Here is a 72089-nt window from a genome sequence, read left to right on the forward strand (position 1 = left end):
AGCATAGACGGCGCCAGGGTAGCCAATTTGCCGGCAGACTACTTGCACCAATCGTGGCAAGGCGTGCCACGAGAAAGACGCCATCAGACAAGGGGTGTGCCAAACATCATTCGGAGACTCGCGAAGCTGGAGCACTCCCGTCGAGTTTTTTGGCCCTTCCTCTACACGTGACGCTGAGAGACGGACATCAATAGGTGCCACAAGACCTGAAAATAAGTATCTTAACCCATGAATATCAGCAAATTGTGACAGACAAGAAAATGTAGTGATCTATAACATCAGCCTCGTCAATCAATACATTCTCTCTCAATATCTACGTTCTTAGAACTCAATTCTCCTAGTCATCCTTAGGTTTCACACAAAGTGGGGGAACGAACGTTTGCTTGCGCCGGGTCTTCTTTATGGAACTCGCTCCCTCAATTCACTAAGAATAGTAATTCTGTGAAGTATTGAAGAATGACCTCAAGAAGTATTTGTTAATTTGGTTTCCAAGAATTGATTATCATTATTCATATACGTCCTGTACCATTTCACTTTCTCTTATGTTCCTGTATGTAATTCGTATCGTGCTCATGGTTGCACCTTGAGCGTTTATTTATTAGATGGATTTGGCACCTTAAAGTTCCATATATAAATGTTATTATTATGACTATGACGAGCCTGTTCGGACTATGCTCCAGGGGATGACAACTGGAAATCTGATTATCATTGATTTTTTTTTTGCAGTTTTGATAAACGATAAATTCCTCAAGAATTCTCCGACTCATACTTTGTGCTAATGGCACTAAGTTTATATTACATCAACTCCCATGAGAACTGATGTAGAAGATGAAAACTGGAATACTATAAGCGATCTTTACAGTATCAAGGGTCAAACCTTAGGAATAATTTACCTCATAGTATGCAAGTTTGGTCATCTTTTCCTCTGTTTGAAAATCAGAGTAGAATTTTATTTCTCAGGGTTTTTTTACCTGATGGTGACTTTTTAGGGTAAATAGAGTGCAATATATTCAATTCTGTGACATTAGTAACTGTTACATCATATAAATGTTTTGTTGTTATTTTTTAACTCGCGTATTACATTTCTTTCGGTTTCTTTCTTATTCTTGCTCTATTTTCATTGAAGTATAATTTTATTAACATACTCTACTTTTTGCTTTTTGGTTTATATGTGCACTTTTGTTTTGATTGTAATATTGTGCAAATGAATATATGTTTTGTATCTTTTTATTGTGCAGGGCCCCTTGGTATAATAGAGTTGCTTTTTTATAACTGAAAGGGCTGCTCTGTTGAAATAAAACAATAATAATAATAATAATGATAATAATAATAATAAAGATGAACTGTGAAACGCTGTTGAACACGTTATGCATAGAAATGGGTAACATTTTACAGTGGTTTATACTTAATTGAAAGTCTCTATGGTACTAGAATGATTTTTGTTTGTTTCAGCATATTCTCAAGCCAATGATAGTGAAAATTTTTATGTTTGTGCTGATTTGTTTTTCTCATCTGAGATCTACTATATTCTTAGAATTCTAGAATGATATCAACTTAACTTAGAATGATCATATCAATTATATTTACAAGTCGGTCAAAAAAAAAGAAGAGCTCTCACGCAGACCAAAAAACTTCTTTCTCACAATTTTCTAACAATTTTTTTATTTAAAATGCAATAATCATACCATGTTTTACTCACTGCAATATTGCTTGTGAAAATGATGGTCCAAGTAATATTTAAACCAACATTTATTCTTCAGGTAGGTAGGCCTACTGTGTGATGAATCATCAACTACACTTATATAATGCCTACTCCTTCCGATCCTTTATCTTTTATCGAAGAAAAACAGTGAAAGTCAATGATCTCTGCGCTTTTCGCTTGAACAATTGAGATATTACCCCACACAATATACCAATAACTCTGATAAAAATCAAATTATTTTACAGATTTATTTTTTTTTTCAACAGATTGGCAACAATTTTTAGTGGTCATATATACTCCAATGTTATTGATATTTCAAAAGAAATGTAATTAAATCATCTTTCCCAACTCTCTTCTAAAACCATTTTATCTCTAATAATGAAATTTATGAAAGTTATCATACATTTTTTTCTGACACTTTACCCCCCCCCCCAAAAAAAAAAAAAATCGGGAAAAAACCCAGATGTCTTCAATTATTTCAAGCGTTTCATTTCCATTCTTAGAATTTGGTATTGAAGGAGGCCCAATGGCATTAATAGAAGATAGTTTAACCTTTGTGTCAAATCTATCATATCCTTTTGATTTATTTGCATTAAATGCTCAAAACTGTATTCTAAAACATCTGAAATTGTTACAGGATTGAAAAATAATGAATCGGTGACATTTTTCATTCAAATATGTTTTAAAAGAATCATGTTTAAATTTACATGGATGTACATATTTATTAATCTCATTTTCAATCGTAATAAAGATTATCAGAAAAAAAAATACCTATTTCTATTTCATTAATATCTTTTTGAGCTGTTTTTGCATCATTCATTTTGCTTCCTTTATAGTACTTTTCTAATCTCTTTATAAATTTGCCTTGTGCTACCTGAGACTTAGATATTTCTGAAATTAAGAATAATTTCGTTTACATAATTTTATTTGTGCTATTTACCATGGCTTTATATACATTTTTCTTTTTGTAAATTTTGCTCTAAAATGTCCCCTTTCTCAGTGTACATTCAACGTGACATTGCCTTGGGTCTTTACTTTAAGTCTTATCTTGTGTGTAGTACATGATAATGTATGATAACTTTGTTCACAACAATGTTGACCCTACGTCATCTTTTGTATCATAGTCTTTGCAATGGAGTGCCGAAATAAAACTGAACTAAAGGGGATGCTATCAGTTTTTTTTTTTTAATATAACATAAACGACGAATGGTAGGCATTCGTTTTTCAGCAAATAATTTTGAAGAAATATCCAGGGCACATGGTTATAAGAAATCAGTTATAGCTTAATAGCGTAAGGTAAGTACAGGGGAATGAGGTTTAATCATTCCATATCTATACCAATTGCAAAGATCGAGCTTGTAAGAATACGAAACAAGTGAACGATTTATATAAGGTGTATGTTGTCATGAAAGACAGGCAAGTGTGAGTTTTTGTCAACTTACCTAAAACGAGCCATAGGAGGTATAGGACAACGTAACTCTCGCGATGCGACGCCATGGATTTCGACGCGGTGAAACATATGCACAGTCTAACGTCTCGAGTGCTGTCTTGGAGGCTCCAACTGATCTACCGAATTGGACTCCAACGGTGAGCAATCACCGTGATGTGCCCTAAAGCACGTCTCTTAGGGTATGCCTTGAACTTGAGGGCAAATTTAGCCTTCTGAACCAGAAGACTACCCGATATAGAGGATTTATAACAAAGAGTCGTCAACCCTATGAAGCATTGTTCATTATGTTTGTAAAAAATACATATTCATGACTGCATGTTGACAAAGGAACAGTAACAACAGGTTCTTCACGATTGCTTTAAGAGTAAAAGAGTAGATAAATTTAGGTGTGTCCTTGAAACAATGTTTTCAACTTATCTTACAAATTGTCAGCATTCTCTGTCGTCTAAAATCACGTTTAAACATACCAGTTTTCTACATGAATGAATAGATAGATAAGTATATAATGATATACAAGGAGATTTTCCCCTTCAGTCCGGAGAACTTTTTTTTCTCGAAATCTGCGTAGCTCAAACACAAACCAAATTGATAACCCGTGAAGATTGCATCATAACTTGCTCCCGGAAACGCAAGTGAAAAGAATGCAAAGTTTAAGGTAATAGCAGGTGAAAATATAATATGTATTTACAGGAGAAATTCTGTAATATACAGTTTCACATATCTTAAAGCTGGGAGCTATCTGTCAGACAGTGATAGAAGCTCGAATCAACTTACAAAAAATCTGACAGCAATGAACCCCTCGATTTAGTGAATGTTCCCGGAAGCCTGAGCGCCTGTTCCTTGTCTGACAGGAAGTTAGTAGAGCCTATACTCCCAAACTGCCACTTCTTATAAAGACAGAAACCCCCTTTTTTCTAGGCATCTATCCAAAAGTGAACAGAAATGATTAATAACGGTGTAGGCGGAGCTTGTGTCAACTGTCTGTTCCCTGGCTGGATTTCAAACAAAACCTAATACGCCAAGCTGAATTTTGCATCTGTGATATCGACAGAGTCCAGAAAAATTCTACTTTTCTTTCATTTGCTGGTAAATCTATTCAATTCCAGAGTTTTTTTGGTGTAGATTTGTCAGTGTCATAGATTAAGGGATATAGATGGGTCTCATTACCTGTGGACAATCCCAATCAAAGAAGTGTGCATCCCCTTACAAATCCCACCAGAAGTCAGCCTCTGCTAAACTTTATTTATTCATGAAACAGTTTTAGCTGTTCAGCGTCTTTAGCCAGTTTGCGGCCCAGCTTCTGTCAAAAAAAAATCATACAAACTTACGTAACTTCCTGGATTCCAAAATGGACAATGGACGAATCATCACAAGGAGACTCATAGTTATTTCTTCTACATTATGTGACACTTGATATCGTAAACCTGGTAAAGTGCATTGTTGATATGAATATTACTTGAGATGAAATAACAAAGTGCATATTACAATTTTCAAACATTTCATGACAACAATTATAGGCTGAAATAGTGATTTAATGATTGACCGAATGCAGATTTGGGCAAAAAGAGGAAAACGAAGGAGCTACATTTTAGGCCATGATATACATGTACATGATAAACAAATGAAAAACCCACTAAACCCTTTAAGGGCACCATAAAAACTATCAAATTAATTGCCGAGCCAGACAGAAGAAAGGTGGGAAAGAGAGAAAAATCAAGCACATAAACAGATTTTGTCATAACTTTTCATCAAGATCGTTAAAGGAGACCTCCAGATGATTTGAACATTTGAACAACTATAAATTAGTTAAACTGAGTACAGAATTTCAGAATTCATAGTGATTGGGATGAAGAATAAGAATGTTTTCGAAATTTATAACAAATTGCAATGAGCAAGGATGGTGAAAGGATGATGACATGGCAGCCTCACCATAAGAATGCATGAGTTTGGGCTCAAGGATGAAGAACAAAAGAAGAAGGCATGCATATACTCTATACAGGTGAACTTGTTAAGCAAGCGGTATTGTAATGGAATTACACTGCTGCAATTCTGAGATGTATGAGGCTGCTGTGTCATCAACACTGTTCAGTGTAATTTGTTTAAGATTTTTCAGAGTATTCGTTTCTTTGTTCAAGCATCACAATAGATTCAACAAATCTGTACTTAAGCTTGTCGATTTATGTACTATCCCATGATATGAAATCATAAAAATCGTCTGGAATGCCCCTTTAAGAACAAGACAGAATCATGAAGGTGGAAAGCTGGGTGTTAAAAAAATCGCAACTATACAGTTGCAAGAACCTCTTGAGGAACATAATGCAATACAGTACAATGTGCTCTACGTTATGTTTACATGAATATGTATTTGCTTAGATAAGTACGAAAAATGCACTAAGTTCAAATGGCTCTTAGGCGAGAACAGCTTGCATATCTCAAGTCATTCTCATCTTTATTATCTTATTTATTACAAGTTGCCATGAGTCTATCACTCAAGTATGCTCTAAGCGTTATTATCGATTGTATGTAGGAGATTTGTTATTTTTACCACAATCTTAACAACAACAATAACAAGAATAAAAAAATCACTAGATCATTAGATAAGAAAGCTGTATACTATGGGAAATACCTAGCTTTCGTTCTCTTACATGTATTATTGTAGTAGCAACAATTCCAATGTCGGGTTTTACATTAATGCTTGTATACGTTAAAAGAAAAAAAAACAACTCTAAACATCCAAACGTACTTCAAAAAGTTTGCTTACGCAAGACCAAGAAGAAAAATAATCAATAATTCAAAACTGCCCTCCGTTCCCTACAAAATGCGATTACGAGATTCTTTTCCTTCCGTATATAGTCTTAATCAGCATAATGATGGATGGGACGTGATATATAGCTAACAGAGCCATGTGATTAGGATCTTCTTGTACGGTCTTTGATCGGAATATTCGAGCGGACGGTAAAGAAGAACCCCTCGCACGAAATACCTGGTAACTGGTAAAATCTTAGCTTCTTATTATTGTAGCTTTGAAACCTACCTCCAAAGTACGTGGCACTGTCTCAGTCGTTCATTGGTGTTTTCTGATTTTTCTTTCTCAATTACTGCATTCCATGAAAGTATCATCACCATCACAAATTCAGTAAATTTATGATGTTCTAACTTATTCATTTCTTATTGCAGGTATACTTTTGCGGATTTCGTGTTTCCTTGGTAAGCGTCTTCGATAAAAGACAGAGTTCAGGAGAGAGAAAGAAGAAGGAGTCAATAGTGAGCACTGAATGCTAAACTCATTTAAATACTGACGGAGATTAATATGTGATAAGCGAACGAGGAGTAAGAGAAGGAGCATTCCTTTGAAAAATATGGCACTTTTTGGAATACCAAAATGACACAGGAAATGCAATACAGGGTGGCCCAAAAAGAACGGAACACCTAAGATCTTTAATTTCCGCAATAATGTTGCTAATATGTCACTATTTTGCATACTATTGGAAAGGCCATTCCTTTTTCCATATAATGACACCAAATTCTTAAATTTTGGTTAATGCGTTATGATTTTATAACTATTTTTGTCAACCCTTGCAATTTTCAAAATGTGATCATTTTGCACTCTCAGATATACCGAAACCAGCGAGAATTTGGCTTGCCATAGAACCAGTAGCGTTCACAATGTGCGGAATGTGGGGCGGACGGTGTTATTGTCGTCAGGTCGTCTCATTCACAATGGTAACCTACAATGACAACCACATTCTACACATTGTGAACGTAACTGGTTCTACGGCAAGCCGAATTCTCCCTGGTTTCGGTATCTCTGAGAGTGCAAAATGATCACATTTTGAAAATTGCAAGGGTTGACAAAAATGGTTCTAAAATCAGAACGCATTAATCAAAATCAAAGAACTTGGTGTCATTATATGGGAAAAGGAATGACCTTTCCAATAGTATGCAAAATAGTGACATATTAGCAACAATATAGCTAAATTTTAAGATCTTAAGTGTTCCGTTCTTTTTGGGCCACCCTGTATAACTCTTGATATTTCAGGTACAATATCAGATTCTCAATACTTTTGAAACATTGCGATATTACATATAAAAAAAAAAAACTTTTGTTTGTTTGTTTGTTTGTTTGATTGTAATCACGTGCCAATTGTGGAGGCGAAGAGCAACAAACATTTATTTTCCACACCGGTTACTTTCTTCTTTATCAAAGGTTTGTGTTCATCATCGGTACGTCCATCCACCTTGCCTTGGTTGTGACCGTAGCCTTGCGCGCAGCGGAAGACTTGTTCATGAATATTCATTAGCTATAGAGTAACTGCCAAAAGTGCGTCTGTTGTAATACGCCAGAAGAGTGCACATAGTTATGACTACTAGGTAGGCCCTACTACATGTCCAACTCACAGTGGAAAGAAGTATGCATGCCTCGTATTATACTAGTAGTCCCATCAATTGTAATTCGCGTAATTATCTTGTCCTTAAACTTCAGTGTATTGAACACAGACATATCAAGACTATAGTCTCCCCTGGCCCTCAAGAGGGTTTTTTTACACTTGCAAATGTTTGCTTAGTCCCATACCAACGGTGGGGCTGGGGGGGGGGGGTGCTTAGCCCCACCGTTGGTACCGGACTTTCCTTAGCCCACTTTCTGTTTACACTTGTTTTTGCGAAAGTGGGCTAGCCCCACCGATAATCCCGTACTATCTTGCCCTGCAAAATAGCAGGGTTAGCACTGCAATTGCGGTGCTAACCCCGCAATTGCAGTGCCAAGCAAGCGAGTGTAAACAGAACGAAAAATAATCCGGGGCTAAGCGACGGAGACGAAGTCCCACCCCCCACTGACCAATCAGAAATGAGGTAATCAAGTGCTGCCGGTGCGTGCGTGTACTTGTACAGTGCACAGCGTAATCATGAATATTCATGTGGTTTGGAAAGTACGGGGCTAAGAAATATGAGTGTAAAAAGGTCAGTTTTCTCCTTAGCCCAGGACAAGAGCTTAGTACGGGATTTATTGGCGAGTGTAAAAAGCTGAAAAAATTGGTTCGGGACTAACGATAGTCCTGGGTCAGAGAAAGTACGGGGTTAAGAAACACAAGTGTAAAAAGGGCGTAGACTTCTGACCTAGGGAATCATTTCAAACAAACCTCTCCGTCACAATATTATTGTCATGGCATGATACGATTTGGTACAAGTTTCAAAGTTAGGGTCTGAAGTGAAGACTGTTAGCAAAAGAGTTCCGTTCAGTCGTTCAGCCGTTAATTCAGTCACAAGAGCAGCAGTTTGCTCAGCAGTTGGCCACAGCAGTTTGCTTATAGTTTGGGTTTCTTGGACAATCTGATGAAGTCCAACAAAATTGTCTAAAATTGTTCATTTATGATTTATACACCATTTTCAGAAACAGACAAAGTTTCGTAGTCACGGAGTTAAGAGGAATAACAGTAGGGCCTAAATGAGAAACAAGGTTGCGTATGTTCAGGGACGTAATTATAGGGCTTTTTACACTTGTAAATATTTGCTTAGCCCCGGACCAACGGTGGGGCTAAGGGGGGGGGGGGGGGGCTTAGCCCCACCGTTGGTACGGGACTATCCTTAGCCCACTTTCTGTTTACACTCGTTTTTGCCAAAGTGGGCTAGCCCCACCGATAGTACGGTACTATCTGGCCCTGCAAAATAGCAGGGGTTAGCACCGCAATTGCGGTGCCAAGCAAGTGAGTGTAAACAGAACGAAAAAATAATCCTGGGCTAAGCTAAGTCCGACCCTCACTGACCAATCAGAAACGAGGTAATCAAGTGCCGCCGGTGCGTGCGTGTACGTGTACAGTACACAGCGTAATTATGAATATTCATGTGGTTTGGAAACTCCGGGGCTAAGAAATACGAGTGTAAAAAGGTCAGTTTTCTCCTTAGCCCCGGACAAGAGATAGTACGGGACTAATTGGCGAGTGTAAAAAGCTGAAAAAATTGGAGAGAAAGTCCGGGGTTAAGAAACACAAGTGTAAAAAGCCCTTATGTTCATCGCCGTAGTGCTGTACTACGTAGCGTCGATTGTCCCGTGCATTGTAAATTGTAGTGTGCGTGGTGTATGAACCGCGGTGTGGATAATGTAATGAAAATACGATGAACGTTTGGACGGTCTTTGTAAAGACCTCTCCCTTTGGCGAATAGTCCGAAATGACAGTATTGTGATTGCGAATCCGTGGAATTTCAAACGGTTTTTTTTGGTTGGTATTATGACTGTTGTATTGCTCATGCTGAAACGTTAAAGTTGGATTATTTTTCGCGTGTGTAAAACATTAAGGTATTTGTGTCAGGAATGCTTTGTACACGAAGTTCATGCACGCGGAGGGATATTAAAGTTGGAGATATAGTGATATGTCTAGCCGTAGATTCTTGGATAGTCTCATTTAAGACCACTAAATGGTTGCTAAGGAAATTCTATGCTCGTTGTTTTTAATGTAGCATTTGCGACGTGAAGTCTTAGGACCTATAGTGAGATTGATGTGAGAGGTGGCATTGAGAGATTACAATCATAAGATTTAAGATATTATGGATTGTGTTAAATAAGTTTAATTGGCGATGATTTGCCCGACCTAGAAAGAATGTTGAAAGTTCATTATGTTTATCCTGCTTGTAGATTTTACCAGATACATAACGACAGTGCTCATGATGATACTAGTAGTCAACACAGCCTCCCTAGTTAGAATAGATATAAATTTTGCTTAGATATTCTGGCCATAATTACTTCATTAAGAGAAGATAGAAAAATATTCATTATCGTCGTATTATTTTTTGTAGAGTTGAAATAGTGTATAGTGATTTGTTTTTTCGTGTTATACGAATAACTTTCTTTCTTGTTTGTGTCTCACAGGAACCACTCATTCCTATATACACAGTCGTTGAATAGACCACTCTAGCAAGTGCGGGTTTGCAGTACACACAGTTACACATCGCCGATACATGCATAACAGTGTAACATGTGTAACAGAATAAAGAACCCACATCAAGTTTAACCGAGGATTTCTTTGTTCTTTCATTGCAACAACGTGTCCACTTGATGAGATTGCATACGAATCCATCACAGTTATTTTTTCTTTATCCTCCTTCGAGGGACTTTATTTCATTTCAGATATCTAAAAAAGCTTCACAAAAACATACATAGAGCAAGACGTACGAACATAGAAGATAAGGGTACGGACAATTAATTATCAAAATCATATCATCACATGAATTTCGATTGCTCTGGTGAAAGTATACTTCAAATATATCCAAAAAACTTCATGAGTGTGACATTACCTCAACATATTAGTTTCTGCATCCACAGTTAATCAAATATAATTTTTATGATTCAAATTCTGCTCTAACTTATAAAGTTGCCTTTTCGTGAAATCAAGTAGTATTTTTTTAACCAAAAATTTCAGATTCATAATGAGCTCTGTTCTAAAATCTGCCAATAATGCGTAGACATTCGTTGCTTTTGTTGTATAATTGCTAAGTATATACAAACGAAAAATCGCATATTGGGCAAAAACTAATATCAAATTCAACAACATCAAAGATTTATCTCTTACATCAAATCCTGTCAATATCATTCGCTCATTCACAGTGATATCAATATGAAAATAAGCGCATATAAAATGTGTTATTTTTTCCATATATAACTTCGTATCTGGGCAATATAACATAACATGCCAAATAGATTCAGCTTCGCTACATTTCTTACAAATCATGTCAGACGTAATTTTCCATTTCACTAAATTTTCTTTAACTGGTAAGATTCAATGTAATTACTTAAAACTATATTGCTTTATTTTATTATTAAATGATTTTCCAAACTTGAAATCAGACAACACCTTCCAATCAAATTCTGGGGGTATATGTAATATAGGTTTTCCCATCCATTTTCGCACTTTTGTCATTCAATTTCAAATCACACCGGCTAGAGATATGAGACGAATATGAATGAAAATTTAACGTAAATGATTGACGAAAGACGAAATCGATCCTGCTGCTTTGAGTGCTGCGAGTGAGACTGACGAATTTGAACTGTAAATGACGAAAATGCATGCCAAATGACTAAATTGAATAGACTTTATTTGAAAATGAACGACGAAAGACGAATTTGAAAGTAAGATTGGCCTATGATCGGACATCCCGCGACGAAATTGAAGTAAAAATTTGTGAAATTGAATGAAGAAAGTTTGAAAATGAATGGGAAAACCTATATTTTTGTCCAAAAGTATATCACACTTAACTCAGATTTCTTTTCATCCAGCAGCAACAAATGAAAACTTTTTTTTTTGTTTTTAAAGGTATCAATTTAATCATATCCCCAGTATTTATCTGAAACAATTCTTTAATGAACAAAACATCTCGGGTACATTGCCTTTCACACAAATAATCAAACCACACCTGTGGCAATGCTTTTTTAAATCTTCCGTATTCAAACAATATCAATAAAGAATTTAAATTCATTATTTCATATATTTGTTCATGATTTTTTTCATGATTCATTTTCTATGAACTGTTTAACATAAAAGATATCTTTTTCAACCCAATTTTAGTTAAATAAAACTTCATTCATATCCTTGATGTTCGTATTATTCCAAATAATTTCATTTGATATATCATTTACCTGCAATATATTTGTATAATGCGTTTTGCACATTCATGTAGAAAGAAGATCAGAATAAAATACCGGTAATTTATATCTTTTACACAATAACATCATATCTGCAGGTGAACAATTATAATGTAAGCATAAATAAACCCCTCCGATTTTATTCAACCAAATTTACATATACATTTCCAAGATTTATCACTAGCATCTAATAATTTCGGCAACCAAGAAAGCCTAAGTGACTTCATTTTGCATCTAAATCAATCATTCCTAAACCACCTTGTAAAACACCATTCATTACAACCGCTCTTTAAACTTTATCTCTTTTAGAATACCACAAATACGAAAATAATATCTTATTCAACTCTTTTACATATTTCTGAGGAATTGTATTACAAGTTGAAAGATAAATCCACTGTAATACAAGTAAAGATTTACTGACAACTGCTTTCTCATAATACGTTAAATTTCTCATCCTCCACATTCTTGTTATTCGCTTGATTTTCTCAATTTTTACTAACCAATTCAAACGAATAAATTCATTTTCTGTCTGACACAAAACAACACCAAGATATAAACCGGCTCTTCTGTCCATTCTAAATTTTCTAAACAATTTACTGTACTTCAATAATATCAATATTCAATGGTAATCCATCACAGTTATGAACATGTGGTACATATCATTATGTCGTTGTCGGCCTGTATTTAGTTTTTTGGGGGCCTTTAATGTGGGCCCTTGCCATCCACATTGAGATTTTAAAGCGGCCTTCCAGACGTTTTATATAATCAAACATTATGATTCATTAATTGGTAATGCCATAGTACAACATGTTTGGAGAGTAGGGAAGAGTCTTGCAACTGACTGACAAATTAACAAATTGAGAAGGGAGGAGTCTTGCTGATCACATCGCGTATTCACGACAGTCTTGCATACCCTCCCGCCTCCAGTTGCAATGAATAATTTTCTTTGTTCATGTCCTCTTATCTTTACCAAAAATCTAGCTGTGTCGAGATTGAAATTAGCCCTCCATATCATGATTAAGTGGAGTATGATGAGACTGATTAGACTCTGATAGACTATTCATGTATACCCATTGAGTTTGACTTCTTTCTCCCAGGTTCTAGCTCGGTAGAATTTTTCTCTCACCCACCACCTTGAAATCCACTAACATTCTTGTTCCTCTCAAAATAGCAAAAGTGAAAAAGTTCATAAATAATTGTTAGACTACATGTACTTTCAGTGATCGTCGCAGTGAAAAGAACAAAACGCGAATATCATGTACATTTAAGTTCCATTATTGGTACTGATCAGGGAGTGTAGATGTTCATCACAGGCTAAATACTGTGAAAACATCTTTTTTTTTTGGGGGGGGGGGGTTGGGTTGTTTGTGATGGAGTGAATCATCTACACTCCCTGATGAGTACCAATACGCCCATATATTGTGCAATGTATAATTGTGGTGAGCCTAATCTGGTTCGGATATCCCAAAGCACTTTACCAATAATTGATGCAATCTTGGCATATCTTTGTTCACAGGTTGCACTTATGTTCCCGGAGATGTTACATATAATACATTGTGTCAAGCTTCTGAAGCATCGAGTTGCAATTCACAATCAATAACAAGTTTTTGTTTGTTTGTTTGTTTGCTTGTTTTATGATACTAAGAGTGAGTTCTCGATAAAGTATAAAGAAGGCGACTCTTGGAAAGTACATGTGACTGAAAAGTAGCTTTTAAATGCAATATTTTTTTTTCCAAAGTGTGTTCTGTGCGATTCCTTGCAAATACAAATTTCACTGTGTGTATCGGAGTGATATGTCTTCGTGTACAGGCCTGTGACTCCCAAGTCTCTTGTATTTAACGGAATATGATGTCATAAAGCAAAACATGGTAATATTCAAAAGATTTTAAGTTACTATTTATCAGATGTTGCCCAAGCTTTGACTGATGTTTTGGCAATTTGCATTCAGAGAATTGCCTCTGACTTTTGTAGCCAAATGTTTGTGAAAGCTAACCCAGGTCTTCCCTGGTGTTATGCACTGTAAGTGTGCTGCTGATTTGGTACATACTGGGTAAATTCTATAAAATGTCACACGTTTATCTCATTCCATGCAGAAGTGGAAAAAAATCCACTTTACATTAATACACACATGGGAATTAACATGTATGATGAATAACATGTCTCATGTAAACACTTAGAAATTAGCATGTACGAATGTATGATGTGTAAACATGTCTCATATAAACAGGTGGAAATTAGCATGTATGATGTGTAAACATGTCTCATATAAACACTTAGCATGTATAAGGTGTAAACATGTCTCACATAAACACGTGGAATATGTAAACATGTCTCACATAAACACTTAGCATGTATAAGGTGTAAACGTGGCTCATATAATATACACTTAGCATGTGTGAAGTGTAAACATTTCTCAAATAAACACTGAGAAATTACAATGTATGTATAATATGTAAACATGTCTAGTGCATGCAATTTTGTGATCGATCTAAAAATTAGACACTTGTTCTAAGAATAAACACTGAAATGGTAAATAAACATGTCGCAGTGTTTCTAATCTGTCACAGCGAATAAGCATGTTTCAGTGTGTACATCTTTTAACATGTTTATTTTTTTGGTTCAGTGTTTAGATCTTAAACATTGTGGGTGATTATGTGTATTTGCAGTGTTTGGTATTTCAACGCTGTGTGTGATTATGGTGTAAACGTTTGGTGTTTAGCCTTTACGTATAGAGCAGGTGTTAAGTATTAAACATCAGAACCGTTTAATACATAAACATGTATGTGTGATGAACACCTATCGGCGTGATGAAAATAAGCACAGCATGTGTTTAACTCCTTAACCCATTCAATATAAACGCGTTGCAGTGTTTTTAAAACTGTCACAGAAAAGTGTTTAGTTAGGTGTTTAGAAACTAAACAAATTTAAACACTGTAATTATATTCACATTTGCCCTCTCTAGGCACTTAATGTCGATATGTACGTACTTATTTATTTACAGTACTGAAAGATTGTGGCATCACAAATATTTATTATGTTTTATGGTTTGTTTGTTGTTGTTGTTGTTTTTTTTTTTTGGGGGGGGGGGAGTATTGGTTTATCGGCTAAACCAACAAATTCCACAAATGTATACATTGTTGGTTTGCATGTTTTGCTATAGCATTATGTAGCAAAACATGCAAACCAACACTATTATGCACATTGCGTCTGGATGGTAAAGTACCAAAGTCTCTTTCTTCCTTTATGCAATGAAACACACAAATTCAATAAAACCAATCATCTATCAACCATTCAATATATGATAATATAAAATGTACATTTCCGAATTACAGTGTCGTGAAAGAGTACTTAAGAGCAGACAGGGGAACTCTTTTAAAATGGTCTTGACTTTTACATAATAACTGTTCAGCCAGATCCACTCAGGACAAACAAAAAACAAAAAACAAAACGAAAAATAAGATAAACAAACAGACAGAAAAAACTCCACATTTTTCTTTGCTTAATTCAACTGCACGTTCGCAGACAGAAGTCCGATTCTGACGGAATCGAAAAAGAATTATACTGGGGACAAGTTTCATCATAATTCACGAAAATCTTTGACATCTTCTACTTCATTGGGCCGAAAATCATACAATTCGATTGAAGGCACATTGTTACGTTCATCATATCTTCAGGAAGAATTTTTTCTTGAAGGCAATATAGCCTATGATAAGCCACAGTGTCAATGACCAGCTCGCGATGGCGCAGTACTCGGCGTGATTTCCAACGATCGGTTGCCATGTGAACGGGAGGTAGGGCGACATAATCTTCGAACCGATGTAAAGCATCAGTGAGTTCATGCCTGTTATGAGGAACACATACATAATACACACAAACACATTATTATATACATGAAAATACAATGTTTCAGGGATGATAAATCAATGTGAAATATAGACTTACCGGTCAGAAAAGTCTACTATAACTACCACTGACTACTACTACAACTACCACCACTATTACCACTACTACTACCACGACTACCACTACTTCTTCTAGGCCAGAATGTGACTCCATAATTATAGAACCACACTCAATGTCTTTTTTTTTTCTTTTGTTATAGGCAGACCAGTTCATAGTGTTGAATAGCCTGGCGGGGAAACGCACTGTAATAAGACTGGGAGTGTCATATATGACGTTTCCCCCGCATGCGTTTTAAAACAATTCCCTAAAATTTGGAACATAATATGAAGCATTAATTGTCCATATGAACAAGAAGGGGTAACAATGATTTGTCGAAGTGCAGCTTGATAACAACCAACGTAATGCAAGGACCTACCTGCATATATGAGAGGCGCTCCGTTCCAAAAGCGTGTGACGTCAATGAGAAAGTGAAAGATGGCTTGAACGAGGAATGCCGTACCCGAAGCCAGACAAATGTATGAAACCGACCTGGTGAACAAAAAAAAAAAAAAAGAAGATATATATACATATATATATTTATTTATATATACCGTTATATACATAACCTTTCTATTGTATCAATTCATTTAAAAGCCGACGAATCTAAAGATGAATGAATGAATGAATGAAGTGGAAAATACGTGAAAATGCATATCTTACACCAATACATTCACCAGAAGTGCCTCTTGCCGCGCAAAGTAAATCTGGTAACAACGTGGATGAGTAAATAAAAGAAGTGTAACACAGAGCCCTCTCAAGGTCATAACCAAGGGGGGCGTCACCACCAACGACAGAAAATAAGTTAATAATAATGATAATAATGATGATGATAATAATGATACTATATATGACAATAATAACAATAGGCAACATTAATCGACCATCTACATATTTCCGTTCAAAGTTTGAATGAAAGAAATCATGTCATTATCGACGCAGACAAAAAAATGATACCAACATTGGACTCTTCAATGAAATGGTATATTATTAACAGGAGGTTATCAGTTCTTACCAGAGATTCTTGTTGACAGGAATCCAGCCATCTGCCATCGTACACTTTGACAGGACAGCGCTGCAAATGATCTGAAAAACAAGCATATAAACAAACAAAAGAAGATAGAAAGGAAGATCACAAGGCGTCCTCAGATGTAAGTGGTGCATAAAAAAGGCAAATATTTTCATGATGGATTTTCAAAGGCAAATACCGAGCATTAAATCTTCTTTGTGTGTGTGTGTGTGTGTGTGTGTGGAGGTAATATCTTATTCAACAGATAGTCCTTGTACACAGTCAGTACAAATAATATGATGGAATGAAACCAACGCAGAAGAATCCCATGACGTAACAATAGAACACAAAGGACGTTCGAATCCTTTGTACACGTCTCCATTCATGTTTGCAGATACAATATAGTGTTATCAACTTCATAAACGTACTGTAACTATCTTTTGGAAAAGGGGTTACGCTTATATACCGTATTTGCATCTGGTCGTAAATACATATTATTTGGCATACAGTATAACGACAGGCGATGAATGGCTCATGAAAAAAAAAAAGAGTCCCATTTCCCGAGGGAAATTTGAGATTTAAAGCAGAAATTTATAGAGAATCTAAAAATATGACAAGTTTGATATTTACGGAAAGCTAAGAAGCTAGTTAACAAAACTGGATATCTTTTAGACGATGTAGCTTTACCCCCAAACTGTTTTTGAGATTGAAAAAACACCCAATTTCCACGACCACGTAGCTCCGTTCGCTACAAGAAACATCGGATTTGAGCGACGTCACCAAATGTGTATGAGCTGATTTGCCGTACAGCTATATGAGACCCGCTCTAGCAAAACCCGAAACTTCTCGGCAAATGTGATTTCGCGCCACAGCCCGAAAAAGGTCAAAAAATGACCTACCTCAGGGACCAAATTGACATTTTGGTATCACGTTGTAGGGGATATTTTCTAGTTTCTGATTGATATCAACAACATTTCGAAATATAACCTACAAAATGTGGAATTTTGAAGAGAAAGTGGGATGTCAATCTCAAAAGTTGGCCAAAATCTTATGTCTAAAGACCAAATCGCCTTCGCTTACAGCGAAAATAACTGTTCTTTTGGCGATCGTGTCTTAAATATTCTGCGTTGAACTCTGACACATTGGGTACCTACAGAAAACTCTACCTCTGCTTATTCCAAATATGGTCATGGCATGATGTCATGCTACTCACTTTCATTCATAAATTCGTCTAAAACATGCGTAAGTTTATGCAAATCGTCTCCCAGACGCGTAAACAGCCTTGTTGCTTACCAAGACACGTGATCGAAATACGTGTTCACGATTGGTCAACTGCGCCGAGGACCCCCTTGTTTACAAGCAACCTACGTGTTATACTATGGGGATCGCTGCAGCAGCGGTGCATGCTTGCATGCAACACGTGTATCGTGACTGCTGCTCAGCACGGAAATGTTGCAGTTTCCAGCTTTGTTAGACTGTTTTTTAGCAAGTTGAGGTAGAAATTAGAATTGAAACCAACACACAAGAGAAAAAGAAGGTCACATTTATCTAAAAAACCTTCATCATGCCATTTCGAAGAAGAATCAAGCTGAAATCACGGCATCAAGGAATACCTCTTCACTGCCGATTCTGCTGGTACTGTTGTGCATACACCTGATCACGGCAATCGCGAATCTTGAGCGGAATACGGTAGGTTTTGTGCTTTTCAAACGTCGTATTTCCGTAAATTTATGGGTGTGATTGTAAAAATGATTTCCAATCAATTACAGCTCTTTGACTTAGTTATCATCCTTCATGAGTATGTAAGATTACCTCAGCTATACGCAATTCCCCCACAATAATCGATTTGTTGTGTCAATAATAACAGCAAATTGTGGCTGTACGAAGGAACAGCTGATCACGGCAATCGTGAATCTTGAGCTGACGATAGGTTTTGTGCTTTTAAAACTTTGTTTTCCGTAAATTTGTGGGTGTAAAAAATGATTCCAATGAACACAAACAAACAAACAATTTAACGACGTGAATATATAGTTTTGGCGGACGATTTATTCTAGATGGACAACAAATTACACACCAATTTCCTGAAAAGTGCACACAGTTTACCTATAGATACGTAAATCCCACTGGGATACATACACATTTAGTGACAAGGCAGATTTGGCACTTTTCGTAGCCGCATCGAACTTTTTCCAGTGCTCAAATATGGTAAAAATAAAGATTCTTATATTCAAAGCAGAGACAACTTTATTGCATGATTTATGTCAGAAATTAATCAAAATAACATTAAATGATGGAAAACAGTCAATTTATATGATATTATTTCCTATAAATTTCTTCTTTAAACATTACTTACACAAATGCCATGAACACATTTTGCATATTTTGTGACCTTTCTTTCATCACCTATAACTTCCACCTGAATATTCGAGTTAAATCTGTGAGCATTTAACATCGTTTGCTTCGCGAAAGAATGAAGGACAGGGGGGGGGGGGGGGGGGGGGGTAAAACCCCACTGAATATATTTACTCTTGACTTCCATATAAATTAAAGAATACCATTCCAGCGTTAAGAAAAACAAACACTATGAATATATAAGCATAATATATATCAAATACAATTTCAGTTGAATTTTTAGTAAACTGAAACCACCCTTCGTAGCACATATATTTGATTTGCCTAAGGCTTATCTTATCCGGTTTACTATTCCAAATAAGGATGGATAGTTTCTTCTTCCATTCTGAGAGATTTGTCACTGAATTATCAAACTATTCAGGCATGTAAATGAGTGTCACACAAGGTATTCGTAGGTTCTTATCGACGGTATTTTTTTTCTGCAAGATGTTTAAAGACATTTTGTTACCCACTGTCCTTGAATCTCATAATTTTCTCAAGTAGTGGAGACATCGTTGTATTTAATGTGACAAAGAAGGTAAACAGAGAAATATTCGTATTCAGGCTTGACAAACACCTCAGTATAATTAAAAATTTCAGCGGAAAAGCTTTCACCTCAATGAATTCGTTGTTGATAAAAAGGATATCGCCATTTCACATAATCTGACAATTAAGTAGTTCCTTGCAATTTTACTTCATCTTCGTGTTTCCTGAAATACTTTTTTTTTCAATGTCTCTCCTTCATATTGATCATTACGAATAATTTCTGTTCGTATATGTGAATACTACCATGTACAGTCTGCTACATGCGATAATTCCAATTATCAACAGCTAGTTTTCAGCGATTTTGGGTCCATGATACTAAAGTTTCTTGTGAAAAAAAAAGAAATGTACAGTCTCATTATTTGACGCTCGTATTTCTTTGCTATCACATTACATTCTAATTGTCTTGCTAGTCTCTTGATCAGGGTTTTATTCTGAACACCTGATGACAGGCCATTGTCTTTATTTGATAAGGCTCCAAGTAATTATAGTTTCACCAAAGTCAGATAAGCTCCATATTTACCAGCAACATCCCCCAGACCACAAGCCTGAGAAGACGCCCACTAGCGGTGTGAAAATGATGCAAAATTTTACCAGCCTGCAAGGAAGAATACGATAGAATAGAACATCTGCCTGTGAGTGGATATCAAACATTCCAAACTTACGTACAGGTAATATATCGAACGAAATCCATGACGACGCAACTGTTTGCTGTTACGGCTGCCCATGAACTGTACATTTTAGAGTATATGTCGATAACCAACCAAACAAATAAGCATAGACAAAGAAACAGAAATGAAATAAGATAAAAGGAGGAATGCAAAATGTAGATGAGGTGAACAGGCACCTGCTTTTAAGGAGTGTGGATACGAGCTTTCATTTAATCATGATTAGAATTGCCTCCTGAAAAGTACCCCTCCCCTAAAATGCAAAACAAAACAAAACTAACCCAACTCCCTAACCCAACCCCCACTCCCACACACGCACACGCATACACACAGACCTACTTATACACACATACGCACACACAACACAACACAAAACAAAACACTAACAAAAAAGAAACACTCTGAGTCGTCGTCTGGAGGGAACTTATTTCCCTGGCACATAATTATGATTCACGAAGCGACAGCAGGAATGTCCGAGATTCCACCTGCCAGCCCACAGCCCCCTACAGCCTTCCTTAGTAAAGGTTTGATTGTGTGCTTGTAAAGACTTAACCAGGCAATCTCCAGAGATGCCAACTTCTTGACACAGAAGAACAGATGGAATATCAAAAACAACAACAACAACAACAACAGATTTTTCAGAGGAAAATAAGATTTTCATAAAATCTTGACACCATCACTGGCCCGTTGGCTCTGGGCAAGTGAAATGTCAGAAAAAAAAAATGTTTCTCCGCTAAGAACAGGCATGTAAAAAGATTGCCACACCATCAAAATTGATGAGAAAATTGTAAAGCATCCGTGCATTTCCCGCCCATTTAGGCTCGTCATTCAATGCTTTTGTAGGGGTTGCAGGTATTTAGTAGTATATCTTTCGATATGATAACGCTGTTTTCTGCAGTTTTCTGTGGTTGATATTGGCCATTTATAAGCTGCTTACAAAATAATGGTCCGAGGCAGACGAAGATGTGATAGAATACTTAATTGCCTCGAGTGACGGCCTCATGGGATATGCAGGAACTCTAGATTACGCTTTGGAATTGAGCTTCTGGAACCAAAACATATCTCTTAGTGTTGATAATATATGATGAAAATGACTGATTCGCCGTGGACATTGATGCGAGCAGTTAAAGCCGTCACTGACCTGAAGACCAAAAATACAAACTGCGACGGAAGTCAAGGTGCCCAATATGCCCTCGGGGTCATGAAGTATCTTCGTGTGGTACACGGTTACAATCTTCCCAGTCTTGATGAGGTGGGCTGGGGTGAAGAAGGCGCGGTCGATGTAGCCGGCAGCTCCCCCGGTACAGTTGGTGAGCTCTCCGTTTATCCCTACCAGGGGTCCTCCAGGTCCCTGATAGCCTCTATAATGTTATTGGCGTATTGAATCAATAACATTGGAATTTGTATTAACTTAACTATTAACACTCGCATACCCTATCAAAATTACACTACAAAATGACACATCTGCCTTTGAGTTAGTTTTGGGAGTCCGTTTACTTCAACTTAAATCCCTCACACACAACATCGAAAAGAAAATGAGGAAGGCCGACTAGTCTGTAAAGAAAATTTTCATCACTGTATATGAATACGTCAGTAGCGGCATCAAATTATTAGCCATTGAAATAGTGATATGGATCCTAATCAAAATATTGGCTGAGAGCTTCATGTGAGCAGTCTTTCATTTTCTCAAATCTCAAGTAGCAATGAATGAGTAGCCGACCAGTAAGACGCGAGTCGTTTTCTTAGACGCTGGAAGTTAAAGAAGTAATAATTAGGGAGGTCCCTGCTTACCTCGGACAACCCGGAACCGGAAGGAGAAAGGTGATGAGTACATGGATAGTGATGCAGAGGGCAGCCACCGGGAGCTCTATGTAGTCTACTATGTCGCGAAACATCAGGAAGAACGTGTTCTGCAATGATAGCGAAAGAATTGAGAACTTGTCTGACAACATCCGCTGACGGTATATCCACACACGTTTTTGTTAAGAAAAACGGGGGAAATGCCGATATCTATTAATGGGAAAAACAGCTAAAAGACACGCGCTGGCTCTGCCTTCCTTTTTTCACAAAGTGAGAAAATCTATTCACTTAAACATCCAATTACAAAATAAATGTCACATACAATACATAAAGACGAATAATACAAAATTGACAGGCAGCTACAAAACGTCTAAATAATATAAATACGATTCCAATTGATATTAGATACAAAACCTTTCGTGTGTTTTTTTCCAGATATTACTTTCATCTACTTTCTTCGCTTGCTTTAAAAATTGACAAACTTGGCTAAAATGTAATGATTTACTTTATTTCGTACAGAAAATATAAAGTATTTTGCATACAAATAAACCACGTTGTAACACTTTGGGTTTTCTGTACAATCAAGTATAAAAGCATATAAAAGCAAAAGATATGTCGATATATACACCGAATATTATGTGATAGAATATTTCAACCACCTAAATCAGAAAGGAAATGGGAAGAAATATTTAATCAAAACTTAGATTGGATTAAAATATACAATGTTCCTTATATTTCTACCCTGAATCAAACACTTCGTTATTTTCAGTATAAAACTCTGCATAGATTGGTGTTATCAAATATTAAATATTGGTGTTAATAAAGCACTTTTTGCAATGGGACTATCTAACACACACCTCTGTACGTTTTGTTCGTGCTCCACAGAAACAGTTGCATATCTGTTTTAGGAATGTGATGTTACTGAAAGGGTCATTGCTCAAATACAGGAAATCATGTTACAGAATCAAACTCAAATTACTAGAAGTGCTTTTATACTTGGTTCTACAGAAGACCCAAAATGTTACAACGTGATTTATTTGAATGCAAAATACTTTTTATTTTCTGTAAGAAATATAAAAAGAAATCATTACACTTTAGCCAATGTTGTCACTTTCTAAAGCAAGCGAAGAAAGTAGACGAATATATGTCAGAAAAAACTAAAGGTTTTGTATCTAATATCAACTGGAATTGTATTTACATCACTTCGTCGTTTTGCAGTTGTCTGTAAATTTTGGAACATTTGTCTTTATGTATTCTATGTGACATTTATTTTGCACCTGAATGTTTATGTGAATAAAATTTCTTTGTGGGGAAAAAAGTATAAAAGCACTTCTAGAAATTTGAGTTTGATTCTGTAACATGATTTCCTGTATTTGAGCAATAAACCTTGGAGTAACATCACATTCCAAAAACAAATGTGCATTTGTGGAGCTCGAACAAAACACACACAGGTGTGTGTTAGATAGTCCCATTTCAAAAAGTAATTTATCAATACGAATATTTCCATGCAGAATTTTATACTGAAAATAACGAAGTCTTTGATTCGGGGTATTTATATTGAAGGCACATTGTATATTTTAATCCAGTCTAAGTCTTGGGTAAATATTTGTTCCCTTTCCTTTCAGATTTAGGTGGTTGAAATATTTCATCACACAACATTCGGTGTATATATCGACATAGCTTGGTTCTTTTAAACAAATTATGTATATTTTCTTGTTGCGTCTTTATTTCATTATCATTTACTGCCTTCCTTATCATAACTAAACATAAGGATATGTCTCTGAAGAAAAAGTCACCATGAAACTGAAGTTTTTTTTTAATCACAGTAGAAGTAGGCCTACTTGGATCTCTCAGACTATCTCCAAGAAAAGACTGAGTTTCGTAATCATATATTACATCCACGATATATATTCATCAATTTCATTGGGGACTCTCTAGTCTGTTGGGATACAATTATAACTTTGATGTAGAAATATTTAACTTTTTAACTATTTAAAAAGATGATGATTGTTGAAAGTATACTACCATTATTTTGTACTTTGTTGATGAGATTTGAGAAAGTTAAAGTATTTGAAAAAAATGGCATACAGAGAATAAATAAGTCAAATCAAATCAAATCAATGACAGCGAATCAGCTATCAACTGCTCTAACAACAGAAACTAATCAACCACTTTTTGTCTTCACTAAATTTCGAGTTTAATTGTCCATCCATCCCACCCCTACCCCCAACTCAACGCCACTTCATCTGGAGCTGATCACGGTGAAAATCGGCAAATCAAGTCACAAAGTCCAAACTGTTTTCTGGAATGGCAATGAAACTATGAGGAATTTCTTCATCAGAAATATTTCCTTTTCTCTGCTAGTAGACTATTGCATAAACTAACGTTCCCTCAACCATTAGGAACCTGAAAAAAATAGAGTTGCTAAATACCCACCGTTCTTTCTGTTTTCCTGCGTACTTGGAGCCATCTTGAGAAGAGGTAACACGAAGCTACGATAAAGTAAGTGATGCCAAATCGCTGCAGGACACCTGGTATCCGAAGAGTTAGCAGGTCATTCTTAGCTACGGAACACAAATTAGAAAACAATCACAAATGGGTCACTTCGTATGAATTATTAAAAAAAATGAAAATGAATATAAATGTAATTTTTAAAGTGCCACTTCAAACAAACCGTTTCCCGAAATATTTCTGCATAGAAGACAAACATTCTTCATGGTAGCTATACCCTTTATTTGCATTTTGTCTAGGTCGAAAATGTCTGAGTTTTGTGTGTGTGTTTGTGTATGCGTTTGTGTGTGTATGTGTGTGTGTGTTCCAGCGTGCGCATATAAGTCTGCGTGCGCTTGAGTCAATCCATCTCAATTTGTATCCTTTGCATATAGAATTCGCAGATATTCTAGTGTAAGATAGCTACAGGGTTAGGGACACAGACTGTAAACATGGGACCTGCACGCTTCAAGTCCTGAGGAGCACACTGCTTTATTATCAGGCTGACCTGCCCTCAGCAAAACTCAACATCATGAACATGATCTGCATAAACTGTATTTACATATTGACATATTTAAATGAACTAAGAGGACCAATGGGAATAACAGGAATGGTAGGGACCAACTACAATGAAAGAACCCTATTCATGAAGACAACCAATGAAACCACACCGGATGACGGTGGCTGCAAGCTGGGGTGAGAACTGCAGACATGGAATGATAAACAAAAGGATCAGATGTGACAACAAGTAAGGGTGATAACTGTAAACATGAATGGGGAAGGAATAACACGGATGGGGAAGAAATGAGAATGGTGGGACAGAAATAGAATACAGGTTAATGAGATGTGGGACTGTCTGAAAACCTAGCCAAACTGAGATACAATGTACATAACAAACTTATACTGGAAAGAAGGAGATAGGCTTTGCTGTCTCACACTAGCATATGAACTCCTGGCTGGTGTGCGATTATTCGCTGAGGAGAAAAGGTATCATGAGAGTGCCATGATTCACCTGCAACTGATTGTTTGAATGGTGACAATAATCAGACAAATAATGTTTTTGCTTATTTGCCTAACTGTAGACGGTTTATTTTAGAAACGATTTTCAATAAACCTATTGTTCATATTTTGCATATAGAATGTATAAGAGTAGTTAACGGTGATTATGCTTATTCACATTTTCATGGCTGTTATTTTTATCCCAAAGTCACATCAAATTTTGAACAACAAAAGGTGTCTCTTTTTTCATCTGCAGATGTCAGCACGGAGCTTTTCAAGTTGGAGGTGGGGGGAGGGGGCGAGTAAACTTACATTGGATAAAGACACCCATAACAAAGAGGATGATACTTCTGATGACGACTTTCTTGAAGATGGCGCGAAAAGACTGCCCCTTGGAGAGCAGAATGTTAATGGCGAGGTGAATGGACGTACCCATGATGAATACAAACCTTTAAAAAGACAATGAATATCAGGACACGTTTACACAAAAAAAAAGACAGGTATTCATGACGAATGACCATGCAAACAACAGTTGCATCTCCATGCAGCCAAAAGCGGACATTCTAAGAGACTTCTATTCTTTGCAAGTAAATTCCACCGTTGTTTGTATGAAGTGCCTGAAAGTTGTCCTCTTGGTCTGGTTGAAACCGTTCCGACAAATTGAATTATTTACGTGTTCGCAAATTATTTGTGAAATAATTGTGAAAAAATTTCGCAATGTGTCTCTAGATCTGCAATCTCTCCTAAGGGCCACCATACCTTGAGTGTAGTGCTAGTCACCTAAAGCCCGCCACACACTATACGACTTTCGGTCGCGCGACTGACTTTGAATGCGAAATAATCACAACAGCCTCGGAATAAACACGCTTGTGCATTTCAGATCCAAAGTCGTCAGATGTGCGACCGAGAGTACTATTCTGTGTGATGGCCTTCAAGGAGACGCCCGGATGATTTTCAGATTTTTACATTTGAACAACTATAAATCAGTTATACTGAGGACAGACTTTCAGAATTATATTCTTAATATTCGAACCAAACTAACTTATAAGATTTATTTTTTCGTGCACTTGAAGATAATTTCAGCCCATTTAATTTCTTTGATTTATTAATGCAAAATATTACATCTATCTTATAGCTGTAAACAAGAAATATAAGTTGTCTTGGATCCCCATTCAGAAAAATGTTAAATATGATAATATCGAAGTACAACAAATTAGTTGTTATGAACTAGAGCAAAATTGTGTGTATTTCGATAAAGCAAATGCTGCACAATAACACTGAACTTATGTTTTTTGTTCAAGCTCTTTTTGGATATCGAATGTACACAATTTATTGTCTGTGCTTTTGCCACCATATCATTGTATTATGCTATTTTATTTGCGCACTTTCCTCCTTCGGGGGAAAAATAAATACGAAATAACGTACGCTGTATTTCATCAATTCTCATGAAATGAAATACTCTTAAAATCAGATAAATGTAACCTGCGGCCATTATTTAGCCCTTGTTAGAGAGAAAAGCATGTACAAGATGTGTGTACTATTTTTTTTCAACAACACACATGATATATCATCTTTGTTTTACTGGCTTCGGTCAAGTTCAGCTTAAGCTTTGAGATTCGTCAACTGAACAGACTATCGCGGGAGTATTAATAGAAGGCACACGAAATATCAATTTCTATGTTTAACGTACATTTCACGAGGGATTACCAATGTTTTCTCATAACATCAGTATATACTCACCAAGGAAAGAAGGTATCGGCCACGGTCATGCCTGAAATGAATAAATGAGAAAAAAAACTATAGTGTTTGATAAAAATATATATATTTCCTCAAATTGTCACTGACAAATGTTAAACACTCGTGGTATTTGTTTATCTAGATAATCTATGTTGTCCTGTGAAGGTAAACTTACTCGAGAAGAGTGTTACAAAGCTTTGTGTTTAAGGGTAATAATTCCTCCTGCCTTCTGAAAGAGGCAAGTCCGGTGTTCTTTTGTTATGCAAGAAAACTGTAAAATATGTTAAAAGTTTCTTAAGATTCTCTTTATATCGTTCTATACACATGTGATTTCACAAGTTGTAGCAGTTTTCTTACAACTTCAAAAATTCTTACCTTATTTAACTTAACGGATTGTCCGATTTTCCTCAAACATTTACTGATGTGTTCTATCAATACTGCATTCTGTAAATTCACATGTACTGAGCATTCTGAAGGTGAACTTGTCTTTTGATTAACTTTGTAAAAGAAATGATGATAACTTTTAATCAGATATTATCTTGAATGAAAATTGTCATAATTGAGGGTTATATTATTACTAGTGTGTGTGCACGTGTAGGGGAAAAACACAGGATATGTTAACTTACCATACCATACGGAGTGAGTTAGGAAGGCATACTTCCCATTCCCTGCTACGCCCATAACCAATTGGGCAATGGCAAGCCTGCAAGGAAGAACAAAAAGACTTTAGTAAACAATACCAAGCACTGAAAGGCTGTAGCTGCAATTATGGATTCCCGAGTTAGCACACATTGACACCATGACTGACGTTTTGGTATATCACTTTTTTTTTTGTTCCCGCCGGCATTTTGTTTTAAACATTAACAAAATCACAGCTATGTCTGATGATGACATTTAAAGTAAACACTGAACATAATTTCATCAATGAGTAGTATAAACTACATAATCCTGAAGTTACTTTTATTGTTGTTTTTGTTATTTTTTGGTCCGATGTTCCAAATTATTTCACTCTTCTTATCATGAACCATTTCGAACATTGGGTAAGGTTCCACTTTAATGATATAATGTGTCTTCTGAGAAACAACACTCAGCTGACCCTCTGAATGTGTCCACTGACTTCTGTCTCTGCGACATTTTGTTGGGCTTGTTGATGGGAGTGGTCAAATGTGCTTCGTCCCCTGAATGTTGGTCAGTCTACATTTATCGTAGCAAAATATACAGAGAGAGAAAGAGAGATGCATGTGGGTATGATTGAAAGGTTCAAAAATACGATCACTTGGATACACTGAACCACATATCGAATGTCAACTCAAATTACTAGAAGTGCTTTTTATACTTGGTTCTACAGAAAACCCAAAGTGTTACAACGTGGTTTATTTGTATGCAAGATACTTTATATTTTCTGTAAAGAAATCAAAAGAAATCATTGCATTTTAGCCAATTTTGTCGATTTTAAAGCAAACGAAAGAAGTACACGAATATGTCTGAAATAGTAAAGGTTTTGAATATGATTTGTAGATGCCTGTCAATTTTGTATTCTCGGTTCTTATGCGTTGTGTGTGACATTCATTATGTACCTGAATATTTAAGTGAAAAAAAAATCTTTGTGAAAAAAAAATCGAATGTCAAATTTACGTACATTACAGGTTGAAGAAAATGACAGGTTTGCTGGTTTCTTCTTACAATGATTCTATTATGACCGTATAGGCGTATTCATATTTACAAGATAAGCAACATCACACTTTAGTATTCTTTTCCGCGCCTGATCCAGATGAATAAACGAGTGACTTTAGAATGTGATGCAATCATTTTCCCGATGAAAACAAATCACTACTAGGCCTATTTTCCCAATGAAAATAGAACATATTTGGGAAATTAATGGTTATATTCCTCTTTTCACAGTTAAGGTGATGACAAAATAAAATCTGTCAAGCATTAATCACGAAAATAGTTGTATATCGGGTTTTTTTTATGTCAGCATTGTAATCAATGTAATCAATATCAGATTTCGATTCTGGATACAAACTAAATGTACAGGTTCATGTGAAAATTAAGAAAGTTTTCATTCATTTATTTCCAAAATAAAAACTATTCAGATGTCAAAGATTCGTTGTACTCACGGAAACGTTATAAATGTTCGAGACTGGCAGTGAGGTCGCGATGAAATGCTTTTTAATGCAGTATCTGCAAATTAAAGAGCGGGGAGAGATAGAACTAATATGAACATCAAGGTATGAAGATGCTACTGCGCCATTATACGCAATTCCGTTGAATTAATCTTTAATCATGTGACATCAACAAATATGAATGGTCCTAAATCTCGATTCCTATTATTAGAATTCATCGACGGGCAATGATCAACTTTAGATCTACACGTACTTATTAAACCACGCCTCTAAGTGTACACTCTTTTGTATATCAAAATATTTCAGGAAATTATAACCAAAAAAAAAAATATATATTCTCTAGGGCCTACGTCACTGGTCTAATCAATAACAGGTTTAGAGGAAGTATTTCTGACAATAAGGATTAAAAAAAGAAGGTAATGACGCTTCGCAGGATATAATAGCCATACCTTTGCATACGTCTTGCTGTACAATATATTTTATGTTTTAAAGGGTTGTCTATTGTTAAATTTATGCCTAATAGTAAATGCACCAACAAATTAAGAATAACGAGATTCTACGTTTTTGCTTTTGCCATACCTCTTCTTACTTGAATTAAATTTCAAGAATGTGTACAAAGCAATGAAAGAGTGACTATATATCCGTGTAAAATATAAAAAATTATGAGATAATGAGAATCAAGACAAGTCCCAGAATTAACTTTTAAATCACACTGCATTCCACAACAATAGCCGAGTCTCGATTTTAAGAATATGTTTTCATTCTTTTAAATCTAAGTCACGTAAGGAGATGTAATCAGAGATCGGTAATCAGGTGATCCACAGTGATTTCAAAATTTGATCTTGATATTTCTCTCCCTTTATACCCCCCCCCCCCGTAGTTGAAATAGAAACGACATTCTCTCTCAAAAATGTATGATTGATCAGTTGCATTCCGTAAATTCAATCAGAAGCTCAACGTTTACCACGAAAGTGACGTTACGTGAAATTCAAAACAGTGTTTTAAAGGGTTCACAAGATGCATGTTAGATAAATATCTAGGCGAAGTTCACAAAATGCAACTTTCTCTCTCTTCTGACTCCATTTACACTGTGATATGACACTATGTTCAATTTTTACTTCCGTATTTAACGTATACCTGGTGTGGAATATTATGATTTTAACGTTTGCTAATTTGTCCCTCAACTTGGCGGTAAATTCGCCGGGGCTTGAGAGAGTTTATTAACTATATATGATTGTCCCCCGTGGAGTATGTTAATGTGGTCTAAAAACATTACCTGTTATATATATATATATATATATATATATATATATATATTTATGTGTGTGTGTGTGTGTGCGTGTGTCCATATATGATAGAGAAAAAAAGAAAACAAATCTGAAATCAAGCGAAAGTCTACCAGTGTAAAAAAGAGACAAACAGTTCAAATATGCTATTGCAAATATACTCACTCCCACAAAGCAGTGAAGATGAATCCGAGAACGATAGTCCCGTACACGATCAAAACAGCTGAGTGATTAAAACAATAATACACTTGAAAATAATCATAATGACGTGATATTTTTTGTTTACACTATCACATTCATTTTCTGAACAAAACAGCAACAGAAAACAGCACGATTAAAATACTCTTTGCAACTATCTATAGTGATCTGCAAAGGCGCTTCTCCAGTTGCGAGTTGAAATCTGAGTAGCCTATAAACTGAAAATAAAGATGTAAAATTGCCCGCTAAAACAATGGAAGCTAATTGATATCAGCACAAACCCATGTATGAAAAAAAAATAGCCTCAACACGTTATATTTATGGCTGCCCGGACGCTCACTATACACAGCCCAGTCCCTGTAAAAACGCGTTTTACAGCGACTGTGATGGGCTGTGTATAGTTACCCGCGCTCATACACCATGGCCAGATACTGCGTTACAGGTAAAATTCAATGGCACCCCAAAAATGAATAAATGAATAAATAAACAATGAATAAGAGACACCCAAAAAGATGAGAAGCTATATAGCTGCTGTCCGTGTCGTTGACGTTCATGGGTTTTAAACTGTTGAAAACACTGAAACCTTGGCACCTTGATCTTCCGGAAGTGTCTGATAGTCTGAAATATGAGTTTAGCTTCCGATGTGAAACTAAGTAATATGGGTATTTCCGACTCGTAGACTTTAACTGCCACAAGCCGAGACATAATTATGCAATCATTGTAATTATTTGACGAGACATTCATCTTTCTCTGTCTAAATCATTCTTTGCTGCCTTATAGGCCCGAATTCACGAAGGTGGTACAAATGAAACCATGGTTTAAACCATGGACAAAAACCATGGAGCGCCAAGCGTCGCGTGGAATATTTCGTTACGGAATCAGTCATTTCGTCGATGAAATGATTATTTTGTAACGAAATGACAACATTTTGTAACTAAATGAAAATGTCGTTAACGAAACGGTCATTTTGTCGACGAAATGACCAATTTCGTAACGAAATATTCCGTGCGACACTTGGCGCTCCACGGTTTTTGTCCATGGTTTAAACCATGGTTTCATTTGTACCACCTTCGTGAATTCGGGCCAATAGCTACAGTTTAGAAACAGAAAGCACGCGATGAATGTTTGAAATTACATACTGTTGCTTGAATCTAGATGCAGCTTTGTACATGGATTACTGTAGCTATTACCGATGCTTGAAAAGAAATGTTACGCATTCGTGTGTCTGTAGCTACTACGGTAATTGAATTTTTAATAGTTAATCATGAACACACGAGCTTGGACGACGAGTTATATCAGTTTCAATTTCATAAAGAAGCAGTCACGGCAGTACCGACGTCCAAAATTTAGGCTGTACTCTACCTGTGTCCGCGTAGGTAGGGTTCCATACGAGACTCGTCGAGCAGCGAGTCACGTCCGTCCCGTTGAAAGAGATTGTAGAGGGCACTGTGAGGTTGTACCCGCCATCTTGCTCGAAGTGATAGTACAATCTGACAATAGAGTCGAGCAAAAAAGGAACAGAGTTAGTGAAGCTTCTATTTCGACCTTCGTGCAGATTATTTAAGCTGAAAAAACAACTTTGTTGAAACTAGATAAAAAAGTTGTGGCGGCTGGTATGCCTCTGCTACTTCGCATTATTCGCTCAATAGGTTTACAGAATATCTTGCCAATGTTCAGCGATGAATAGTTTCATATCATTTGCACATAATCACTATCTGTATACACCAATTATCAAGACTATACTTCGAGAAATTTTCAAAATATGGAAAAAAATTAGTGAAATCTTAGCATTTTCTCTTGATCTTTGACCTCATGTCCTAAATCTTCCCCCGCAGAATCATTGCACAGTATTAGACCTGTTTGATTACGTGCATACATGGATTCATCGGTAAGGTAGGGCCTACATATTCTCTGTTTGGAGAAATAGATTGATTTCACCGGTTACACTTCGTGGAGATGCCATAACAAATCAAAAACAACATGTGGATCACAAGTACGAGTACATTGTGCGTTTTAATCATCCCAAAAAAGAATTGGTTTATAAAAGGGATAGTACAGTATTGGTGGAGATGAGAATCGGGCTTTTAAGTTTTCGCAAGATACCACGAAAACACTCATGAAATAGTACAGAGCATACCATTTTAAGAGGAAATCAAAGTTTATTTGATGAAAATCGGGTTTGGAATGACTGAAACATCCAAACAAAAAGTAAAACAAAGCGATCGTAATAAAGTGTGGGTCCCACACTTTTTTAGAATCGCTCTGTTTTGGATATCTCAGCCATTTCAAAACCAATTTTCATCAAATAAAATGTTGAATTCCACATGGATTCACATGCTCTTTTTTTTTCTCATAAGAGGTTTCTCTATATCTTACCCAAAAATGTTAGAAACCTGAAATTAGGTCTCAACCAAAACTATACGATCCCTTTAAGCGTGCATCCCATTACATCATATGACAGTTAACAGAATACGTTCCTTCTTGATGTCCGATATTCGGAGGAAGTCCATTGCGAAATTACCAAACTGTACTGGCTCAGGGTGAGACTTAACAACATACGCAATACAGCCTGTCAAGTTAGTAAACATTACACCCAGGAGGAATCATACCATGGATGTACAATGTATATGCAAGGAGTTACAGAGCTCCAAGGTATAATGTATACAATAAAGTACTTTTTTCATAGGACAAGGAGCTACACAGTTGTAAGATAAAACATGAATAGATAGTGATCTCCTTAGAGACTTCAGAATGGACCTTCTATTTTTTTCTTTTACCCGATACATTCCATTACATTTCCATCACAGGCATCAAACGACTGACTCCACAGATTTACTCTCTAATAGTATGCGTACAAAAATGTCATTATCATCTTGATGTAGTCCAGGATGGGATACTGCAGCGGTGAAGTACTTATGGGAGTTGGCAGACGGCAAATGTCCGGAATACTTACTCGCAGAATGTGTTATTTCTTTTAGGGTAATCTGCGTCCAGGTTGGTGACGCTGATGCGTAGTGCCCACTGGGTGTCGACCAGGGCAACGGGGTTGTCGGAGTCTCTCTTCAGATGAGCTACAGACAGCAGCTTACACTGTCGAGGTAAAAGATAATAATGTTATACAAGGCGTTACAAATGGATGATAAATTATAGCAGAATATGTAAAAGCCATCCCTACATCGTTTATACTAAATGTGTTTATAGCTTGTACATGCTTGTTTTATTATTATTATTTTTTTTTTGGGGGGGGGAATATGGGATTTAATGTTCCTAGACTGCTGCGGGTGTTTACATACCCACGTTCGCATACAGATCTGTAAAAACAAATTCATTAAAAAGAGTGAACCTATGACGAGATGGGAAGGGGGAGAGAAGAAGGAAGCACTGGTGGTGAAGGTTCGCCTGATATTACAGCAGCCATCACAAGCTCAGTTGTCTCAATTGATTGTCATATAAACACGACTAAAGCCCCTTTCTAACAGAGCCTTCAACCCGAGTTACCGCGACGTCGTCCGGAAAATCTCGTTTAGACCCTGCCTGTTAAAACGGGCCCTCGCAAAATGTTGTTCAATAACGTTTTCGCGGTGACTTTTGCCAAATTCTGTTCTAGCTAGTTAGGGAAATTACCCCTACATTATCCCGACATTGCTCCGACATTTCCCTCACAACCCTTCTATTAGAGCGCCGTCGTGGTAATATTCCTTTATGGTCCAAAACAGAACGACACACACAGCTCGCCGATGATCGCCGATCACATGCATGGATTGTAACCACAGCCCCATCTCACATGTACTGATAGGTTGTTATGGAAACCTACCCGGACGAGGTTTCGGCGTGGTCTGTTAAAACGGTACCCCTTGCTCTCTCCTGCCGTTTTATTGCCCAAGGCGAGAAATTTTGTCCTCCGGGCGTTGTCGCAACTTATGTCGGGGTAAGTTCTGTTTAAACAGGGTTAGAGTTTCCTCCCTCTCGTTTCCTCCTCTTCTCGTTTTTCCCCTCCGTTTTTCTTTTCCCCTCCTTTCTTCTCCTCCTTCTCCTTGTCTTTCTTCACCTTCATCCTTTTTCCTCTTCCTCATTCAGGGAAACAACACATTACAAACGTACAACGGAAAGCTGCCGAGAGCTTTGTACTTTACCCCAATACAAACGTCGGTCTGCATCCACACAGCGATCTTCCGGTGTTCTGCTTTTATGAAGCGCACGGACGCCGTGTCGTGGGTCACGAAGTGAAGGTTCAGCGCGGTCTCGGTCGTCGGGAACCCGTCTTTCTGCTTCTTTGCCGGCGGGTTTTTAATCTCGTGCCTGCGCGTGACCGGACCCAAGTCAGCTGCCACGCCTTATCCATCAAAGAAAATGAAGATTGATTACCAAGGTGTCGTTTTGCTTAACTACTTCAACCACACCATACCAACGCCTTCACCCAAATTCTGAAACTAATTATTACCCACAATCATGTCTGAGTAAAAAAAAAATCTTCTTTATACTTTGTCGAGAATTTTAGTTTTAGTGTTGGGCAAGGTCAATAAAAGAATTCTTTACATTTCTAGCTGAGGGTGACGGAATGGTACTTTACATCCGGTTGAATTGTCATTTGCAGGATGTGTGTCATTATACAAACCATCACTCAAAAGTTCATTACTTTACTCTTAACTACAGTCTATAGTTCGACTCAAGACGGGGGTGAACTGTTGAAAGTTGCTAATAAGGAAAATGACACATGCGTGTTGGAATATGAGCTACAAAATGGTTGCAACAACCACTTGCTATTTTATTTGGCGCTCGCGATTGACCACTGTCGTGGTGTTTGTGCTCCGTCAGAAATTAGTATCCTTGTTCACCCCATCATCCCCTGGCGTGCAAGCAAACATAAAAGTTTGAAATGGAACCTCATAACCAGGAACTAGTAGTTCCATGCTCGTCATAAGCCCAATGAGTAGTCCAGGGCACCGTTATATAAAAGTTGTCACTATCTGGCAAGTTGTCACTCTATGACAACTTCAGTGAAATCACAGGTTTTAATTGGCTCTGAGAAGCTCTGGTTACTGACTGTAACTATGGTGATTGTCAGAGGACAACTTGTCAGGGCTGACAACCTTCATGAAACGGTACCTCGAATGATGCGACTGGCAACTGCAAGACTAGACGTTTGAAGTGTCGATGATCGGAATGCCCGGCAATACCCCCTGACAGTGGTAAGTCGAGCCTATTTATAATTTAAAGGAGTAATGCCGAATAGTTTCTATATAGGGTGCCAGGGGGTTTCATTTCCAGTTGATCTATATAGCTAAAAATTGTGACCCCGGCCCCGTCCAAATCTCTTTCTCTTTACGCACACACACACACACACACACACACACACATAATACACAATGAACTGAAGTAAGCTCAAATAATTATATCCGTTTATACCAGATTGTCTAATGTACTACATTCGAACCTTCATGAAGACATAAAATGCCGGAGGAAAACTGTTACCATGACGACTGACATGCCTCCGTCATGATGCATGATTTTCCCAATAGGTCTGAGTACGTTTGACAATGTGAGATGACAGTTTTACATTTAAATGTAATTGGTAAAAAAAAGAAAATTCATGTTTGTCTTAAATGTGTTGGGTGTTCACTTTCTTTGAACTAGGTTTCATTTGGATGGATGGCTGGCTTAATCTTTCAGAGATTTTGTATTCAGGGATTTGAGCATCTTCACTTGAAAATTGACCCTTCCCCTTTGACCCCATAGTCCATCATTCTTCAAATACTCACTAAGTGGTAATATATGTTTTCATGACACTTTGAGAACAAGGGAAATTTGTGGCATATCAACATTTTCCTTTGACCCCACAGTCTTAACTTTCCTGGATACATCATTGAGCAGTAATTCATGCACATACAGATAATGTGCACAGTTTTGTTAGATTAATCCACTGAGTAATCTCCAAGATATGGATAAAAAGTGTTATAAAAGATATATAATTTTAGCATTTATTCCCGACCTTTAACCCCTGACCTTTGATCCCAAATATTCGTCATTTGCTAAGTTTCATGATGATACCTCAGCCATTTCCTAGATATGGGGAAAATGTTTAATTTTGCATTTTCATTTGACCTTTTACCGCCAAAACCGGGGCCCAAATCTTTCCCAGAGAAACTTCATGTGGTAATGTACTGAACTGACTTGAATTGAATTGAATTGAATTGATGAATTGAACAGGTTTTATTAAAAATCATGTCTGGCAGCCAATTAAAGGCTGATATGCACATGTTAACAATCATAATTATAAAAACAGATTATAAATTTACTCTAAGTTTCAAGAAAATACCTCTAGGCATTGCATGTAGGGCCTATCTATATAAGAGATATATATGGATCAAAGTGAAATTTTGAAAATAAAAATGACCTTATCCTTCGACTTTTGACCTTTGATCCCATGACGAAATAAAAATCCTAGAGAATCAGTGCCGAACACTTAATTTATATGCATATGTATTGCGCATTAGGTTTCATGAATATATCTTTAGCCATTTCAGAGACATGGGGAAAAAATATATACATTTTAGCATTTACTTGACGTTTGACCTGTGACAAATGAACTGAATCTTCCCTAGAGAATCTTTGTCTGGTAATTTCCGTTTCAAGAAAATATCTTAAATCATTACATAGATATGTGAAGTATGATGACATTATAAGCAAAGAATTTGACCTAAACCTTTGACCTTGAGCATGTGCAACCAAAAGTTGATAGGCAAAACTTCGTCCACTCATACATACATACTTATGCAAAGTGCCATTTGGATACCTCAAAAGCTGTCTATAAAATTGATTACGGACGGACGGACGGACGAACAACCCGAAAACATATGTCCACATCAGACCTGCACAGTAAATTCATGCGATGTTTGACACAAGTATTTTATAGAAGACGTGAGTCCGATCAAATCAAAGGGCAAAAGCAAACCAGTTTCATGGTGGACAAAAAAAGTGCTCCACAATCATAAGAGAGCATTACCGAATTAGAAATAAGTTAACTAAACATTGGACGAGGGAACTGCAAGAAAATTACCATTTGAAAAAGTCTCAAGCTCAGAAAACTATAAGACAAATAAAAAGAAATTATTGGCGATCTTTTCAACTCAGTCTTAATCGTTTCACGTCAGTATCTCAAATCTGGAAAACGGTAAAAACCCTCAATGGAACTCCTTCCACAGGAATACCAAGCATCCCAACTTTAAAGGTGAATGGGCTATACCCTTTGTGAAAGATGGAAAGAAACAGATTACTTCGGAGAATATTATAGGTCTTGTGGACAGGAAGCAGCATCTGATGACATAAATGCAGCGTTTGAAGAAGTGGAATATTCCGAAAATTTTTCAATGCTGTTCATCCTAAATGAATAATTTCATATGACGGAGTTAGGCATGTATCTAAAATCCAGGAAAAGGTCTACTCCAGGAGAAGGAAGGGTAGGATATGAAGTATGCAGCATTTACCTGAATCATCAAAATCAGTACTGTTTCGAATATATAACAAAATATGGGTAACAGCTCTTAGGGGACCTATCTGAGTCCCTGCTGCATTCCATATTGATACCCATCTTAGAACCAAATAAGGTGTCAGACAAACTGACATCATATCGACCGATAGCTCTCATCTCATGTTTTATGAAAATCATGGAAGGGATGATGAAAGAACGTTTGTACATTAAAAAAAAAAAAAAACATAATATTTTGATCCCAGTACAACAAGGTTTTCGGAAAAACCGACCATGTGTGGATGGCATTGTTGATTTAGAAAAGGAAATTCAGAAACATCTGAAAGTGAACGCAAAATTTTGGCAGTTTTTTATTGGCTTAGAAAATGCTTTTGATTCTGAGTTGAATAAAATTATCGAAACTGGGCGTATGTGGAAATATACATACACAACATTTTTATTGAAACGTACTTTTCAAGTTCGACTTGGGCACGTATTATCCAGAACAATGAAACTATCGAATTAAATGGGCTTCCGCAAAGGAAGCACATTGAGCCCATTGTTATTCAACGTTATGATGTCTCACTAGGAAAGACATCCACACCTTGTTGTATGCTGATGATTGTGTAATCTGCAGTCGGGAAAGGATATGAGGATAATGAGCACAGCTCTAGAACAACATTTGAACACCTTGGATGGCTGATTTTCATCCTGGGGACCTTCTGTTGTCCTTTTTGGCCAAATGACATTTAAATAACTTTAAAGATTTATATTATTTGTTCATCGTGTGTATAATCATTCCGTTCCCTCCTGTAATTAAATAAAAAAAATGTTACAAGGCATATTATGTTCAGAGGCCGTTATCCGAGTCAAGCGTTTTGCTTATTGATAACGGTCTCCTCCAGCTGTACACTTACAGATCTGAAATAACATTTATGTATTATTTCACATGATTGTATATTTGTAATGCGATATTTTGTTTATATTTTCATGACTTGTGAATAATACGTTCGAAATTGTTATACTTATTTTCTGTTATGTACAAGTGGAGAAATAAAACTTACTAAAACTGAAAACTATATCTCTCACACACACACACACACACATAAAACACACCTATGCTGTTCTCTCTCACCCGTAAGGAGACTATTTTGTCCCTGAAGATAGGGAGAGATACGACAGAGGATGAATATAAATATTAAGGAGTAATTTTTGATAAGAGGTTAAATTGGAGAGCCCATATACAAGAAGTGGCATCCAGATGCCAACGTAAAATCAATATTCTACATTAAGAGTTTAACTCATGTGGAATGGATTAGGGGCTGTAATGATTTACTGTCTGTATATAGAACAATAATTCGTTCTTTGATAGATTATGCTTGTGAAGCATATGATTCAGTTTTATCGTATGTAAAAAAAAAAAAAATCTCAATTCAGTGCAATACCAAGCTCTCAAAATTTGTCTAGGAGCAAGTATAGGCACCTCTCTGAAAACCCTAGAATCAATTGAATTAGATTTACGAAGGCAGATGTTGACTGCTCAATTCCGTAGGCACATTGACACTGTTCCAAATCATCCCTTAATGCGGGATACTAAAAAATGCTGACAATTCAATATTTATGAAAGTGGAAATCCCCACACCCCCTTTGGTGAAAAATCATGAAAATGAAGACGTATTATTTTCCCATTCAAATGTAAGGAAAAAGTACCTTTTCGTCAGCCGTTTTGGCACTGGCAGATGCCGGCAGTGTCCACGGAGTTAAGTTCAGATATGATGCTGTCAAAGTGTGATCATGTTATACATTAGCAGCAAACGGCTCTTGAATTGATGAATAGGAAATGGCAAAATTATACACTTGCAAAGTGTCCACTGCTTTTTATGTCCCTTATTGGAAGTATGCACTAGCAAAACGCATAAAAGACTTCACATCTGTGTACAGAGCTAAACTGACTGCTATTATTATACGTCTTTGGTCTGGTTAGAACAAGTCTCGAATCTGTTTGCTGGGAGTGATTATTTTTGGCGAATCATTAGTGTTTTACAGGCTATTAATTCAAATAAGCCGGAAAGTTTTGTAAGTGAAATTGTTATAAGTAAGATATATGGAATTGAAATATAAAGGAATAAATGTAAATTTTGAATGGATACCCAGCCATTGTGGCATTAATGGAAATGAGGTTGCGGACAAAGAAGTAAAAGCTGCTATAATTATGTCGAAATGTTATTGATATTGAAAATGATCTGAGCATGGCATAATGTAAACATTTACTCAGAGAGTCTTTTATAGAAAAATAGAAAAAACAATGGGAAGAAGCAGAATCTCCACTGAAGTTGATAAAAAAAAAAATTAAGAAAACTTTCCAACGTTCGCTAAGCAAATGGAAGGGGCAGTCTTTTATGAATAAATTGAGAATGGGAACATTCTTTAAATTATGATTTGTTTAGACTGAATATCCATAAAAATGGAATGTGTCCGAATTTTCCGCAAATTTTTGAAACAGTCACTCATATTCTTTTAATGTGAATGTCCAAAGTATATAATAGAAAGAAGTATCCCACTAACAGAAATAGGTATCACTGATGTACGTCATATTTTGTTGTTTGTAGGAACTACTAACTCAAAGCATGTGCATGATTTTGTTCAGTACGTCCAGAGGACATGAGGATTCACTCTAACACATAATTTCATTAGATAAGTACATGTTGTAATTTATATTAATTATTTTGCACATTACATACAGCCTAGATGTTTGCTTTGAATCTTAACTTTGTTTGTTTTCTAATTTCATGTAAATTTGTGATAAAATTCGAGTTAAATACTCCCGAGTAATCACGAGCATCGATCGAGCCCCTCTCGTGTATTGGAGTGGCCTAGGCAGGTGGACAGCCAATCACGGCCCCTCCTTGCTGAGAAGTCTGCTCAAGGTACCGAGCCGGGCTGGTCAGAAAATACGATCGTCGATTGGGCAGCTCGAACCGAGGCCAGTGAGGGAGATTTGTTTGATATAATGTATTATTTCTGAATTATTTTGAATAAAATTGAAATAATATGGGGTAAAATTTGAAATTCAATGTAATTTTATGAATACAGATTTGGTGTAAATATTCCTAGAGGAATGATAACCACCAAATAAATTCAAATGATAACAACAACAACTTGCCTCCGACATTGGCGAGGCATAAAAACAAAAGCAAAGTGACCATACTTACACCGAGCTTGTCGTCTGCTATAGAACACCACAGCACAGTGGATGCTTTGGTGATGAAGCAGTATCAAGTTGGTCAGATTACTGCAAAATGTGCTGAAAATATGATATGTGTGAACATGGGTTGGTATTTGTTTTTCTTTCTAAAATAACACCTACGAAAAGAGCTCATGTTGAGAAACGGCCAACATGTTATATCAGCAGCGACACAATTACACAGTCCCACGATAAAAATGTAAGATTTAGTTGTAGTGATCTCTGCTGCCAGTGCACTTACCATTTATAATGGCAGTACCGAAGTATATTATGTACATCGATACCACCCGCAATGGCGCCTGAAACTGCATTGTTTTCACTGTCGTCTCGTTCACAAGCGTTTCAATCAGAAGCTGGCTGAGGCGACTTGCAAAACTAAACTATATACTTTCCTCGGAGCGAGCTAGCGTTCAGAGTTGAGTTGAGCATCAATAGTGAGAGTGCGCTTGTGAAATGTGAAATAATGGCAAGCCATTACCTAGAAGTTATAGAAGTCAGACATCTCAAGGGGCACTTAGTGGCTTCGTACTCGTGTGAGAGTTTCAGAGCAAATTAACAGACTCGAGCCTATGGCACACTGGTATGGCACTATATGTAATGTGTTGGGCATCGCCTACTCCCCTGAAGTTGCCTTGTAGTAATCAATTTTGTCAATCGTTGAGTAGTCTTGCGTAAAAGAGCGTTGTTGTTTTTTCCGCCAGTGACAGTGGTGCCATGCCAGCCGAAATTCTTGATCAAACCTTATGAGTGCATTAATGGATCTCATCGGGCTTCCAGCTGTAGGAATACACATGTATAATATCGATGTCGATATACTGTTTGTCATAAATGACTTGTACACAATCATATCTGATGTAACGGAATTAAGCAGAAATAAATCAAATCAAATCAAATCAAATCAAATGTATAATCAAACGTATGACAATCGTCACTGTTGGGTTCCATTGCATGAATGGAGAAACGTGGCCATGTATGGGCAATGCAGGACACAGAGCAAGAAAAATGGGGTCGCCTGGCTGTCTAAACCTGTTCATCTTGGGTGTCTGCATTCAGCGTAAGTTTAAGAGTCAGAATGTAGGAGCTTTTCCTTTAAAGTTCTGCCGTGCTGCACAAGAGCTCTTTCATGTTTCTTGTCTTTAGTTAAAAATAGTCCTTTAAAGGACAAGTTCACCTTATGTGATGTGTTTGGATTGATTTGGGGGAGTCGTGATTTTTATAAAAGATTTCATTCACACTCCTTAAAAGAAAAAACCACAAGAGAAATGTGGATTGAGTGAAAGCAGCAACATTAGTAGAACATAAATTCATCAGTGAAAGTTTGAGGAAAATCGGACAATCGATGCAAAAGTTGCGATCTTTTAAAGTTTTCGTGTTGGAACCACTGGGTGAGGAGACTACTAGAGGTTTGTGACTTATGTGTGGACAACAAGATAAAGAAAATATAAAGGGAATCCCACAGAAATTCATTTTTCATGAAAATTACACATTTCATCAATTCGATAATGACATATGTTAAATATAGCAATTATTCCCCTGCGTTCTGAAAGCAGGTATCAAGTGCTCTTTCATAATGCTAGAAAAGTGAATTTTTGTTGAAGTTTCTTTACATTTTCTTTATACTGTTGTCCACGCATACGCTATAACCTTTAGAAGTCTCCTCATCCAGCGGTTCCAACACGAAAACTTTAAAAATTCATAACTTTTGCATGGATTGTCCGACTTTCCTGAAACTCTCACTGATGTATTCCACTAATGTTACTGCTTTCACTCAATCCACATTGCTCTTTTGTTTGGTATCCCTTTGATACGAAAACCGTAGGTTGTATATCTCTTTTGTATATTCACATGCACATTTTATGTACATCTGAATATTCAAGTGGAATGTTGAAGTGTACAGGAGATACAAGAGATATACATATACATGTTTGGTGTGTGTAAGTGGGATGTATAACTATGAACTTTTTACCTGTAACTAACATTTTATGTAATGAACGTTGGCCTCAGGCCTATACAGCCATTACAATACCCCTTTCCTCGCGTTACTGTGGTCATAACAGTATAGTAATTACCATCTTCATTTAATTCTGTAATCATGTTGTTTGTTGTTGTTTGCATTAAAATGTATATACCTATTCGGGCACATCTTTTAGCGACGAATTTCAAAATCTCTCCAGTTTCTTCACTTTGAATCTTTGCAGAACTCGTGTTTCCTGATGTTCCGTGACATTCTTCAGTAGAGCTGCCGGTAGCTGCGTTGTGTATTCTTGTTCACGTAATGGTCACTTTCTTCCTACCCGTACCTGGATGCCCTCGGTAGGTGATACTAAAAGTAGATTTTGACATTAAAGTGCGACACCATATCATTTGAAAATGTCTTAAATGAATAAATCTACTTAAGACGAATAGAATCAGAATCCACGGTCGATATAAGCTAACAACTACAATCATTTTTATAATACTCCTGCACGTAGTATTTGCCGGGTTTCTACAAGAGTATGAAAATTTGATACGAAGGCCAAAGCTTTGGTTATCAACAGCACAAGTGTCATTTCTGGGACACTAAACAACAGTAAGGCTACATTAACGGTTCTTGAGCGCCACGTGTGCGGATTCCCTATCTAGAAATTTCTCCACCCACGTGGGTTTCTTCGAACCGAATTAGTAAGTAGGCCTATACATATTAATTGCAAAAGTTTTTTTTCTTTTAATCACTGAAGATTTGTGCATAGGTCAATGGAAAGCATGTGTGGCGATGACGTATCATAAGCATTACGACCCTCAGATTTTCCTGATATCATTGTGTAGTGTGAATTACGTGAAACGTTAAAATTCTGTGTCTCTTTTGTTGTTGTTGTTGTTGTTTCAAGTCCGATTTTAGTTTTTTAAGTTGCCCACAATGTTATTTTTTTTTTCTCATGCTGCAATTCTGTCCGACGATGAGTACAGTGGTTATCAGGTTATCAGGTTCAAGAGGACCGCTAGTTGGGGTGAACGGAGAGCTCACCAACTGCACCGGGGGAGCTGCCGGCTACATCGACCGCGGCTCCTTCACCCTGCCCACCTCATCAAGACGGGGGAGATAATCAAAGTATAATATACCACAACATTGTACCTCATGATCCCGAAGGCATTTTAGGAACGCTAAATTGCATTGCCCTCTGCATTTTTGGTCTTCAGGTCAGTAATATCTCGTTGATAGGTTGATAGTACATACTTTGTTGTCTTAACCGATCATCATGGAACTGCAAAAGGAAACAGCGGCTGTTGTGTTTTCTGCTTTGTAAAGAGCAATTTATCTAACCCTTTGCCAACCAGAGAGCATGAGCACAAGTGACTGCCGCAAATTTTCACTTTATGAAGTAGGGCAGAAAAAAAAATCAGTTCAACTCTTGTTCAAAAGAAAAACTGAAATTGGGAGAATAAGATATTGCATGAAAGAAAATAAGACATAAAATTAATCAGTGCTAACACAAAACCTTGTTTTCAAATGTTACGCTATGAAAATACACAATATAGTTTTCAAAGAGAATGTGATGATGTATATTCTGATGAGTTTGACATTAAGTGTAAGAACAAATGAAGGATCATTTTAACATTGTCAATTAAACGGTAAGAGGTCTTCACAAAATTTTACAATTTACGCAAATTGGTGTAATCACTGAAAGGTCGTGGGACGCTTTCCTATGGAATTCGACTTATTTGCATTCTTTCTAATAGCACTCTATACTTAATAACAAGTTTGATTTTAATTTATTCAAAGTATTGCAAAATCGACTGAAATTAATGGCACTTTCATCTTTTCGAAATAACAGAATTCCATTGAATGTCCTCCTCTTATGCACACAAGCTGGCAAAATCCTTCATCACTTCCAAAGTGCACGCGGGAGATTGGTGTGCCTTTTGACGTGGGGCTTGTTGTTGGTTAGTAAAGAAGTAATAATAGGATTGAGTGTATAGGGAGGTGGGACGATACCTCTCTGGATATATATATATATATATATATATATATGTCTTTAATGTATAGATATATATATAGGTATATATACATATATATAGATATATATAGGTATATATACACATATATAGAAATATATATATCTTTAATATATAGATATATATAGGTATAGTGAAAACTTTGAGCAAAGAAAATGGGGTTTCATCGGGATTCGAACCCGAGACCTTCGGATTACTAGACCGGTGCTCTACCGACTGAGCTATTGAAAGCCCTAGATTGGTGTTCGTCCCAAACCCTTAACTCTCTTTGCTCGTGCGGTCAGAAGCTATAGTGTGTGTATGTGTGCCACACACACACACACACATTAACCTGACATAAACCCAAAGGATGTAAATCAACTTCGGAATAAATGCGAGGGATCGCCGAAGCGATGCAGCTTTTTGTAATATATTTTTGAAACAAGAAAGGGAAAACTGACCAGAAACAAATAATGAATACATAGTGACGTTTTCACTATATATTTATTATTTGTTTCTGGTCAGTTTTCCCTTTCTTGTTTCAAAAATAGATATATTATAGGTATATATATATAGCACAAATGAGGAGATATACACTTGTATTTCGAAGAGTGAACTGTGAGTGAATGCACAGAGGCCAAACTCATAGTATCCCGACGTGACGAAAATGTAACAAGCAAAGACACCATAACATGATCATAAAGTTGGTAGAATGTTCGTGTTGATATTATATATTACCTGCATGTGCAACTTTCTTGTGTTTCAAAGCTTTGGAAACCGGGATTTACCCTGAGGCTACATCACTACAATAATGAGTGACGGGTTGAAATCCCAGATTAAATCATTTTCATTTTTCGTTACCCGTTGTTCGACTTCGTAGATCACCTGCAGCGCAGTACTTTCCAAGTGCAGCATGGCAGACAGCTGGATTCCCCTCAACAAGAATCTGTGGTAAGATGGCCCGACATCCAAAATAAGTATTTTGTTGTGATCAGCATAAAAATCAAACTGTTGTGATTGCCGTATTTTATGACGAATTTGCAGGTGCTGTCAAGTGTACGTTTGAAATATGAAATTTTGAAATTTGTTGGTATCAAGGAAGTGCTTCTGACAACGACTGACAAAGTGCTGGGGAAACAGCAAAAGAAATACAAACCTTGGGTCACGACGGAAGTGCTCGACCTCTGTGACAAGAGGCGAGAGCTGAGGCATGCAAAACACACCAGTGGTGAGGCAAGGGTACAGTACCGAGAGATGAATAGGGAGGTCAGGGTGAAAAATGAAAGCTGCCAAGGAGAACTGGATTGAAGCCCAGTGCAAAGTCATAGACAAAGGATTGACTGCAGGAAACATCAAGGAGGCGTACAACACTCTTAAGACCCTGACCAAAACCAGCCAGCCAAAGTATCTTGTCATAGATGATGAAAATGGTAACCGCCTGACAAACAGCGAAGAAATTTTGAAAAGATGGACTGACAACTGTAGTGACCTCTACAATTATCAGCTTCACCTAGACACCAGTATACAGGTAGACACACAGGTTAAAGATGATGAGGAAGATGGACCCTCTGTACTAAAGGATGAGGTAGAAAAGGCAATCCTCAGTTTGAAACCAGGGAAGTCTCCGGGAGTGGATAATGTCCCCATTGAGCTATTAGAGTGTGGAGGAGAAGCCACAGTTCAGGCCCTCACAACACTATGTGAGAAGATATGGGAGGAGAAAAGATGGCCAAGAGAATGGACTCACTCCCTGATCATTTCATTTCCAAAGAAGGGTAATCCAAGGCAGTGTCAAAATCACAGGACCATAAGCATCATTAGTCACCCCAGCAAGGCACTGCTCACAGTTATCCTCAACCGACTGACTACTAAAGCGGATGAGCTGTTGGCAGAAGAACATTCAGGATTCAGAGCTGGCCGGAGCACAGTGGAACAGATCTTTAACTGCAGAGTGCTGATCAAAAAGCATCTACAACACCAGCGAGACCTCTTCCAAAATTTTATCGACTTCAAAAAGGTTTTCGATAAAGTGTGGCACGATGGCTTATGGAAGATTATGAGAGATTTTGGTAATGACGAACAACTGGTGCAGGTTATTCAGGCTCTCTATGCCACCTCTAGCAGTGCAGTGCTTTTGAACGGCCAGTTTGGAGCGTTCTTCAAGACAATAGTTGGCGTGAGGCAGGGTTGTTTACTCTCTCCTGTCTTATTCAACCTTTTCCTGGAGAAGATCATGCGGGAAACACTGCAGAACCACCAAACTTCAATCTCAATTGGTGGTAGACCCATCAGTAATCTTCTATTCGCAGACGATATCAACCTCATGGGAGGCACCAACAGAGAATTACAGGACCTCACCAACAGATTGGTGGACAGAGCAGAGGCATATGGCATGGAAGTGAGCACAGAAAAGTCCAAAGTGATGGTCAATAGCCCAAACAACATCAGTGCAAAAATCACTATGAATGGGGAGACCTTACAAGAGATAACAAGCTTAAAATACCTGGGATCAATGATCTACAAGGATGGCACCTGTACAGGGGAAATTCGAACCAGAATAGCCACAGCAACAGCAGCGATGGCTAGACTCAACAGGATATGGAAGAGCAACATTAGTTTCAACACAAAATACACGCTATTAAGGTTTCTCGTCACCTCCATTCTCCTCTATGGATGCGAGACATGGACAGTGCTGGCCGAATCAGAAAAGCAAATCCAAGCTTTTGAGATCAAATGTCTGCGGAGACTGCTTAGCATCCACTACTGGAAACACAAAACCAATGAGTTTGTCCGAAACAAGGTCTTCAGCCTTGTGGAGCCTCAAGTGACACTCCTACAAATGGTCAAGAGACGCAAGCTGGCCTGGTTTGGTCATGTTATTCGGCACGACTGCCTCGTAAAGACTGTGTTACAGGACACTGTAGAGGGTGGACGCTGCCGCGGCCGACAGAGAAAGAGCTGGTTAGACAACGTGAAGGAATGGACAGTTCTACCCTTGTCAGACCTCCTCCCAACAGCCCAAGATAGAGCCGGATGGAACCGGTCGACCGCTTACTATTCCTCGTGCCTCCCCACGATCGCAGAGTTCGAGGGATAAATATGTTTAAGTAAGTAAGTACATTTGAAAACACAATGGGGCCTTAAACTGCTATTTATAAAGCGAGTCTTTCATTTAAAAAGTCTTCCAGACTATAATTTTCATAACAGCAGCAAACGAACGAACTAACTTTTAGGCCTTATCTAGAAGAGTGGTTGCTCCCATCATTACAGACAGTCATTACCCGCAAGCGGTCCCATGATGCATATCTTGTCAAACTTCACATTTTATGTTCCTCCCCATTACTAGTATACGTAACATGGTAACATTTCCCTGATAGTCAAGAAATGGACATAAATGTACAATGAGGAAACGTGAGAAATAAACAACATAAGTGAATAAATGAATTTATTGGATCTTGTTTATGTCATCATAGTTGCACTTCAAACCTGCTCTACCAATCAATCAATCAATCAATCAATCAAACAAACAATTCAAGAGGTTACCTTTGAATGTAAGGAACCGTTCCATATTTGTTGAATTAAGTTAAATATACAAAATGTTAACAATAGTTATACTGAAATTGTTTCTAGAATAAACCGTCGACAGATATATAGTTGATTGAGAAAAATAGTAATATCTCCTTATATTTCGGGCTTTATATTTTTATGTGGTAGGATGTTTTGTGATACAACTGACTAACACATATGCATAGCATGTGATAATTCAAACATTTTTAAAATCACTGCTCCCATTGGTTAATAGGGATTCGTAGGAGGCAAGGAACGCTTTGAGACTTACATGAAAGCTTGTAATTAAACGTGTTTTTAAACATCTTTACACAGACTAGACATAAAACTTGCATGTTTCCACGTAACTTATTATGATTGATGAAAGACATTGCAGGAAAAGTCTAAATATGCAAGTTATGTTCGGTGTATGAGGTGCATTTCAGTGCCTTTTGTTCATCATAGCAGTATTTTAGCAATGATTTACAGATGATGTCACTGGCAGATTCTTAGTTTGGAAGGGGCTTTTTGCGGGCGTATTCAGGTAATCTGAAGAAAAATATTAGAAATATTAGAAATTGACATCTACAACTTCCTGTGTGAAAACGCGGATCGCCCTAAATCCATCACTTCCATCGTCTCTACTGACTTCACTCGCGCTTTCGACCGGGTAGACCACTCAGTCGTGATGCAGAAACTGTTCGCTTCCGGCGTGGCTCCGTGGTTGATTGAATGGACGGGCAGTTTCCTGACGGACAGACAAAATCAAGTTCGTTACCGAGGCGTCCTCTCACCTCCAAGAGCGATGTCGGCTGGTGTCCCTCAAGGCACCCGTCTTGGTCCCCTCCTGTTTCTAGTTCTCATTGATGATGCACTGCGTGATTCCTCAATTCGTCGGTGGAAATATGTAGACGATATGTCCCTTGGCGCTGTTGAAATCAGTGGTGCTACGCCCAGTGTGTCCCTGCAATCTGTTTTGTGTGACCTGGAAGTTTGGTGTGGTCACAATAATGTCATGCTAAATCCACACAAATGTCACATTATGCGTGTCAGTTTCCGCAAAACGCCACCACCTGATCTTGATCTCATTCTGTGCAACGATGTTCTGAAGGAAGTGTCAGTCATGAAATTGCTCGGTGTGGCTATCCAAAGCGACCTTAAATGGAATCACCATGTGTCCTCCATTACGTCACGCGCAGCCTCTCGCCTGTATATGCTCCGCAGACTGAAACAATTCCGACTTCCTCCTGCTGACCTTGTGACAGTATACACTGGATACATCAGACCCCTCCTGGAATATGCCTCCCCTGTCTGGCACTCCGGGCTTACTGTCGCTCAGTCATCCGCCATCGAACGTATCCAGAAACGAGCACTGAGAATTATCTTCCCTGGAAATTCCTATTGCACTTCACTCGAGCTAGCGGGGATTCAGGACTTGGCCTCAAGGCGTGTCAAACTCTGCTTCTCCTTTGCCAAGTCTTCCACTAAACTAGAGATTGGAAAAAACTGGTTCATGCTTAACGATTGCGCAAGATCTTCAAGACATACAAAGTTGTACAAAGAACCTAGGTGCCGCACCAACCGTTACAAAAATAGCCCAGTACCATTCATGACTAAACTACTGAATTCTAAATGATATTATACAGGTCTTACGTTTTGTTTTGCATCATGTTCATCGGCAAATATTACTTCCTTGTAATGTTTCCTTGTATTGTGAGCAAAAGTCGTCTCTTAGGCTCGGAAATTGTTATCATAATTGTACCTTTACTCATGATGGTATTTTATGCAGCCCCTTGTGCTTTACCGTATCATTGCTTTCTTTGTACGATACTATACAGCATTTTCATGTCACGAGAAGTATAATAATCTCACGCAAAACAATTTTTGGTGCACGTGTATTTGGATGACGAACCAACGATATTTTGACCAAGTTTTATGACCATTGACTGGTTGTCCCCCTTTTATCTACACGTCTATACTGCATTGATGATTTGTTTATACAATGGTGCGGGGTTTATATGACATTTCATCTTGTAGCTTTTGATTTGCAATGGGTAGGTTTTTATTTCCCGTTGTGTGTATGTTACGATGTGTACTCCTATTTCCCGTTTTCTCTTGGCCTTTCCGGCTTCTCTCATTTTTCGGCTTTAAGCAGTGCTTTTTGTACTGTATGATTGTAATATGCTTTTTTTTTTTTTTTGATGCAATGATAATCACATTTAACTGTATATATTTATTTTACGAGAAAAAGAACTAGTTTACCCAACATTATGTCTCATGTCGTATTCGGATAATGAGTTTCGTGTCACTTTGATCAACTTTATGCTCATTGATGTGATCCCTCTTATTTCTTCCTATTTACACCACAAAGATGATATCTTTTGTGTAAAGAGGTATAATGTACGCGTGTAGAGTCTGTGGCTTACACTTATGAAAGCGTTCATTTTGCGTGTTATTTCAATTATTAGATAATCTGTTTGTTATGATACACAATGTACAGGTGTCACGTGCCTCGCAGAACTGTATAATACTTGCTGCAGCCGACACTCCGATTCCTATTTCTCTCTTAACCTCCCTTGGTTCTTGCATGCATGTATATCCCACCCAATATTGTATAGGCGCTCTGTTGGTGTACACCTTCTGATTTCCTTCTTTTTTTTATCCTCTCTGTTTCTTCCGCCCTATGTCTCCTTCCCACCCATACCCCTCTTTCCTCATTCTTCTATTTATCTCTACTCAACTACACCAATTCATTGTCTGGAACATGTTTTGCTTTTTTTCACCCTATTTGTTTGGGAGTGGAATTATATATACTTTGCACATTTTAGAATCCCCCGTAATTAAGTCAGTGCAATATACAGTGTGTTTCAATAGGCATTCATTGTGCATATCTCCCGAGAAGAATCTCATTGATCAGTATAGGCTTTGATGATCAGGTGCACGAGAGTGATCACTGGGGTGTAACGAGAATAGGAAATCAGCAGGTCTGATAATGTACCAATATGTTGTGTGAGCGTATGTGGTGCGTATGCGAAACATGAGAGAAAGAGCGAGTGAAAGTGACAAAGAGCGAAAGGGCGTGTGATAGTGTGTGAGGCAGGTGTCGAAAGAGAGTGTGTGAATACCGAACCATGATCATCTGTGTTTTTGTTATGAGATTATGTTTACGGCTTGCCCAGTCTGTAGGTCTACATGTCCTGTCGTATGACCTCGTTTCTTGATGTCAGTATTTTACGTGTTTCATTTGTATGAATACCTTTTTTGTAATATCTATTGTCTCTTTTACGATGTAATTCTATGTGCAATTCAGTCGTATGACTGCGAGACATGAATACTTCAATAAAATACCATTTATCTATCTAAATATTAAAGTTATTACAATACATGGCACATATCTGGATATTCTTCTGGTCACATTAAGTAATGACCAAAGTGTGATGAATCAATACAAGTTGACATGCGTTTGCTTTGCTCTATTTAGACATCGATGTAGTTCTATTCCTTATTACCGTTGGTAATTTGTGCTTTGCATACTTACATATCCATATATCTATCTATCTATCTTTCTTTCTTTCTTTCTTTCTGTCTATCTATTTATGTAGGGGCCACAAATATACATAATCATGCAGACATATTATACATGACTTGTATGTATTTTGTCTGATTTTTTGCTGTCTAGGCATGAACACCATGCTCCTGTACATCGGTGCTGAGATCATGACATCATATCTCCCGTTTTCTTGGACCCTAATCGTTGGTAACCATGCTGAATACATATTAATGGGTTACTGGTCAATGACTTTGTGGGTAGGTATAGCCTATCTCACCTACCGTAAGAAATTATTTGTGTAAATCTGATTCATCAGCTAGCGGAAGTAACCGACTAAAGACAGGCATTTCCTTCGATTCGGCATGTCCAATGTTAAACATGGATCGATTCTCAGGCTGCTAATTGCAGACTGCTAATCGCAGAATTTTGTACGGTTGACAAAACACCAAGGTCGGAATGCTCCGATCATTATACCTTCAAGGAGATGCCCTATACCCGCTGGGTCCGCTTCTGATCATGGTGGAACAATGGATACAAGTCTATGTATGTATAGTAAGATATAAAAATTCGCATAATCCTCTGAAAAACAGTGACTAGGCTAAGCGCAGACAAAATCGAAGTACAGCACTTTTACAGATGTCGACATGAGTCATTGTTATAAAAAAAAAAAAAAAAGTCTACATAACGTTTATCATGCCCAGTCACTTATGAAAGATGTATCGGTGTGTATACAAGATACATATTTGACGATTTATTTTGTCTTAGTTTCTGATTTTTTTTTCTTCATTCTGAATACCTTTATTCACCTTGTAACTGGATTGTATTTTCAAAGTAAGTTTCCAGAAAGCACTACTCAAGAGCTTATAAACCTGCCTTTAATCACGTGACTATGCGTTGTCTTGTGCTGGGACAGCATCGTTGTTGTTCGCTGGGACAGCAGCGTTGTTGTTCGCTGGGACAGCAGCGTTGCTGTTCGCTTGGACAACAGCAGCGTTCTGGCCGATCTCTGGCTTAGAACAGACATCTCGAACACGCTTGAGGCCGAAGGAAGAGAAGACAACTATCCCTTGGAGAGAGTTCAGGGCGATGAACACATACCAGAATACATCTGCTCTGAATGAACTTGCTGCAAATCCGGACACCCACGTGAATCCAAGGAGGAAGGATATCTGTTATATAAATAACGAATACCACAGTAACTTAACAGTCAATACAGAAAAATAACATCGAGGTAAATGTCCTTTTTGAATACTTTATTGATCCGGACCGATATTCATATTTGGACCTTATTTCACCACACAATATCACATAAATTATAGTGAAATCAGTAATGTGGGAGCGCTGTGGCACAGTGGATACGACTCCCGACTCCCAATCAGCGGACCCGAGTTCGATTCCCGCCCAGTGCTTACGTTCTTGGACGAGATGTTTTACCCACCATGTCCCTCTCGACCCAGGTGTATATATATATACCTGGCAACGCTAGGGTAATAATAATTGCAGGACCCTCTGGTAGAGCAGTGCCAACACTTAAAGGGTGAGTACAGTTCTGGTTGAGGTGAGGATTTAGCTTGTAACGTTTTGCGAGATATGCAGAAACCACTCTATGAGATGTCAAAGAGCATGCAATTCTAAGGGGTATCAATAGTTTATTTGATGAAAATCGGTTTTGAAATAGCTCAGATATCCCCAAACAAGGTGAAACAAAGAGATCCTAATAAAAGGCGTGGCCTGTCACCTTTTATTATCATCACTTCTTGGGATATCTCAGCCATTTGAAAAACCAATTTTCATCAAATAATCGTTGAATCCTTCTTTAAAACTACATGCTCTTTCATATTTCATAAGAAGTTTCTCATTATCTCACTTAGGAATGTTCAAAACATGAATCCCCACCTCAACCAGTACTGTACAGTCCCTTTAAGGGGCTACCCTGGATAAACAATTAGACCTTATTGTCATTGTAATCATTATCATTGATATTATTCTCATTATGGTACGATAACACTTACTTTTACGTGAATTAGCAAGTCCACTGTCCTGTTTCGGGTCTTGACGCTTTCTGGACTCGCATGATTGACTTGTTGACGAACTCTCAAGATATTTCTAGCGGTCAGGACGAAAAGGATTCCGTTGACGAGGAGGCACACAGTGGATGGAATTCCAAAAGCAATGACATTTGCCATTGTAGGGGTGATCCAGCACATTCTCCCCGCGTCACCGTAAATCTGCATCTGCTGAACTAGAGGGAGGAACTGGAGAGCAAGAGACGTGCCGACTATGAGCAATGGGACACCCCAAGCAAAGGTCGAGTAGGCCAGGACCTTCTTGGTCTTCTTCCTGTTCGCTGCTAGGGCCGTGGCTGGTTTCGCAGACAGAGTGACGAAGAGGTCATGTGCAACAACCGTCTTCCAGAAGAAAGCGGCTAACCAGAAATAGTGAGACAGAGCGGCGATCACGATGCAGACCTCGGACCAATCAGTGACAAAATCTGCGACAAACTCTATCAGAATGTGAGAAAGCAGAAGCGCGAGCACCAGGTTCATCACAACCATTCCGTGGAGATTCCGCAACTGTTGATACGCGCAATAAATCATAAAGGTCATCAGAAAACATCCAGAGGAAATGCCAAATCCCACTCGCTCAATCAGAATGAGGAGTTTGGACCCGCCTTCACCGAAAAGTTTCAGAACTTCCAACGAGCGGATGCAGAGTTCGATCGATCCGTCGGAAAAGATAAAATAATCACGTGGATGAAAGAGTTGTCCAAGAAAGAGAACGTACCTAGAGCCATTGAAGTTTACAAGTTCAAATTGGGATGTATCTAATACCACCTCCATAGCGCAGGTAGATCTATTCGTGATACTTCCACAAATTCCCAGCTGTGAGGTTTTAGTGAATGAAGATCCATTATCTGCGAGTTCATAAGTCGTGATATTTGTATAAAAGTGTACAAGTATTAGGAGGTCGTTCTTGTATGCAAACGCCGACCCACTTCCGGAAATTTTTTCGAAGTCGGTTGGCTCTCCTACAATCCAGTCATAATTACAGGTTTTCTCGGAGAGACTAGTAGTACACTTACTCTTGACTTCGACATGCATGTATTTTGTCAAGCAGTCAGTTGTGCTAACATCTGACAAGTGACGGTCAATTGCTGCTCCGAGATCAGTCTTCTCGGAGAACTCAACGATGACGGAGTGATGGTCTGGCCACAAGATGATGTCGAGATTTATGTGGTTTGAGCTTTTCATGTACTGAAACAGATGCTTGTTGATATCGACACACTGCCAATCTTTCTGAGGGTTGTCGTCTAGGAAACTAATCTGTGTAGTGATGTGGTCACACGAGGACCAATTGCCCAATACGGGAGTACACCATCCGTCAACCCTGACATATCCTTCAAAACAACTCGTTTGAAAAGGATCTACATCATCATGCAACTGCGGAGACCAGGGGAAGTTTTGGAAGATAAAGGAAAGACCAAGATTCTTGATACAAATATCATCATCTCTCCCTTCAGTGACGTAGCCGTTACAAATTGCACAAAAACGGTTGCGGAATATCACGTTGTCTATCAAGACAAGAGCCCAGTTATTTTTACATGCCTCGCCAATATTAGGGAAAATGTTCTCATAAAGAGGGTCGCAATCAGAGATAATGTTCTCATGGCACGCCCTGGGAATAATGGGGTTCGGACGTAGAGGTGTTGACTCAGGTGGTGTGTAGACAATAGGCTCAATCTCTGAAGAAGTCGACAAGCCTCTCGCGACTGAATGATGATCCCACGGTGTCACGTCGGTATACCCGTTGCACAACGCGCAGTCGACATTTAAGAAATGAACTCCATCTTCACTGTAGACTGGGTGACTGGCAGCGGAGTCTGTTGCATTGGTCATCTCACAGCTACGTACGACCTATGAGTAAAAGATATTTTTTGCTGGGCATTTCATTTTTCTTTTCGAACACTGTTGGGATTTTTGAGCACTGAAATAAAACCGTTAAATGAGGTTCATAGTAAAACTGTTCAAAAAATTTCATAATACAGCAAGTTCAGCTCAATAAAATAAGTGGTCGACTGGAGATCCCTTATCAACTCTGTGGTTATGGTGCGTGATCTACCCACACGTGCTCGAAAAAAAATATATATATATATGTAATTGAAGAATACGTGTCGATGACTCAAGAGGATTAAGAAACTGAAATTGATGGGTCGCTGTTGTCAACGCTCGGATCTCGGGGGAAAAAATCCCTTATTTGTCATGATTTCATAGTTGATCCGACCGGCAGTCTTGCAATTTTAAAGTCAAAGCAGACATTTAAAGTTTCGTCGTCAATTCGAACTGGTTGTTGTTGTTTTTTCTGCAACTGTGTGGACAGAAAGACGTCTTGGACATTCATAGTAAACATATATGGTTTAAGCATGTGACACTCCCTGAACTTCTCGAAGTAGACTAGTTTTGATTTTTGAATTTCTATTTTTATATTTCGATAAATGTGGATATCTACATGCCTATCACATAAAGAAATACTGAAAGAAGTGAGCCATCTGTAATATTATAATTATGTATAGCAGCCTATCGGCAGCATACATGTAACTCTTAAGATCATAGGTGTAATATGATTACAAAGTACATACTATATTCTTTTACGAGATAACGTTAGATTATAATAATATAATTATACATTTGATATCATATGATATAATCATATTTTATTTCTGCAACTCTAATATCTCAGAAGAATTTTCATTCATGTGATCTCCTTATCTGGCAATTTTCACTATGATTGTCATCGTGTTATGTTGCACTCGTATCATAGTACATCGTGTCATATCGACAATAAATGAATGTTCCCTTTGTAAATCCTTGTAAGTTTTAATAATTTGAGCAAAACTTTCCAGTAATGTTTATCTCACACCTAAAAAAAGTGTATATATATATATATATATAAACATATCATATAAACATACCTCTTGGATGCCGAAAGAGGGTGGGCAGCTTGTCACCAGCCAGTAGGACGGATGTAGGCCTGAGGTGACATGCAAATCCACACATTCCATTCTATCAACTATGTCAGTAGGAGTTGGGTGTGGTACGGGGTCGCCGTAAAGAAACCGATGACCCTCGACCGATGTCTCATTGTCGAAGTCGTAGCAGCAGTCGCCGAAGAGCGGGCAGTCGAGATCGCAGTGGCAAGTGCTGGGGCCTTCATCAAATCCACTATAGAAGAACCCGCAAGTCTGGTACCAGCACAGTCTGCTGATGACGCTGTTTAAACCTGTGTTTATCAATAGGCGATGAAAGACGACATAATAAAAAGGGGCAAAGAAATGATTCTCTTTTGGTACTTATTTCTCTCTTATTTTTTTTTTCGGCATTCCAGCATAGCTAGAAGCAGTCCTAAGTTAGCCAAACGCCACGATGTAGGGCCTATCATTGGAGGTTGCAACATGTCTGAGTCCACGCAGAGCCAAATCCCAGTGTGGGAATGAAATGAATAAAAGGATGTATGGTATGTATGGTATAAGTAAACAAGCGATAATATAGTGATTTGACACGAAGAATTTCAAACCTTTTCTTTTTTTTTAAGTTTCTCGCCATGTCACTAGTACCATTTGTCTTTTCTTTACAGGGAATACAGGTGCAGGTATTTCAAATTCTTCCTCACTCCTCCTTCAGTTTTAGAATTTGGTTTTAAACGAGTTCTTTAACATGTTCTGCATGTCCTTCTTAAATTTCTCTGATAGTTGCCCCTGAAGATCGTCTCAGTGATAAAATGTTGTGCGACTCGTCATACCACGTGGATTGTTTGCTTATAAGCTTATAATCAGAAAACTCAACTTGTTTTTACCTAAACAGACGTTTCTTTACACATTATCATATCATTGTAGCATTAAAATCTCAGGTCCATTCTGCATTTTTTGTTTGGTATCTTTTATTAGATGATTAATTGCGTCGTGGAAAAACCACGCCTTCATTTATGAAGATTATCTGCACTTATTGCATCGTGCTTTACAGCGGTCTATTTTTTTCCAATTCAGATAGGAGACAGTACTAGTCGTCTTTTTAACGCATTGTGTTCATAGACTATGCGACACCTCTCTGTATCGCATACGAAAACAGAGCATCTTTGGCGGGTCGCCGCCCTCCCCATCCGCCAACCGATCTGACCGAGTAGTCCGTTCTTCAATATCCTACTATACACTGTACTACTTTTCCTATTCCTACTACTGTCTACTACACCACGTTGATACCACGACGGTTACAGTTAGTTTTCCTGAGTGTGCGTTATTCAATGTTCCGAAGGTTCGTAATTTTGATGAAGGACAAAAAAGTTCTATACACGTTATACCGAGAACGGAATACAGGCTCATTATTTTGAAGATTGGGTAATCCGAGAACGAAACAAGGTTCGTTACTCAGAGGGTTCGTTTATCCGAAAATGAATAAGGAATGAATAACTTGAAATGTCTGTTTAGAATAACGAATCTTTGATATAACGAACTTTATTCATCGTTTTCTGTTTGACGAGCCTTTGGAATAACGCCAAAATGGTTGGATCAAAGGGATTTATGTGTTTCGAAATAAAAAAAACCTCGCGGATAACGAAACAATGAAAACAGAAAATCTTTGAATCTGTATACACGTACGAGCAATAATATGACAAGCATGGAGCATTCGTGCACCTACCGTCATCACAGTTTATCCAAAGCTCACGTTCTGAACCACAATCATAGCTAAACTCCTCTTTGCGCTCTATGGGTTCCCAACCGATGAACCGACAGTCATCTACTGTCTCTTCGCTCCCTCTGCAAAGGATGTCACCCAGGGGATTATTTATATTTCCTGAATGAACTAAGGTAGCATAAACGGCGCCAGGGTAGCCGATTTGTCGGCAGACTACTTGCACCAATCGTGGCAAGGCATGCCACGAGAAAGACGCCATCAGACAAGGGGTGTGCCAAACATCATTTGGAGACTCGCGAAGCTGGAGCACTCCTGTCGAGTTTTTTGGCCCTTGCTCTACACGTGACGCTGAGAGACGGACATCAATAGGCGCCACAATACCTGAAAATAAGTATCTTAACACGTGAATATCGGCAAATTGTGGCAAACAAGGAAATGTCGTGATCTATAACATCTGCCTCGTCAATCAATATATTCTCTCTCAATATCTACGTTCTTAGAACTCAAGTCTCCTTGTCATCCTTAGGTTTCATACAAAGTGGGGGAACGAACTTTTGCTTGCGCCGGGTCTTCCTTATGGAACTCACTCCCTCAATTCATTAAAAATGGTAATTCTGTGAAGTATTTAAGAATGATCTCAAGAAGTATTTGTTTAATTTGGTTAACAAGAATTGATTATCATTATTCATATATGTCTTGTACTACTTCACTTAGTCGTTTTCTTTCTCATAAGATCTTATTTTCTTGTATCCCCACACAATATACCAATAACTCTGATAAAATCAAACTATATTATAGATTTTTTTTTTACAGATTAGCACAAATTTTCAGTGGTCATATATATTTCAAATTATTCAATCCTCCAATGCTATTGATATTTCAAAAGAAATGCGATTAAATAATCTTTCCCCATCAAACTGCAATAATTATACCGAGACACAATAAATTAATACCTTAAACCCTTTCAATCTTCATATCATTTATCGTGATATTTATTAAATTTGAAACAGTATTTTCATTCCAAGACCTAATTATTACATAATTTGTTTTTAATGATTTATTTGTAGCTCATTTGCTGAAAAACTAACTGCACTTCTCCCAGTTCAGTATCAAAAGCCTGATTAATCATTGCAACATCTTTTCCTGGAGGTGGGTGTTGTCAGCAAATAAACTTAAAGATAAAGTATTCCTCACGCATTGTACATCATTGATATACATTAAAACAATATAAGAGTATTTTAAGATATGAACCGTGAGGCGCACTTTTTGAAATATTTCTAAATTGTGGAAAAAAAAGCTTTACAAACATAATGCTTCCTAACACTCAAACTCTGAAACCATTTTAGTCAGTTTTCTTTATGTAATAAAACAAAGTTTATTCAGTAAAATCGATTGATCAATACAATTAAAAGCTTTCGATAATTTTTTTTACAAGTCCAACAAGTATTGATTTGTCCTCAAAAGCTTAGGCAAAATGGTTCACAAAATCGATTATTACATACTAAGTACTAAACCCTTTTCTACAACCAATTCATCTCCTATAATGAACTTTACGTTTTTTAAACAAAGTTATATATTTTTCTAACACTTTACCAATAAACAGATGTCTTTAATTATTTCAAACGTTTTATTGCCATTTAGAAATTTGTATCACTTTTGCGACTGTTAATGCAATTGGAAAATGCCTTGTTCAATGGAAGCATAAAAAAAAATCGAGTGGCATCAATAGAAGTTATATTTCCTTCTATGTCAAACCATCATACCTTTTTGATTTGTTTGCATCAAATGCTGAAACTATACTCTAGTAGGCCTTCATCAGAAATTGTTAAAGGATTGGAAATTAATCAATAAAATTTTCATGCAAATATGTTTCAAAAGCATCATATTCTTATTTCCAATCGTACTGAAAATTATCATAAAGATTATTTATTTCTGTAACATTTGTGATGGATTACTTTTCAGACTCAAGTTCACTTATTGTACATTTTCCTTTTTTTTCTCAGTATTTCATTAATGTCTTTTTTTCAGTGGTTTTTGCATCATTCAAAGCATGTTTCAATTTGATGGTTCACTTATTGTTCGATTTTCTTTTTTCTTCTTATTAAGTATTTCATTAATATCTTTTGAGTGGTTTTTGCATCATTCCAAAGCATGTTTTATTTTGATATCACAATAATTTCATTTTGTTACTCTTATTGTACTATTATTTTGACTTCTGTGCTACGTAAAGCAAAAAAAGATTATTTTTCTGCACAATTTCAAATCCATAAAAATGATATCAAGTTTACTTGGAAAGTTATAAATGATGTATTAAAAAAGAATGATGGAAAGAAACTGGGAATTGATAAAATAATACAAAATGGAACGATAATTGATGACTCCCGTGGTATTGCTGAAGCATTCAACACGTATTTTGTAAATATTGGGTCAAATTTGGCCAGAAATATTCCTTTAACGGAAAAAACATTTCATTCATTTCTTGTGAATCCCAATCCTAGTTCTATATTTTTCACGCCCGTAGATGCATTGGATGTCATTGATATTGTAAATAATTTTAAAGCTAAACAAAGCTCAGGCTATGATGGTATTTCAATGTTTCTTCTTAAACAAATCATTTATGAAGTAGCCGCACCTTTGACCCATGTATTCAATTTGTCTTCAATGACTGGTGTTTTTCCTAGTAAAATGAAAGTTGCCAAGATTATTCCTGTTTTTAAGAAAGGCAGACAGGACGACCTGGGCAATTATAGACCTATATCTCTTTTATCATCATTCTCCAAAGTACTTGAAAAAGTTGTCTACTCCCGAACTATCAAGTTTTTAAATGACCATGATATCCTAGTAGACACTCAATTTGGTTTTCGCAAAAAACATTCGACTACTCACGCTGTTTTGTTGTTAATAGATAAAGTTGTTCAAGCTATCGAAGCTAAATCTCACACTGTTGGAGTTTTTCTGGACCACTCCAAGGCGTTCGACACAATTGATCATGAAATATTACTGTACAAACTGTCTCATTACGGGATTCGTGGCAGCGCCTTGGAGTGGTTCAGAGATTACCTCACAAATCGATCACAATTTGTACACATTAATGATTCTGATTCAAGCACAGCAAATATAACGTGTGGTGTTCCACAAGGCTCCCTTTTGGGACCACTTCTTTTTATTGTGTACATAAATGATTTGCCCAGGTCGTCAGCACTCCTTTCTTTCCTCTTGTTTGCGGACGATTCAAGTCTTTTTTTGACGCACAAAAATCCTACTGAGTTACTTGATATGCTTAACTCTGAGTTGAATCACGTCAATGATTGGATTCAAAGTAACAAACTTTCTCTAAATCTAAACAAAACTAATTTTATGGTGTTTAGTAATACAATCACTTGTTTACCTGGCTCAATTTCAATCACAGGAGTAAACTTACAACAGACAAATTCAGTTAAATTTCTTGGTCTTTTAATTGATTGTAAATTATCTTGGCAGGAACAAACAAATCATTTATGTAAGTTATTATCAAGAAATTTGGGTGTTATACAGAAGCTTAAGCATGTTTTCCCCACATATGTATTACGTACCTTATATTCGACTTTGTTATTGCCGTATCTTCATTATAGCATACTGGCCTGGGGGAATTGTTCCAAAATACGCCTGGAGTCTATCTTTAGAATACAAAAGCGAGCTGTAAGGATTATCAATTGTACCAATTATTTAGCACCGACAAGCCCTCTGTTCAAAAGTAATAACCTCTTAAAGATTTTTGATATATATTCTTACTCCCTTGGGATATTTATGTACCAGTTAACTAAAGACGAATTACCTTATGCTTTCACTCCCATGTTTGTAAAAAATAAAGTTATACATTTAGTACCCTACAAGACAGGAAAATTCATTTCACTTTTCTCCCGTGAGAACTGCATTTGCTCTTAAAACAATAGTACATACAGGTCCAACATTCTGGAATAGCCTTGACTCCGACATTATTGAATCGTTGTCATTGAACTGTTTTAAACGTAAACTAAAAAAATCCCTTGTGCAGGCTTATATCTAATAATACAACATGCAATTTTATTTGAACTCCCTCTTCTTTATCAGATTCGTTGTTTATCATATGTATTCCATGGTATTCCATGGTTGCCTTATGTTTTTTTTTACTGAGTCATTTCTGTCAAGGCTATTCCTGAATTAATGAATCATTATGTATCATGTGCGTTTTTGCGCATTCTTACAGTTACGTAACTGTGTTGCTCGGGTGACAAGGAGTCTTGTTAACGCGTTACAGGTGGCTACTTTGTATTTCGCTATGCTTTCGTATATTCTATTCCTTTCCTTTGCTCTTTTTGCTCTCTTTTCTTTTACGTCCCTTTCCTTCCTTTCATAGTTTTCGTTTCTAGGTTGTTTAAGAAGACCAACACTTTCATATATACAGGGACCTATACATTACAAGCTTTGCTTTTTAGTAGGTCCCCACATTTCATGTTTGTTAAATTGTCTTCTCTTGTATTTTTTGTAATTTACGACGCTATGTTCAATCTTATGTTCAATCGATCGTATCATGTTTGATGTTTTGAAATGTGGAACAATAAAATCAAATCAAATCAAATCTGGTTCTTAATTTCCTTACAAGTTTGCCTTCTACCACCTGTTATGTTTCTTGGATATCTTTTAAATGAAAATAGTCTCGTTTAAATATCTAGTTTATTTGAGCTGTTAAATCATGGCTTTATGTATATTTTTTGCAAACTTTACTCTAAAATGTTCCCTTTCTCCGTGTACATTTAACACGACATTGTTTTGTGTCTTTACTTTCTATGTTTTGTCTTGTATGTACTACATAATAATGTTTGTTAATTTCGTTCACAACAATGTTGACGCTTTGTCATCTTTTGTATCATAGTCTTAGCAATGGAATGCAGAAATAAAACTGAACTAAATAGGATGCTATCAATTTTCGTTATATAACATAAACGCTGAATGGTATAGGCATACGTTTTTCAGTAAATAGTTTTGAAGAAATATCCAGCGCACATGGTTTTAAAAAAAAGAATCTGTTATAGGTTAATAGCTTAAGGTAAATGCAGGGGAATGAGGCGCTCTTACATTCAAAATCATGCGATGGAGAACAAATAATTTTCAACATGTCCATATAAAAATACTTGCAAAGAACACGGTGCCTTGTTTCTCCTGAGTGAGTATTTCATCTATACTGAAATGAATTATATGATCGCCTAATAAAATTGGAATTTGCATTAGTTTCGTCATGACAGTTCTTGTAAATCTTTCTACATCAAGGAGAAGATGGTGACAGTCTAGCTGAAATGGACATTGAAAGATGTGGCCATGGTGACAATCTACACTTAGATGCTGGATCTTTGTGATATATGATATCTGAACCTTCTATATGCACATTAATGTTGTTAGTATAACTGTGTTGTTATAAGGAAATGTAATGTTTTCAGTGTAAATTGTATTTCAACCAGACATCATGAGTTAGAATAAACATTTGTATAGAGTTTTATTGCAAAAAGAGCTAAGCGCCATTTGTAAACATTGCAAAGTAAGTCAATCATCAGATAGAGCAAGATTAAACCTTTCTAGTATTATCTCACTTGTGGCATAACAGGGAATATTCTAGAAGTTATGATTAAAAATGTGCTATATTTCCTTATTTTCTTTTTTTGTAGCAGCTTTAATCATAAATATCTCAACTTAACAAGGATGGAGTAAGCTCATTGCTTTGCGATAAAGCCCTTCATTTTGATTGATCTGTAGGAATGAATAAAATAGTGAATCAGTTATTTCAAAAATCGGTGATAGCAAATGCTTTTGTACAGTAGTCTAATCACTCCATATCCATATCAATTGAAAAATTGAGCTTTTAAGGATATGAAACAAGTGCATGATGTATGTTAAGGTGTATGTTGGCATAAAAGAAACAAGTGTAAGTTTTTGTAAACTTACCTAGAAAGAGCAGCAGGAAGTATAGGACAAGGTAACTCTTTCCATGAGACGCCATGGATTTCCACGAGGTGAAACATGTGCACAGTCTAACGTCTCGAGTGCTGTCTTGGAAGCTCCAACTGATTTACCGAATTGGACTCAAACAGTGAGCAATCACCATGATGTACCCTAAAGCACGTCTCTTAGGGCATGCCTTGAACTTGAGGGCAAACTTAAACTTCTAAACAAAAAGACTAACATCACCCTATAGAGTATTCATAACAAAGAAATCTCTATTCAAAACAATATGCAAGGAATTCAAGAATCTGTTGCAACTCTTGAAATCAAATGACAATGTGTACAACATTCTAACCCCTTCTTTCCGTTTGAATAAATGTCATCATTTTGAACTATTCAAAAGCCACCGCTGTTGTGACTGAAAATTCTGACGTCAAAGTAGGTAAAGGTTTGTTTAGAAACTTCAGGCAGTTGTCAGCCCTGTGTAACATTGTTCATAATGTTTGTCAAAGTACATGATCGTGACTGTTAGTCAAGAAAGGAACAGAAACAACAGGTTCTTCACTATTATTTTAAGGGGTAAAGAGTAGATGAACTTGGGTGAGTCCCTAAAACAATGTGTTCAACTTGTCTAACAACTAATCGTCATTCTCTGTCGTCTAGAATCCTGTTTGAACACACCATGACTACATGAATAGATAGATGAATACATGTAGTGATATACAAGGAGATTTCCCCGTTCAGTTCGGATGATTTTTTTTTCGAAATCTACATAGCTCCAACACAAACCAAATAAAGAGCCTGAAGGCAACGATCATGACTTGCTCCCGGAAACGCAAGTGACAAGAATGCAAAGGCTAAGGTAAGTTCAGGTGGAAATAAAATATGTTTTTACCAAAGAAATACTGAAATATACTTTCACACATCTTATAGCTTGGAGCTGACAGACAGCATAGAGACTCAACTTAACTTACACAAATCTGACAGCAATAAACCACTCGATTTGGCGGATGTTCCCAGGAGGCCCGAGTGCCCATTCCTTGTCTGTTAGAAAGTTAGTAGAGCCTATACCCCCAAACTGCCGCTCTTATATAATGACAAAAAAGCATCTCCTTTTTCTAGGCATCGATCCAAAATAAAACATTAAAAAATGATGAAAAACGGTATAGGCGGAGCTTGTGTCAACTGTCTGCTCTGGCTTGATTACAAACAAAACCTAATACCTCGAGCTGAATTTTGCATATGTGACATCGACAGTGTCCAGAAAAATTCTACATTTCTTTTATTTGATAGCAAATCTGTTCAATTATAGGGTTCCTTTCGTGTAAATTTGTTATCGTATTTGACATTATACCTCAACCGATATTGTTGGGTGTTTGTTGGGTTTTTGTTTTGTTTTGTTTTGTTTTTGTTTTGTTTTTGTCCACCAAGGCAGTATCAAAGATTAGGGGAAATAGATGGATCCCATTACGTATGGACAATACAATCAAAGAAGTGTGCATCTTCTTAAAAATCCCATCAGAAGTCAGCCTCTCCTATAAAATTGATTTATTCATGAAACAGTTTTAGCAGTTTTTTTTCCCAGTTTGTGACCCAGCTTCTCTAAAAAGTTTGTTTATACTATAACTTACCAAACTCCCGGAATGGAAATATCGACAATGGACGAATTCATGATCACAAGAAGTATTACAGCTATTTCTTCTCCATTATGTGATACTTGATATCATAAAGTGCGCTGGTTCATATAAATGTTACTTCAGATGGAATAACGAAATGCATATTACAATTTGTAATCATTTCCTGACAAGAGTTATAGGCTGAAATAGTAATTTACCGATTGACCGAATGCAGACTTGGGCAAAAAGAGACAAAACGGAAGAGCTACATTTGGGCCCTGATATAAATGTACATGCACATTTTTTAATCTAAACCAAAAACAAAAACAAAAAACAAAAAAACACTAAACCTTCCAAGAGCACCACAAATATCAAATTAAATGCTGAGCCATACAGAGAAAAGGTGCGAAAGAGAGAAAAATCAAGCACATAATACATACAGATTTTGTCATAGCCTTTGATCAAGACCGTTAAGGACAAGACAGAATCATAAAAGTGTAAAGCTGGGTGTTAAAAAATCGCAACAATACAGTAGCAAGATCCCCTTGAGGAACTGTTGTAACATAATGCAATACAGTACGATGTGATGTACGTCATGTTTACATTAACATGTATTTGCAATAACAAGCAGGAAATAAGTTCAAATGGATCTTAGGCGAGAACAGCTTACATAATTATCTCAAGTCATTCTTATTTTTATCATTTTATCGATTACAAGTTGGCACGAGTTTATCACTCAATTATGTCTTTCCTTATGTTGCTCTAAGCATATTATCGATTGTGCATAGATTTACTATCTTTTACCACAATCTTATCAACAATAACAACGACACAAAAAAATACTCGACTATTAGACATGAAAGCTGTATACTATGGCAAATTCTTCTCTTATTCGTTCTCTTCTATCTGTACTATTATAGTAGCAAAAAAAAAAATCCGTTATCAGCTTTTACATTAAAACTTGTTAAAAGAATGAAAATAAAAACAACCCTAAACATCCAAACGAACTTCAAAAAGTTTGCCTACGCAAGAGCGAAAAGAAAAATAATCAATAATTCAAAACTGCTCTCCGTTCCCTACAAAATGCGATTACGAGATTCTTTTCCTTCGGTATACATAGTCTTAATCAGCATAATGATGGATGAGACGTGATATACAGCAAACAGAGCCATGAGATTAGGATCTTCCTGTTCGGTCTTTGATCGGAATATTCCAGCGGACGGGAAAGAATGAACCTACTGTGGAATATTGCTTTAATCAATCAAACTTTGTCAAGTTTTTGACAAAGATTAGCCTCGAGATCGAAAAAGTGTATTCCTGGGTTTTTGTTTTTTTCTTTGTCTTACCTTAGAATTGCAATTTGCAATATTCTGTCACAAACAAGAGAAAACGAAGAAGATACGGTATATCTTTATTTCTCATTATTGCAATAACAAGAGAAAAGTAGGAAACAGGTCGGGCTTGGTGATAAGCGTATACACTAAACTGTAACAAACTCTCGGTAGTGCATTGTTCAGTTACAACCATATTAGCCATCCGTTAAGTGAAACATTTATAGCCTAAAGAGGTGTTGGAAATTAGAACGTCAAATATAGCCCTTAACCTGTGAAACAAGTACCTTCTGATAATGCACGAAATGAGCAAGAATTTGATTGATAACAACCGCTATCTAAAAATGCAATGTTCTGTACGCGTTAACAGTTTGTTTGCTCTTTTGATAGTTTCGCATCTAATTCACTTTGATAAACCATGCACGAACGATGCTATTTCACAAGGAACAAACAGACACATAGAAAATTGCACGAACAATTCATTTACCACAGGCAAACTGATACTGACCCCCAACCATGCACTTACAATGTATGTTGTAGATCTGTAGGATTATACCGATGTGAAATTGTAATTGCAATTTCATGTTTTTGTATATCATATAATAGATATAGTCTTTCCTTTTCTTGAGCGCATAGGGACATTATGCACTATGTCTTATGCTCTATTTAAGAACTGTTAATTATTATTATCATTATTATTGTTATTGTTATTATTATTATTATTATCATTATTATCATCATTGTTATTATCATTATCATTATTATTATTATTATTACTACTACTACTACTACTACTACTACTACTACTATTACTACTACTACTACTACTACTAAAAAGGGGGGATAATCATAAACCTGAGCTCGAATTCCGTCCGATGCTCGCACCCATGGACAAAGCATTTACCCAAAACCGTATCAGGGCAATTATCCCCCGAGGGCAATTACCCCCCACTCCCGGCTAAATACTGGTTAGTGATAAGGTTAGAGTAAAGATTAGGGTTAGGGGAAGGTTTAGGGTTAGGATTTGGGTTAGGGCTAGGATTAGGTGGAGGATTAGGATTAGGATTAGGGTCAGGGAAAGGGTCCGGGGTAATTGCCCAGGGGGTAATTGCCCCACCCAAAATGTCTCTCTTGACCCAAGCTTCGGCAATGGTCAAGTTTTGGGTCCTCTGGTAGATCCGCGTTAACGGCAAAGAGGCTACTCGTGTCGACATCATACCTTAGGTAAGGCCTGTAAATTCGGAAGTTGGGCTGCATCTCGGTTGTTTGTTTGTTTGTTTGTTTTTTTACGTCTGTCGAGTCATGTGCCTGCCAAGAGATGGCGCGATTTCATCGAGCAGCAAAGCGCAACATGACACACCCAACAGCGTCAATATACTACTGAGTACATTGAGCGTGCAACCCCAAGTTTAGAGAACTACCATGCAATGCAAATGCATTTTGATATGTATATATATAATCACGAGAAGTTGTCTTATACATGTTCTAAAATTCAACAGTTATTTTTCTATTAATTTTCTTCAGTTTACTTGGATGGATGCGCTCCTAAAACAAACAAACAAACAAACAAACCTTCCAGATCAAGATTATGCCAGTGAAACCGTCTGTTAATCAGTGGTAAAGTACTGATATGATGACAATGTCTCTTGTTAATCAAACTAATAATGTGGAAATGTCAAGGTTTTTTTTCTTTCTAACCTTCTTTTTGGCGGGTGTATCCGAGTAATCTGAGAAAAAAAAATTACAAAATTTATCATAAAATATGTGGCACTCATTTAGATATTCACCTTGTCCCATGAGTGATGTTGAGGGTCCCATCATTCATCACAAGTCAACTTGCGTTTGCATTGCATGTTTCTTTGAAGTTAGTTTTAATAATCTAGTGGAGAATCAGACAAATCGAATGGCAGAGGTTTCACTGAAATGGTACGCATTGCATCTTGAAACTTCATCCCTTTTTTCGATGCAGCGATTTATAGTTACAACCACGGATACAAAGCATGATTACATGATTACATCATCACCTCTTTATTTAATTGTGATTTCAAATATTACCAATGGGAACAACTAATCACTGCACTCTCGTAATAACTTAACAAGAATAACTTAGTGGGGGAAGGGTCATAGCTGCTAAATCATCGAACAAAAACTAAATTTGTCAATTTTTTATTTTCTGTGTATATATGAGAGACTGGATAAAAGTTCATCTTGTCACAATCACTTAAGTTGCAAATTATCTGTTCTTGATGAGACTTTCGCTCACTGGATCTGTAGGCTTCTTAGATCGAACGCTGTGAGAGAGTTGATTCCCACTAGACGACGTAGCTGGCGCACGCCGATCTGAGAGAATGGGATCGTATATTGAGGAAAGGGAATGAAGTTTTTCCTTGTTGTTTGCGAATGTGGATGGCTTCCCTTATCCAACGTGAGGTTTTAACAGTCTCTTGCTATGATGGAACACTTTTTCCAGTTAATGTGGTGATTTTTACTGGCCACGTGGCCACTGATTGTCGAGTTGTGCACAATATATATGGGATATGGATTCCTTACTTTTTCCTCTTGTGAAGTAGGATGCGCTAACTGCGTCCACCGTCTTGTTTGTGTTCATTTTTTCTGGTACTAAATTTCCTATCCAGTTGACATTCCAATCAGGTGAATCTTTTCAGCGTGCCCATTAAAGAGTTGTCAAGCAATGGCTCTGAAGTATTGGGTTCAGATGCCTTTGTTGGTTGTTGTCATATATAGGGGGCTCGTCACGAGTTCAACACCTACGAATCATGCAGCCCACGAGTCATAAACCCATGACCTTGACACTATAGGCAAAAGAGCCCCATGAGTCTGAAACTATGCAACCAGGGCCCACAAGTTCGACATTCGTTACATAACTTGGCTTAATATGCACAGTGTTGGTCTCGTGGGCCTTTTTTGTGTCGAACTCGCTGGCCTTACTTGCGTAGTGTCGGTCTCATAGGCAATTACAACGAGCTTTTGATCTGCGACGCGAACGCTAAAGACAACGCTGTTAGGCTAAAAATTGTGTTCTGCGCATGCGCCAGGCAACTGTCTCCATTGCCCAACCCGGGAGGCTGCGTTGGGAACGTTATTTACGTAGTATCGGTCTCATGGGTCTTACTTGCCTAGTGTCGAGCTCAAGGGCTGTGTGACTCATGAACCTTTTTCAATGTCGAACTCGTGGACCGTATGACTCGTAGGTGTCGGTCTCGTGGAATGACTCCGTTGCATGGATGCACTGATGATCCCTCACATAAAACAAAGTGCAGTTTACCCACAAAGAACGTGGTATAAGAGAGCAGGGATTACTTGTTTCAAAACTTACATATGATATAAAAGCACCTAAATATTTGAGTAAATGAAAAAAAAAAATCCTTAAATCTACAACAAAAAACGTGGCAAGTATTACTCAAGGTTTAGGTTGGACAGATATCATGCAGTTGTGGAAACGGGAAATAATCATGTAGCAACATGTCTGTTTACCCCCCACCCCAGAGTGAAATTTGATGTTCTATAGGTTTTCCCATCCATTTTCACACTTTTGTCATTCAATTTCAAAGATTTATTATTCAATTTCGTCACGAGAAGCAGGTGGAACGCAAATCCAAACTTCAATTTCGTCAATTGTCATTGTAATTCGTTTTTCGTCAAACATTTTCGAAGACACAGCATTCAGAATCGTCGATTGTCATTCAAATTCGTCCCTCCCGCTGACGGATCGCAGAATGTGAAGATCAAATTCGTT

At 37.3% G+C, this 72089-nt stretch overlaps 1 protein-coding gene across 1 annotated transcript; it reads right to left on the minus strand.

Moving 5' to 3' along the window:
- Window positions 1-15446: 15446 nt before the first annotated feature.
- Window positions 15447-36468, minus strand: LOC139725444 (heparan-alpha-glucosaminide N-acetyltransferase-like). The gene is made up of 15 exons (XM_071636519.1): window positions 36456-36468; window positions 35104-35303; window positions 33924-34060; window positions 32328-32460; window positions 28457-28554; window positions 27987-28063; window positions 27364-27394; window positions 25936-26072; window positions 24571-24698; window positions 22126-22244; window positions 21476-21695; window positions 20190-20264; window positions 16739-16809; window positions 16103-16215; window positions 15447-15625 (listed from the first exon to the last, which is right to left on the minus strand). Exons 1-15 carry the CDS (start codon window positions 36466-36468, stop codon window positions 15447-15449), a joined length of 1731 nt encoding a protein of 576 aa, XP_071492620.1.
- Window positions 36469-72089: the final 35621 nt, after the last annotated feature.

Source organism: Diadema antillarum, unplaced genomic scaffold (genome assembly GCF_040938485.1).
Source record: "Diadema antillarum isolate AM-2024a unplaced genomic scaffold, OU_Dant_1.0 seq00000041_RagTag, whole genome shotgun sequence".
In the NCBI taxonomy this organism is placed as follows: Eukaryota; Metazoa; Echinodermata; class Echinoidea; order Diadematoida; family Diadematidae; genus Diadema; species Diadema antillarum.

What these genes read in the sequence shown, in the direction of transcription:
- LOC139725444 (XM_071636519.1), bottom strand. An exon ending in AGAAATAACACATTCTGCGA is followed by an intron (nt 32,461 to 33,923) that starts GTAAGTATTCCG and finishes CTCTATTGTCAG; the next exon opens with ATTGTACTATCACTTCGAGC. An exon ending in CCTACGCGGACACAGGTAGA is followed by an intron (nt 28,555 to 32,327) that starts GTACAGCCTAAA and finishes CGATAAATGTAG; the next exon opens with ACTGACCAACATTCAGGGGA.